Raw genomic sequence first — 70,190 nt, 5'->3', positions numbered from 1 at the left:
TCTGGTTTATGGATTCCGAGAACAGAGGCAGCTTCATGTTTGGCTGAGTATGCTTGATGTGAAAATGTTTACATTCGTATGTCAATTAGTACTATATATTGTTTTGAATTGAATTGATACAGTTTTATTAGCTAATACAAAGAAGGGTTCATTTCTCTAGAACAAAAATGTCGTGTTCTTCGTATAATAATATCGTTTTCAATCTACAATTTTTTTTAAAAAAAAATGCTTCATAAAATTAATGTAAATTCATATAAAATAGTTTTTTTTTAACTTTCCGTATATTCATATAAAACAGTTGAACTATTTCTAACTTCCCGCCCGTAGGGCGGGCCGACCCTAGTTATAAATATAACAGAGAAACATCAATCTATGAAGCAAATCAAGAAGTAAATGTCAGTAAACAATGGAAAAATAATTAAATCTGAATATATATCACATAAATGATAAGCTATACACAAGACTTGACTAAACCATGCAAACTCTAGCAAATAATTTAAATCTAAATGGTATGTCGATGTGAAAGCATAGTTGAGAAATTATATGTATAGAGAACAGTCAAAATACCTTTGAGATTAAGAAAATTTATGAATTTGATTGCCTGAACGCCAATTTCTGGGATTTAAGAGGATGCACTAAATCTGAAGAATAATTTGAGACATCAAACACCTGAAACAAACAAAAAAATAGTTGAAAGCATCGAGATGGACAAATTTACCAAGAAACTGAAACAATTAACACATACATGTAGACTGTAGCTAACATATACAGATCTCACAGTTAATTTTGTTATAGAATTTAATCATTGTTCCTATATATATTAGCACCATTGTCATCTTCAACACTTCACATTTCTCTTGTTCCTGCAACCGTACATAAACCATTTTTTTCTCAGAAATCTGAAACATTGAAATTATAGGAGAAAATGTTATTCCAACAATGTTTTCAACATATATCCGCTATATGTAGTAGAACCCTTTAACAATGGTGAATTAATAGAAGCGCTTACCTTTTTCTTTAAAAAATCTTCATGTGATTTTACCATGCACGTCGGTGTCTGCTTTTTATCTTCTTCCTCCTCTTTTCTGGCGGGTCTTACCATGAATCTCTGGCAATTCATATAATCCAGATCCACGCTTTCTCGAACCTTCTTGGTCCTAAACCGGTTCAGATGAAGCAATATGGTTCTCCGCCATAAGCTAGAGAAACTGTACAAAGTAAGATAGCGTCACTGCTATATATGAGTTGCTGAGATCCGTTTACTCAGAACTTGAACTCTGCTCTAGTTCAAAACATTCATTATGGCTCCAATTTTGAATTAGGGTTTTGAAATAGAAAAAGAATCATATCTCTGCTATGACTGATTTGGAGCTTTTCTTCTGTTTACGTATTTAATCAGGAAGATATATGAGTAATGAAAATTGAAAAGAATAAGATCATGGATCATGTGTTGTTTTAACTTTTAAAGAAAGGTTGATACGCTTAATTTTTTTTCTTAAGCGTTCCTTTTTTCTTAAGCATTTTCTAGTTTGATATATACTCTATTAAATTAGAGTCCTATTTTTATCTATTTATAAAAGGTTGTTACTTAAGTTTAAATTGGTCCTACTAGACTTACGTATATCATAAATGTTATTCATGATATAATCTTCAGCTAATGTATTTTCTATCCAAAATATATAAAATTTCTTAGTGTAACAAAAACCTAATTTCGTAGACCAGAAATCATGCACGAGTGCTTCAAGAGGTTGATGCGGGAGGGAAGCAATAGAGGACAACTGTCAACATAGTGATCGATGAAACCTTGCCATCAGATTTCCAAAACTCAATCCTCAGAAACACCATCGTCTCTCCTCATAGGAAGGGGTAAAACCTAAGGCTCGAGTTATATTCTTCACCTTTTCCTCCTTTCTAAGATCGGTATTAAAAACATTTAGGGTTTTACGATGTATCCTCTCTTCCATTTAGGGCTTTGATAGATCAGAATAACATGGAAGTCAACATTCACCAAAATGCAGTACTGTTGATCGTTCAAGTCTCGACCTTTTTGAATTTTATGGAAGAAATTAAAGAGTGACATTTTTATGCTTTATTGTTTCTTAGAAACAAATATATGATTTTGATTGATGAATCTTTTTCAGGAGTGGCTGTGCTATCTATATCAAAGGTTTTGCAGTCACTAAATATAAATGGTAAAATTTTGACGTATATATAGTTCTATATGGGAGCATTGCAAAAAGTGTAGCTTATATGAATAATCGATGATGATTGACATTGTTTATACAGGTCTGTTGTAAAGGAATCAGAGGAGTGGCCATCTCAATACTCAAAGTTATTTGTTGAGGTTTGAGAAATTTCAAAGTCTTTGTTTTTAATTGATTACTGACATGAAGATGTGTTCACTACTTGCTTATGTCTCATGATGTATAATAAATTTGGATTTTCAGCTTGATGATGAATGAAAGCTTTCATTTACTTACAAGATGAGATTTGCGAAAGTTAATTTGGCTTTTTTAAAATGTATAAATGCACTGTCTATTATCTTGCGTTTCCTTAATCCTTACTAACTTAGTGGTGATTGTTTTGAATTGATGTTTGCTATTGCGGCCGGTCTCTGCGCGTCCTATATATATTATTATATTTAACCGAAGTAGTGTTTACTATATTTTGCTTTTCCTCTCTCGAGACTGCCATCAGGCAGAAAATCTCCAGTGATGTTGCTTTCAACAGAAGCATGCATTGATGAGATATGTGTAGAGATGGATAGGATTGGGAGACCTGTTGTTGAAGATTCAGGGGTAAGATCTTAAACCATCATGTGATCACTACTTAGAGTTGCATGAATGGATAATAACCATTTTTCAAAAACAAACATTTAGGCCCAGTTTTACACAATTTTGGAACTTGGACGAGCATTTGATCGTGTGTTTTGAGCATTTGGATGGTTGAATGGATGGTAAGTGATTTGGTTATTCTACTTCTTAGTCGTATAGTTCATGTATTATTTTTTTGTATTATTTTATTACAAAGATCAACAATGATGTCTATGAATACAAAACAATGATTTTTCAAGAGTTATATGCTATCTTAAAAATAATTGTATCCTTGCTGGTTTAATTTCTGCTCAGTTTCCAGACTAAGGATATGCAGTTTTAGTATAGTGTCTACAATGATGACCTTTCCATAGATGTTTGCCATTATTTCAGATGGTTATAAGCCATATCTTTTTGCTCATGAAAAAAGATACAAAAGGCTCATTGATGAATCAATTAGCTATATTAAAAGACCACCTGAAGCGACTATCCAACATTTTATTAGATTCCATTACTTATGAGGCTTTTTTGTCAAACACTAAGAACTAATTTTGAAAATATCTGTGACTTTTGTCTGAAGATGCGGAAGGAGAAGCTGGGAGTAATGTCGGATGAATATACACACATCTGATAGGACAAAGACGAACCTTGCCAAATGACTTGAGCTTTACAAAAAAAATAGAGACAACATCAATGATGTGGCTTTGAAGTAAGATGTGATCAAGGGTTTCCTAAAAAACTTTTTTTTTATATATTTAATTTATTTGCTTGTGTGTGCACTGATTTATGTAGGAAGTTTTAATCAATAATTCATTGTTGCACACACACAAACAGACGTTAGTAGATGAAGTTTTAGATAGTGGCAATGTTTTAAATTTTGGATTTTGCATAGTGATGTTCATATTGTAGTATTCATGAGGCATGTTAGCAGTTCAAAAATAAAAATTTGCAAGCAAATGAATTTCAGATCAAAGGCTTAACATCTTTTTTTAAAAATTGTAAAATTACAGATTAAAACACTAATGTAATCTAATTATTTAAATTACTTAACTAGAAATAAAAATCACGCTTAGCACAGGCTAGAATCTAGTCAATACTATTAAATTAGGACTATGTCCAGTTGATAAAAGGTTGTGTCCAACTATTATTTGCACAAAACATACCTTCTAAATATAACTGAAATTAAATTAAATTTCTGAATATATATACATGCCTAATAATCGGGTAACCGCCACATTAACCACCATGACCAGTTTGATTAAAAAATATATCAATGCAATTATTCATACAAACAACAATTAATATATCAAGTCAGTTACCAAAGAAATATTTATGCCCATATATTTTTTTTAATAGTAAGTGACTATAATCCAAATACCAAAAAAAACAAAAACATTAAAAAAATCAACTTTTTTTAATTAAATTTGTGCCAATATATATTGACATTCCAAACACATATTCCAAAATATATTGACATTCCAAACACATATCAATTGTAACTATAACTTTGTTATTTTTTTTCAAAATTAATCATTCTTTAAAAATAAAGTACAAAATTTATGTGTTAAATGACCATGACACAATTGTATAGTTATGTAACATCACAAATTCAATACAATTATCAAAACTTCTTACTAATAATTTTAAAAAATATTATACACAAACATATAAATTAAATTTCTTTAACATATAAGAAAAAAATTACAAAAATGTTACATATTTACATTAAAAAAAAATTACAAATCAACATTATACATGCGGGTCAAGATCTAGAACTGACAAATATGATTACAAAGAAACGGGCATACGGGAAATATGATTACAAAGAATTAAGCGTATGTTGTCAACTTTTAAATGACTATTATTTTATAAAATAGATTTTGATTAAGATTTATACACAGATATGATTACAAAGATAAACACAAATATAATTATAAAAAACACAAATATGAAAATTAAATTTCTAAATAAAAATTAAAACAAAAATATACCCCTCTTTGAAGAGTGGGTCAGACACTACAAGAAAACAGCGGCATACTGAGGTAAAAAAATCGTCGGTATGTCGTCGGAATAAGGCTATTCCGACGACATACCGACGAAAAAAGTCCTCAGAAATAACTCCTAGGAAATTCATTTTTCGTCGGAAATCCCTCGGAAATTACCGACGGAATTCCGAGGAACTGAATTTCCGAGGAAACTCCGAGGACCACTAGATCGTCGGAAAGTTCCTCGGTATATTCCGAGGAAATTTCCGATGGTCCAATCCTCGGAAGTTCCGACGAAACCTTCCTCGGAATCGGCATCGGGAATTTCCGAGGAACTTGGCCCTCGGAAATTTTCGAGGAACGTGACCCTCGGAAATTTCCGAGGAACGTGGCCCTCGGAAATTTCCGAGGAACGTAGCCCCTCGGAAAATTCCGAGGAACATTCCCTCGAAATTGTTTTTAAAATTCCGACGACTTATTCCGAGGAAAAGGTTGTCGGAAATTTCCTAGGGTGCTTTTCCTCGGAATTTCGAAAAAATTAATTTTTTTAAAAAAATTAATTTTTTAAAAAAATTAAAATTGTGAAATTTAAATTCGAAAATATAAAATTAAAATTAAAACTGAAAACATATTAGATAATTCAAAGTTCTACAAATAAAAATAAAACATTCCGAGTTTTTGGTAAAAAAAAAAAAAAACTACGGGTCTTGAATGTTCGGGAACACCTCGTTCGGGTACATCCTCTTCATCATCTCCATCATCTGCTCGTTCAGCCTCTTCTGTGTCTCATAGCCCGCCTGTTGAGCTGCCATCTGGGTCTCCAACGCAGATATCCGATCATTCTTGTCCTTCAGCTGAGCCGTAAGAACTTCTGGATCAACATATGGCGGTGGTGCAGAAGGAGCAGCCGACCGGGAGCGACGACCCAAACCGACCAAACGTCCCTTCTTCTTTGGAACCGACTGAAATATAAATAGCCAAATTTAAATAATATAAATTGATGATAAAATAAAAATCAAGAAATAAATAAATTGAACTTTAAAAAGAAGCTGAGACAAGTTGGTCGAAGCCGCCGAAGCGTCATCCTCGGTTTGAAGCTGAGACACTTCGTCTACCACCTGAGTTTGGACCAGGTCGACCACGTCCCTCACAAGACCGTCATCAATCTGGCCGGTCTTCTTGTTGGTATACGCCCTCTTCATTAGGGCGAGATCATCAACCGGCTCGCCATCATTTTCTTCCGCCTTGAAAAAAACATAAATTAAAGAAACATTAGAAATTAGAAGAAATGCACAATAAATTAAAATTCTGAAACTCAAATAATTGAAGAAAAAGCGGTTGAACTTACCATGCGATCTCCCAGAGTGGCAATAGATTGAGCACCCAAGTTATGCTTGTAGATGCCCTTCTCTTTACGGTCGCTCCTGCGGTTGGTGGAGTTGGTGGAAGAAGTTTCTTTCGTCTCTTCCTTATCCCAATGCGCACACAACTCCTTCCAGACCGTGTCGTTCATCGACTTTGGGACCTTTTAATAAAAAAAAAAGAAAATAATTTACTAAATTAAAAAATAGTTTAATAAATTAAAAAATTCTTTAATAAATTAAATCGAACCTTATTGATTTCCCACTTTTTCTTCTACTCGTGGATCTGCTTCCCTTAGTTGTCCATAATTTTATGGACGAAGTGGTGATAGATAAAGAGCGTCTCATCGGAATTCCAGTTGAACTCTTGCTGAAAAAAACACAATTAGTAGAAAATTTATATTAAAGATTAAAAATATAAGTAAAAAATTAGAATACTTACCGCAAACTGACGAAACCACAGATGCTGCTTGTCGGTAGGGAAGTGAGTGAAAGTCGGATGTCCCCTGTCGAGGGCCGAGTACATCATACGGTTGATCACAAAAATAGTTTAATAATTACAAAAAATAGTTTTAATAGTATTAAAAATGTTTAATAAATATAGAAATTTATATAATAAAAAAAAAATCCCAAACAATATTTTTAATCATAAAAAAAGTTTTATAGATATTAAAAATGTTTAATAAATATATAAAAATAGTTCTAATAAACAAAAAATAGTTTTAATAAATAAAAAATAGTTTAATAATTACAAAAAAATAGTTTTAATAATAATATATATATATATATATATATATATATTTTAAATCCCAAATAATATTTTTTAATCACAAAAAAAGTTTTATAGATATTAAAAATGTTTTGTAAAATCCAAAAAATCGAATTTATATACAAAAAACATTTTGTAAAATCCAATAAATCGAATTTATATACAAAAATCATTTTGTAAAATACAAAAATCGATTTTATATACAAAAATTGATTTTATAAATACAAAAAAATAAAAAAAATTATTAAAAAATTCTAAATCAATTCAACAAAACAAATTATTCAACCAAATCACAATTCTAAACCTATTATACAACCAAATCACAATCCTAACCAATCACCCTAACAAAAATCTATCAAAACTACACAAAAACCTAACAAATAGAACCTAAGAGAGTGGGATAGGGTCCTTACATGATTTGTGTAAGAGAAGGGGGATATCGCCGGAGATATCGTCGGATTTCAGTGGGATCGCCGGAGGAGTCGCGCAGAGGAAGAAGAGAGAAATGGGGAAGAAGAAGCGGCTCGTGGTTATAAAACCTACGGAATTCCGTCGGAATTCTAATTTCAATTTTCGCAAAATATTTGCCCGGTTAAATGAAAATATTCCGAGGAAATTCCGACGGATAGTAAAATATCCGTCGGAATTCCGTCGGAATATTCCGAGGAAATACCGAGGAGCTAGTGTTTGGGGTTTCAAAACATCAATTTTTTTTGCCGTATTTCATTTCTTATACAATTGTAATGCATACCATTGAGGATTCTTTGTATAGATGAGCATAAACCATGAAATAACAAATTTCAAAACGAATTTAAAGTATTCCCTTTACCGTTCATTAAAGTGTATAAGTGTTTCTCTTATGTTGTGGAGATTTCGTTCATACAATCGGAAAAGTGTTTATTATAGGGTAAGAAACAAATTTTTGACTTCATAATCAGTCTAAGACACTTAATAAGGGTTATATAAGTGTTATTCAAACCGCAAAACGTTGTTTTCGGTTTAAAACCCCTATTTCCTCGGAATTTCCTCGGAATATTCCGAGTGAATTCCGAGGAAACCCTTATCTTCCTCGGAATTCCGTCGGAATATTCCGAGGAAATACCGAGGAACTAGTGTTTGGGGTTTCAAAACATCAATTTTTTTTTGCCGTATTTCATTTCTTATATAATTGTAATGCATACCATTGAGGATTCTTTGTATAGATGAGCATAAACCATGAAATAACAAATTTCAAAACGAACTGAAAGTATTCCCTTTACCATTCATTAAAGTGTATAAGTGTTTCTCTTATTTTGTGGGGATTTCGTTCATACAATCGGAAAAGTGTTTATTATGAAACAAATTTTTGACTTCATAATCAGTCTAAGACACTTAATAAGGGTTATATAAGTGTTATTCAAACCGAAAAACGTTGTTTTCGGTTTAAAACCCCTATTCCCTCGGAATTTCCTCGGAATATTCCGAGGAAATTCTGAGGAAAAACAAATTCCTCGGTATTTCTTTAAAAAAAAAAAATCTATGGTAGTCTGTTTCCGAGTCGTCATCACCAGATGAATCTGAATCTTGATCTTGGTGAAACTCTCCAATCACTGGTTCATCCTCTACGTGAACGACCGCTTCCTCTCCGAAGTCGGTTAAATCGACTACAAGGCCAACTCCAGCTAAATCATCTGCTGCACTTAAGTTGCCGGATGTGCTTGGTTGTAGTGGGTCTTCCAGCTTAGAACTTCCCTGAACTCGGCCTCTCGGGTTGAGTCTTGTAATAGTAACCCATGGATCATCTCTGTTTCTTATCCGGGGGTACTTGATATAACAAACCTGTAACATTTAGAAAATTATTAGTAAAATTATAAATTAATACACATGATGATGAATCATTCTGAATAATTAACATTTAATTACCTGATCGGCCTGAGAAGCAAGAATGAAAGGATCATAATATTGCAGCTTTCGCCTCGAATTTACTGATGTAACACCAAATGCATCTGTACTCACACCTCGATCTGGAGTGTTGTCGTGCCAATCACAATAGAAAACAAGACAGCGCAATCCAACCATGCCCAAATACTTGATTTCCAAAATCTCATGTATGTGTCCGTAGTATACATCATCTCCTGATGCAGAACAAACGCCAGCATCATAAGTCGTACTCGAACGTCTCCTCTTCCGAGTTGTGAATGCATATCCTCGAGTACAAAATCTTGGATATGACTTCACAACAAAGTTTGGTCCAACGACCATCTCACGTATCCAATCGTCAAATGTTTCACCTCTGGCCAAACCAGCAGACACCTATTAATAGCACATATATATATATATATATATTATATCAATAAATGTGAATTAGTATAAATATGTGATAAAATATATTTTAATTTGTTTAAAGCACTCACATAAGTAAACATCCATCCAGTAAATTCTCTCTACTTCATTTCTTCTAGTTCGTCCTCTGTGGCGTATCTATACTCGAACCGCTTTTCTGCCATGAAAATCTTGTATATGATGACAATAATGTAATTAATTAAGATTTAAATTTCAACTTGTTAAAATAAAAATTTGTAAGCTAATTTATTTACCTCTCATATTAAAGAACATCTTCGCAGTTGGTGAGCAAATATGTTTGCAAATGACTGCGCTCCTGCTCAGTAAGTCGACGGTCCTTTGGTTTTTCGCTAAGTCGTCCAACGTCTGTGAAAATGTCTGGAACCGTAACATGATATGTTGCCCGTTCGCCTCTATCATCATGCCGAGCAGGTCTTATGCTTTTGGTCTGAACTTCTGTTGGAAAGTAGTATTCGGCAAAGTTTGAAGTTTCTTGATTGATCATCTGTGCGACTATAGAACCTTCCACCCTACTTAAATTTTTCACCATCTTAGCTGATGGACAACGCATGGAAGGCTATCATTTCCATATTGTCAAGATAACACTGATGCTTTCCAACTAAAACACGAAAGGAAGACGTGTTGGTTTGACTGTCACAGGAGATTCCTACCACCTGATCATCCATATCGTAGGAGTAGGAATTTGTTTACGAAGAACAAGAGGGTGTTTGACAGTCCACCTCCGGAAATTTGTGGGAAAGATTTGAAGATAAAACTAAGAGATTTTGGTGCAGAAAGGACGCCAGACGTCGGTGGACATGAGCGTTTTCCGGTAGATGCTGTTGGAGAACTACATAACTGGCACAAAAAAAAGTATTTTCTGGGATCTGCCATACTGGGAGGATCATCTGCTAAGACCAAAAACAGAAGACCAGTATGGCAGATCCCAGAAAATACTTTTTTGTGCCAGTTATGTAGTTCTCCAACAGCATCTACCGGAAAACGCTCATGTCCACCGACGTATGGCGTCCTTTCTGCACCAAAATCTCTTAGTTGTATCTTCAAATCTTTCCCACAAATTTCCGGAGGTGGACTGTCAAACACCCTCTTGTTCTTCGTAAACAAATTCCTACTCCTACGATATGGATGATCAGGTGGTAGGAATCTCCTGTGACAGTCAAACCAATACGTTTTCCTTCCGTGTTTTAGTTGGAAAGCATCAGTGTTATCTTGACAATATGGACATGATAGCCTTCCATGCGTTGTCCATCCAGACAACATACCATATGCTGGAAAATCACTTATTGTCCACATTAGTACTGCCCGCATTTGAAAGTTTTCTTTACACGAAATATCGTATGTTTCAGCACCTTGAGCCCATAGTTGTTGTAACTCATATATTAGTGGCTGAAGAAACACATCAAGTGATCTCTTAGGATGCTCTGGTCTGGGAACGAGAATCGAGAGAAACAAAAACTCTCGTCGCAAGCACAAGTTTGGGGGTAGGTTGTATGGTGTAAGAATGACGGGCCATAGATAATACTGTCTTCCACTCTTGCCAAACGGACTGAAACCATCAGTACATAATCCAAGGTAGACATTTCTTCTCTCATACGCAAAGTCGGGATACTTTGATTGGAAATGCTTCCACGCTTTTGCATCTGAAGGATGTCTGATCTCACCATCTGTTGAGTGCTCCGCATGCCATCTCATTGGTTGTGCTGTGCGTTCAGACAGATACAACCTCTGCAACCTTTCCGTCAAAGGCAAATACCACATCCTTTTATATGGCACTGGAACTCTTCCACTCGTATCTTTATAACGAGGCTTTCCACAAAATTTGCATGTAACCCGCTGTTCATCCGCCCTCCAATAAATCATGCAGTTGTCGCTGCATACATCTATTACCTGATACGATAAACCAAAACCAGCTACGAGTTTCTAAACCTCGTAGTATGAACCAGGAGCTACATTATCCTCGGGTAGAATACCTTTTACAAAATCAGCAATCGCATCCGCACAGTCTTCAGCCAAATTATAATTTGTTTTAATGCCCATCAATCTTGTAGCAGATGATAAAGCTGAATGACCATCTCTGCAACCTTCGTACAATGGTTGCTTTCCAGCATCCAACATATCATAAAATCTCCTAGCTTGTGCATTGGGTAAATCTTCCCCTCTAAAATGATCATTTACCATCTGCTCAGTACCTACACCATAATCTACATCCGTTCTAATTGGTTCTTCTAATCTAACCGCTGGCTGAGGTTCGCTAGTACTACCATGTTCATAATCAGTTTCCCCATGATGATACCAAATTTTGTAACTTCGTGTAAACCCACTCAAATATAGATGAGTCCAAACATCCCACTCTTTAATAACCTTTCTATTTTAACAATTAGAGCAAGGACATCTTAACATACCTGTTTTTGCTTCCGGTTGTCGGTGAACTAACCCCATGAATTCGGTTATACCTCGTTGGTATTCTTCCGTAAGCAATCTCGTGTCCGGATCCAAATGAGGTCGATCGATCCAAGAACGAAAATAATTTGAAGAAGACATGTTTTTTATGAATCAAATTCGTGTGTAAAGAGAGTAAGAGGGAGGATGAAGATATCGAGTGAATGAAGAGGAAGAGGAGTGCTTGTATTTATAGTTGAAATCCTGCCGACAGACCGAGGAAATTCCGACGGAATTCCGACGGAAACGGCTAGTTCGTCGGAATTTCCTCGGACTTTTTAAAATCCCCCAACGGCTCTCTAACGGCTATAATATATCCTCGGAATTCATCGGTTTTTTCCGAGGAATACATTTTTCCTCGGTATTCCATAAGAATATTCCGACGGATTTGTATTTCCTCGGGATATTCCGAGGATTTCATTTTCCGTCGGAATGTCCGTCAGAATACCACTGTTTTCTTATAGTGAGAATCTAGTATTCTATTAAAATAGGAACATGGCATAATGATAAATGTTTGGTCCAATTATTTACAACCCATTTTTTAATAATTAACTAACAGTATTTTACATATTAATATATATATATATAAACACGTTTAATACGATTGTAGCTGCCACTTTACTTGCAAACTATGTGGGACGCACTTCTCTTTATAAGTAAAAACTGTCATATTAACTTTAACGTGAGTGAGTATGATTTCATATAACAACTTGCATAGGTAATGGGTATGATGATATAAGCTTTGCCTAGGTTTAATCACAAAAAAAATACCCGCCCTTACGGTCAGAATCTAGTTATTTTTTTAAATTGTAAACATATCTTATGTGGCAGAATTTGATTGGCTAGATAACTTGTGATCTAGTATATAAAGGATACTCAGCTGTGTTCAAGAAGGATTCCAATTGATCATTTTAGCTAAAGTTGTTGTTTAGATGAAGAAACAATAAATCACGCTTTGTCCCTTTGTCCTCACGCTTTTTCATTTTGGCGTTGTTCTAATATTCCTATCTTGCATATGTTCTCGATGGACCTTGAAGGTAATTTGAAAGTGTTACTTAAGCTCATGAATGACTGTGAGGAGAATGATAGAAGTGGTACAATGCCTTTTAGATTGTTTGGTACGTTTGGAAGTCTTTGAATGAGTTCTTGTTTAATTGTAGGAACTTACAACCTATTTTGGACATAAACAGAGCAATTGAAGCTAGTGTAAAGTGGAACTTTAAAGTGGTGAGTCTGAAGTCTAGTGGACACATGAGGAACGTCAAACCTATGTGTTGGGAACCTCTTCCATCATGCTGGATCAAGTGTAATTTTGATTGCAATATTTCAAATACTACTGATTATGCAAGAGTTGGGTGGATAATGAGATGACGAGGGTTGTTTTTTGGAAGCAGGTGAGAATTTTGGGAGTAAGATCAAGTTTGGAGGGTGAGGCTTTGGCATTCTTTTGTGCTTTACATAATAGTTGGATACTAGGCCGGATGAATGTTTGGTTTGAGAGTGATAGTCTGGAGTTAACCAAGACAATTAATATAAAAAGCCAGAGTGTGGATCTTGAATGTGAGAGTCTTTTGGAAGATATTCGATATTGGATGAGTTTGTTACCGGAGTATGCTTTTCGCCATATCGAGAGGAAAAGAAATCAAGCAGCAGATATTATAGCAAAGAAGGTTGTGGTTAATCCAAATTCATTTGTGGTTTACAATATAGCACCTATTTGGCTAATTGAATATTTCAATTCGTCATATACGATTTAGTAAATGAAATTCAGTTGTTAAAAAAAAACAGAATGTGTTCTTTCTTTTTCTTCTTTTGTTTTGTATAACTTAGAATGCTAAAGTTTAAAGGGCCCGAGTTTCTAACTATTACATGTACTACAGATTTTCTTCTTTTCAATGTAAACAAAAGAAATAAAAATATTGAGTCTGGCGCAATTCAGTTCCATCTGGGACCCATAGGCCCATACATATCAAAGCGTAGAAAAACATACATAAATGGATTGATGTTAGGCGTTATAAGAAAAAATAAATGGATTGAGTTTACAAATAAATCTTAGAAAAAGGTACAAAGTAATTTTTTATTAAGTTGCAGTATACGACGTTTTGCAATTGCTTGGGACAGTGATATAACTGACAAACAACAAACAATTTTTAACCCAATACCCTAAATTTTTGATTACTCAAGGTTGAGTACATACACAACTCAATGACATTAGAACCACGACCAATATGACGTAGCGAAGGACTAAATAATCCTCTTCTCTTTGGTTATTTAGTCCTCAACTCAATGACATTGGTCATGGTGTAGGGAAGGGATGATGAACAACAAAATGGCAAAAAAACTAAACTCACATGTTTTAAAGACATACTTTTCTCCAATGGGATTGTGTATTTAATTAGGGCAAAAGATTTTTGTTGTCTGCCAATTACTTGAAATCATTGTACCTAAAGAACCTAGAATGGGTGGGGTCTATATCTAATCTATTAATTTAAGGTCATAATTTTATCTACCATAAAAAAATCTATGCTAGACCACTAACTAGAATTTTAACAAAATACTAGATTTTGATCCGTCTTTAAAAGATCGGATATATTTTTTATTTCATATATTTTTTAGAAATTTAGTTTTATATTTGTGTTTTTCTTTGTATAATATTTCTCTTAAATGGTTAATAAAAAGTTTTAATAATTGTATTAAAATAGTTGTACCTCACCTATATCAATAGGTCAGGTTGTTGTTTTAATAGATTGGATCCTAAATTTATTCATAGATTATATTTTTCTAACAGAAAACCATATAAATCTAAACAACAAGATTTTATGTGTTGAATGAAAAAAATTCCTGTAAAAACTAAATACGTATATTATACAATTATTTTTACCATATTTAATCTAAGCTACATTTTATAGTAAAAAAAACACAAAACTAAACTATAATACATTAAATAAAATATATCTTCAAAATATAATATTAGCTAATTTAATTTAGTCACATAAAATATTTCAAGAATAGAAACCTTTTAAATAAAATATATAAATTTTTAATAATTCATATAAAACTAATGTTTAAAAGTAAATTATTAATATGAAGTTACATTTTAAATAAATAAAATAAATGATGAATATATGGTCAGTACAATTTCATAAAAATAAATTTCAATATATATAAAATTTTCAAAAAAATATTTGTGTACATAAATAAAAAATATTTATATTTTAAATATTATATTTTTAAAACAAATATATATATGTACAGACGTTCATGTTCAATTTTAGTTTGGGGTTAAAGGTGAGAGAAAAGACTAAACATAGAAGTAGGGTTGTGGTTTTTTGGAGGTTGGTTAATGAGAAGACGTAATATATAGAGTTAGGTCTGGGCATTCGGGGTCCCATTCGAGTTTTGGTTTTATCCAATTGGATTTTAGTTTTTCGGGTTTATCAAAATCAGCTCCATTCGGATTATTTGAAAGTTCGTACGGGACCGGTTTGGGTTCTATCGGGTTCGGACCGTGGTTAGTAAATCTTCAAAGAACCGGCACAATCCAATATACTTTCGGATTCGTGTTCCAATCGGTTCTTTTTGTTTTAAGTACATGATTTGTACCTTTTTGTAACCAAAACATAAGTAAAATCGATTCAAAAATAAGAAAGTAACATCAACCGCGATCATTCAAAATCAAATGAAGGGAAAACATATTTATCGATAAAAAAAAACTAAATAAATGAAAACATAAAACGGAAACCAAGTTTTCATGAAATGAGAAACATTGTTTAATGAAAACAAAATCTAAATCTAAATATTTCAAGATTCAACAGCCACTTTCAACCATTAACCTTCATGTAATAGAACCACCAACATTCATGTAATATATGAATATTTTAGATGTTCAATATATCTTAATATATTTTGAATACATATTTGGAATTGAGATCATGTTTGGTACAAAATCTTTTTGGGGTTTAAATATTTCATGTTCTATCGGATATTCATTTAGATTCGGGTTCGATTCGGATAATCCCATAACCCAAAATACCATAAAATAAGACCCATTTGGTATTTATATCGGGTTCGGATCGGTTTGGATATATTTATATAGGATCGAATTCGGTTCGGGTTTTTGAGTTCGGTTTATTTGCCCAACCCTGTATAGAGTAAAGCAAACTAGGTCTTATACTTGTTGCCTAGCTCTCTCTCTATTTGCGGCGGCGACTGCTTTGGTTATGTAGTTTGGATTTATTTAAGAGCACTATGGATTGGGCTTTTGATAAAAAAAAAAGATTGGGCCTAATGAGAAATATTAACATTTTGTTCAAAAATAATATTAATCTTCATTTCGAGAATGAAATATCACTCCAAAACTATAAGCAACACAAACTAAAAATGAGTGACTTCTCTCTTGATGGAAAAAAAAAATGTTTCAAAATTCTCTCTCAAAAGATGATTTTCTTTCAGCCAATCAGAGGAGAGCAAACTTCCGGAAGGCATTATTCCTTGCCGGCAAAGAGATTTACTCGATTTTTTCCAAAATAGTTTTGGAAATCTCCAAAGATCTTATGGAAGTTTCGATATTTTCCTAAAATCTTCATCCAAATATGATGTTTATCTAGGGTTCTACTCTGAGCTGCCTCTATTTCTTTCACACCTCTGGATCTCATTGCGATTTTCTAAACATTGAAAAGAGATCTTTCTACTTCTAATGGACGATAACTTGGCTGGAGTGATGCAAGGGATGTCGTTAGAAGATGATGTACCAATCGTTTTACCGGAGGATGATGATTATAGTGCAATCGAGCGTACAGTCGAAGTCTCCTTGGCAGGCTGCTCAACCCACCATGCCAGAACATGGCCAGAATGCTCCGTACTATGCCGAAGATTTGGAGGGTATACGAACGGGTCCGTGGAATAGCTTTGACGAAAGAGAGTTTCCAGTCTATCTTCGAACTGGAATCGGATATACAAACTGTATTGAAACAAGGCTTTTGGACTTTCAATGATTGGGGAATGGCGATGGAGAGATGGGTGGAACATCCACCGAGTAACTTTCTACAAACTGCTGCGGTGTGGATCATAATCTCCAAATTCCGGTCAACTACCTCACCATTAAAACCATTGATGCGGTAGAAGGAGCCATAGGCTATGTGAAAGTGATTGAATGGAACCCGGAGAAATCCTTACTACAGGACTATGTGAGAGCCCAAGTTGTGATGGATCTTAGCCTTCCAGTTCGAGAGAAGAAGAGTGTAACATTACCAAAAGGAGGCGGTACTGCAGTGGTAGATGTAGATTACGAGAGAATCAGGAAGAAATGCTTCCACTGCTTCAAATTATCACATGAGAAACATGCTTGCCGACTCCTAAAAGGCAACCCTTCTGGAAGTGCTAAAGGAAAGGAGAAACATAATGCCGTTAATCTGCAAAGGCTGACACAACGTCAACACAACTCCACTCTGTCTCAGGACATAATGTCGTTGTTTGCTCCATCAATTCCCCCGGGTTTTGAACCGCCTGCAGGTCTGATAGCTCCAGAAGTGTTTGAACAGATGCAGTTATACATGAACTGTATTGATCCTGAAGAGAGGAGAATTAGAGAGTTCAGAATGAAGAAGGCGCTTGATGACTTATCACAAGACTCAATTGCTCAAAGAGCAGGCCTAAGAATAGAAGAAGCCCCAGTCTTATCTTGTCGTCTTAATAAAGATAAGGGGTTAGTTTTTGATTTCAACAGAGCTAATGTTAATGTTGCTCCTAAAACTGGCGAGTCCTCTAGTCACACAGAAGTACAAAGAAGTACCTTATCGATTGAGATGGAGCAGGGACAGAGGTCAGTGTCAGAGACAAGGTTCAACAGAGCTCATGCTTTGGGAATGATGAATGGTAGAAGCCGCAATGATCACTAAGCACACGGAATAGAACAAGATGAAGGTGACACATTTGGATTAACACCAGCTCCGGCTTTTGGAGGTTTTGAGATTGGCAGTGGCTTCTCAGCTCAGGCCGTGAAAAGTGGTGGGAATAGAGGCACGACGAGGAAAGCGTCCTCATGGACGCGTCGAGGAAAGCGTACTGCTCATGCTAGCTATAAGCCGATGCCGTAAAATGAAGCGGAGAGTTTACTGAAGAGGAAGGCAGATGAGGAAGTTGAAGTCTCGTCTAAAATGTCAAAGTCAACTATAGGTTTGATGGTTCACCAGAAACCATCCAATCCGCAATGACGACGCTCAATTGGAACTATCGGGGTTTGAGGAGCACATCCTGACAGTTCGACGTCTAGAGGAGATGTGCCGTGAGCATCTTCCAGACTTCTTGTTTCTCCTAGAGACTAAAAACTCTAGTGATCACATCGAAGGCTTTAAGAGATCGTTGGGTTACAACCACATTTTCTTGGTGAATCCAGTGGGTCTCAGTGGTGGGTTGGCATTATTTTGGAGGAATTCACATGAGGTAGAGATTTTGTCAGCAAGTGACAGAATAATTGATGTTAGAGTGAAGCAGAGAATCTAGTCTACTTCATCTCTTTTGTATATGGAGATCCTGTTCGACACAAGCGACACATTATATGGGATAACTTAAAGACTATAGGGTTGAACAGGAATGTAGGGTGGTGTCTGGTTGGAGATTTTAATGAAATGATGAACATCACATAGAAAAGTGGTGGGCCGGTTCGAGAAGAATCATCTTTCTACCCGTTCCGTTCTATGGCAAGAGACTGTAGGATTAAGGAAATTCCTAGCTCAAGAGACAAGCTATCATGGGCTGGGGTCAGAGAAGTAATGACCAATGGGGTGAAGGAGAACGTCTGGGTTCAGTGTAGACTCGACAGAGGCTTTGGTAACGCAGAATGGTTTCGCCTATTCCCTCGTTCACACACCTTGTATCTAGAACGACTTGGGTCTGATCACAGACCTATACTAACGAGTACTATTGGCACGGGCACGAAGCATATGGGTCGTTTTATGTACGACAAAAGATGGAGTAAAAGCCTGAAATGTTGGAGTTCATACGTAAAGGTTGGAACTCTTTTCGGAGTAATAACGGAGGATCAGTATCAGAACGTATTGACTCATGCAGAAAAGTCCTCTCCAAACGGAAGCGTAACGAAATCAGTAGCTCTAAGTAAATGATCACGAACTGTGAGCGGAGCTAGAGGAAGAAGAGATGAAGTTAGCTCCTTCTATGCAGAGGATTGTCTATCTTAAGTTGGAACTGGCTAAGCTGTTCCAAGAAGAGGAAGAGTACTGGAAGCTTAGAAGCAAGAACAAATGGCTGCAGTTGGGGGATAAAAACACTAAAGTCTTTCATGGATGGGCCAAGACTAGGAAGATGAAGAACAACATCCCGAGTCTCCTAGATTCTGATGGAGTTGAGCACACATCGGAAGAAGCTAAAGGAGATATAGCGATAAAATACTTCTCAGAGCTTTTCACTTCATCGCAGCCTATTGATGCTTCAGAGCTACTCTGAGGCTTTTCCCCAAGGGTAAAAGATCACATGAATGAGAGCCTGACCAAAACAGTTTCTGATGCAGAGATAAAGAGAGTAGTGAAAGCAATAAAGAGTGATATTTCACTTGGGGCAGATGGTATGACAAGACACTTCTTCCAGACATTTTTGGAGGTCACTGGACCTCAGATCATTGCAGAGGTAAAGAGATTTTTTGTGGAGGGAGCTATACCACAAGACTGGAACTACACTCAGATCTGCTTTCTACCAAAGAAACCGAACCCCTCTCTCATGACGGATTTACGGCCGATCAGTTTGTGTGCATTCTCGTATAAGATTGTATCAAATATCTTATGTGCACGCTTGAAAGGCATTCTTCCCTCACTGGTGTCACCAACTCAAGGAGCTTTTGTAGCAGGTCGTCTGATATCTGATAACTTGCTGATAGCTCATGAGATGGTACATGGTTTTAAAACCAATCCGAACTGCAAAGGAGACTACATTGCGATCAAAACGGACATGTCAAAGGCCTATGACCGAGTTGAATGGGATTTCTTGGAGGTCTTGTTTCAGAGAATGGGTTTTGATAGTAAGTGGATTCAGTGGATTATGATGTGCATCCGTTCAGTCACCTACATAGTTCTCCTTAATGGTCAGGCTTATGGGAGGATCACACCGGAACGAGGCATAAGACAAGGCGATCCGTTGCCTCTATTCTTATTCATACTATGCGGAGAAGCACTAGTACATGTGATGAATAGAGCGGAGCTGGAGGGGAACATTACTGGAATGAGACTAACGAAGAACTGCCCTTCTATACAACACTTACTATTTGCTGATGACAGTCTCTTTCTCTGTCAAGCGACACTAAAAGAGTGTACCAGCTTCTTGCACTGTCTGAAGTTGTATGGCAAAGCTTCAGGACAAGAGATCAACTTCCATAAATCGTCTATCGCGTTTGGTGCTGACATCGACCCGGTAATGGAACGCCTTATAGATGAGTTGTTGGAGATTGAGAATGAGGGTGGAGCTGGTACTTACTGGGACTCCCGGAATGTTTCAGCGGCTCGAAACAGAAGCTACTAGCCTCTATAGGTGAGAAGCTTGGTAAAAGACTTAATGGATGGTATGCCAAAACACATTCTCTTGGAGGAAAGGAGGTACTCCTAAAGTCAATTGTCATGGCTCTTCCTGTATACGCCATGTCTTGCTTCAGATTGACGAAACATCACTGCCAAAAAATCGTGAGTGCAATGTCGGATTTCTGGTGGAATGAATGCAGTGATAAGAAAAAGATCCACTGGGTGTCTTGGCCAAAGCTTTGTATGCCGAAGGAATTTGGTGGCTTAGGCTTCCGGGACATCGAAGATTTCAATCAAGCCTGGCTGGCTAAACAAATTTGGAAGCTCCTAAACGAACCTTCTAGCGCAAGTCTACAGAGGTAGATACTACGCTAACAAGGATTTCTTGGAGTGCGGTAAGGGCTATAGGCCCTCAAATGTCTGGAGAAGTATAATGTTTGGACGTGAGCTCCTTGTGAAGGGACTTATCAAGTCCATTGGTAACGGGAGAGCGACATAAATTTGGGGAGATAATTGGATTGTGGACGAGGTGCCTTGACGGCCTTTTAATCGTCAAATGCTCATTGATGTCCTCCTGAAGGTTTCATCGTTAGTTGACGACTCAGGAGCATGGAAAAATGAGAAACTCATAGAGTTTTTCCCTCCCAATGAGGTTCATCGAATGCAGAAAATGTTACCAGGAGAAGTTGACGATTGTTATGTGGGCTTATTCAAGACATGGGGCTTACACAGTCAAAACTGGTTATAAGATGATAGTTAGAGCAAAGGCATCGTCGATGGGGCCAGTGTCACAAGAGGATCAGGTGCGAAATGCTCTGAAGAAAAGAATATGGAAAATTCTTACATTACCCAATATTCGAATGTTTCTGTGGAGAGCAGTGTCTAGTGCGCTAGCGGTTGCGGAACGCCTTAAATCCGGAGGTCTCGGCGTGGAAATTACTTGTAAACTATGCCAAGGTGGAACAGAAACAATCAATCACGTCTTCTTTCAATGTCCAACAGCTACTCGTACATGGTCTGATGTAGGAATTGCTCTCCCTATTGCGTCCCTGCAATGCTCTCTTGAAGATAACTTGTCATTTGCCTTTGATATAATGGAGGATAAGAGCAGACCGCAGACCTTAGTACGCACTGTTCCGTGGGTACTGTGGTTAATATGGAAGAACATAAACTCTATTATGTATGCTGAGACACAGATTTATCAAGAGAAACTACTTCGAGACATGATTGAGGAAGTGGAACAATGGTTTATGCTGAACAATGCTGCACCACGAGATACGGTGGAGAGACCCTGCCTGCAAAACTGTGATAGATGGTTACCGCCGGAGGAGGGACTGATCAAATGCAATATTCACGCTAACTGGAGGAGTACAGCCTTACATAGTGGGATAGCTTGGATAGCAAGAGATCAGGCTGGGAACGTGTCTCACCATGCAAGGGATGCGATTACTCACGCACCCAACCGAATGGTAGCGGAGATACGATATGTGATTTGGTCTCTGACGAGTCTAAGTGATATAGGAGTCACAAAAGTGATCATTGCATCAGATTACAACGAGGTGGTGGAAGCTATCAAAGCACCCCTCCAATGGCCTCGATACAGAGATTTACTGCAATAAGTGATGAAGTTAAAAGAGAAGTTTGCAATGGTGGCTTTTGAAGGAGAGACAATTACAGCGAATGGGATTGCCCGTGATATAGCGAAAAGTGTGTTTAGAGATGGAAGATTTCAGTCCTGCTTAGCGTTGGGAGGCCCCTCCTGGCTTCATGACCGGCTAGCTCGAGAAAAGAATTGAAGCGACTCTTGACTCTTATGTAGAGTGTTGTCTGCTTTCATTTTGTATTTTACTACCGTGTGGTAGAAGGTAGTGCCTTGGTGTGTTGTAACTTTTCATGATTAATATCATTCTAGACGTTAAAAAAAACTGAAAATGAGTTTTCTTTCTATTATGCGGTAGGAGAAAATGATTTCAAATTCTGACATTCACGTAATATTTTAATTCACAATTACAGTCAACTATTATTGGCAAAAAAATATTATCTATTACTTAATTCCGAATTTTAATGTGCATATTTAAAATTCTTACGGTTTTAACTTGATTTTTTTCATATTAATAATTCTTCTATTATATTTTAGATTTTCAGAAGAGAAATTTCCTAGAATAGCATTTTTTAAGTTTTTGTCACAAAAATAGCTCTCAGTGAAGAAAATGACCAAAATAAGTTTTATTAAAGGGTAAAAATATATTTTTTCCTAGAGTTAACTAATCTAGAATTAGTGTTTAGAGTCAATGGGTGAGGTTTTGAGGATAGAATTTCAAATTTTAAAAAATAAAAAATTATTATGAAAATTTTCAAAATAAAAAAGCGCTATTTTGGTCTTTTTTTCTTTTCATGAGGGGTGACAAAAACTAAAAAAAAAACTATTTGAGAGAATTGTCATTTTCTTAATCATCAAACATTTTTATAAGGACAATTCTCTCAAACAAGATTTTTTTAAAGTTTTTTTCACAAAAATAGCATTCAAGAAATAAAATGATCAAAATAGCACATTTTTGTTTTGAAAATCTTAATTTTAATTTTAATTTTTTTAAATTTGAAACTATATCCCAAAACTCAACTCGTTAACTCTAAACCCTAAGTCTATATTAGTTAACCTTTGGGTATAAATGCATATTTACCTTTTAATAAAATTTATTTTGGTAATTTTCTTCCCTTGAAGTGTATTTTTGTGAAAATAAACTAAAAAAACTATGTTTGAGAATTTTTCTTTTTATAATGTTGCCAATAATCTATAAAATTACAATAATGTTGGATTAAATTTCTAATCTATACAATAATCTAGAATGTTAATTGACATTTAAAAAAAAACACAATGATTCACCAAAAAGCTAATATTGAAAAAAAAATTATTATCTTTTTTAAAAAATTGTTAAAATACATCTCCCTAAAACTGATCTCCTTCATCCTCGACATCATTTTCTGGTTACGCCTGAACAGTCTTCCACAATACGGTGTCGTCCTAATGCTTCTCCATCTCCATCTCCCTCTCCGATCTCAGACATCTCCTCCTTTCATCATCGCTTCAAAGGTAAACCATTTATTCCACCAATGCACTCTCGTTTACAGTTCTTGATGAAACAAACAAGAAACAGAACCAATCTCATCTAATCTCACGACCAATCCTGTTTCCATGTAGGGTTCTGATTAATCATTCCGACAAGAAAAAAAGCAAAAAAAAAGACAAAGATTGCATCTTTGTAATAAAAGAGATCCGAAAATGTTGAACAAGATCATGAAACTGGGCGGGAAGAAATTCAACAAATCAGATCAAGACAACACCTCCGGCGTCAACACCGTCGTCCGCAGCAGCCGCCCCACAACCGCTGCCGCGACTCCATCATCAACCGGCGAATCACAATCCGCGGCTCCGTCGCCTTCACAGACACCAAACCACCCAATGTTCACAGCACCACCTTCCCTCGAAGTGCTTCCACTGCTAAAAGACGTCTCTTCCTCGGATCGTCCTCTCCTCTTCATGAAGAAGGCTCACATGTGTTCTTGCCAATGCGACTTCTCAGACTCACTGATCATGCCGCGCGAGAAAGAGATCAAGAGGCAGACGCTTCTCGAGCTCGTCGACTTCCTCCACTCTTCGTCAGGCAAAGTGAACGAGACAATGCAGAGCGAGCTCATAAGAATGGTCTCAGCGAACATGTTCAGGTGTCTCCCGCCTGCGCATTACGAGAACACCGGAGCTCCTCCTGAAGGTAACGATCCCGAAGAGGAGGAGCCTTATCTTGAGCCATGGTGGCCTCATCTGCAGCTTGTTTACGAGCTTCTCTTGCGTTACGTTGTGTCTTCTGAGATAGAGCCCAAGACTGCTAAGAAGTTCATCAACCACACCTTTGTCTCGAGGCTGCTCGATCTGTTCGACTCCGAGGATCCTAGGGAGAGGGAGTACTTGAAAACTGTCCTTCACAGGATCTACGGGAAGTTCATATTCCACCGTCCGTTCATCAGGTGCTCCATTTACAACATCTTCTACAAGTACTTGTATGAGACTGAGAGGTGTGTTGGAATCGGAGAGTTGCTGGAGATTATCGGGAGTGTGATCAATGGGTTTACAGTACCGATGAGAGAGGAGCATGTACTGTATCTTGTGAAAGCCATTTTGCCGCTGCACAAGTCTAAAGGCATCTCCATTTTCCACCAGCAGTTGTCGTATTGCGTGGTGCAGTTTGTGGAGAAAGATTACAAGTTGGCTGATACTGTGATCCGTGGGCTGTTGAAGTACTGGCCGCTTACGAATTGTAATAAGGAGGTTCTGTTCTTGGGAGAGCTTGAAGAGGTTTTGGATGTTACAGAGCCTTCAGAGTTTCAGCATTGTGTTGTTCCTCTTTTTAGACAGATTGGGAAGTGTCTTAACAGCGCAAACTTCCAGGTTCGTTTCTCTCAAACCTTTTGTTGTATGTTTTGTCCTTTTGATAGTGATGTGTGTTGATTAAGAGAGGTGTAGGTTGCAGAGAGAGCTCTTTTCTTGTGGAACAATGAGCATATCGTAGGGCTGATAGCTGAGAACAAAGATGTGATCTTTCCGATAATCTTTGAGGCGTTGGAGAGGAACATGAAAGGGCATTGGAACCAAGCGGTGCATGGTTTGTCTGAGAATGTTAGGAGAATGTTTATGGAGATGGACACTGAGTTGTTTGAAGAGTGTGAGAAGCAACATGCGGAGAATGAAGCTAAGGCTTCTGAGTTGTTGGAACAAAGAGAGATGACATGGAAGAGACTTGAAGAGGCTGCTTCTTTAGCTGCAAACTGAAAGGACCATTTGATGATGAGTTTTAGCTACTCTTCTTCCTTGAGTTTTGTTTTAGAAACTCTCTAATAATTTGTTTGTTCTTTGATTCTTTTAGTTTTGTTATCTTGTAAATGGCGACCAGGAATATAATCCACATGTCGCTGATCAGATTATGTCATAGAAGATAAGTTTAGTGCTGTTTATTTTAGCTTCTGCAAAACTTGGTAGCAATTATGTTTATTTGACTACTCTTAGATCAATGTTTTAAAGGCATTGGACGATGAACCAATACTACATACCATAATGTGATAGTTCCGTCCTTTTAAAAAGAGTGAAAACCAACATATCCTAGAAGATTTGAGCCATGTTTCACAGCGTGACCATTTGTAACTGTACGCGGAGCCAAAAAAAAAAAAAAAAATCCGTCTGATCCGATATAGTAGTATCCCAACCCAATCTGATCCGACCCAAACCGAATAGGTATGTGAGCAAAATCTAAAGATTCAAATAAAAAAACTCAAATATATGAATTAATATGTATTTAAAATCTAAATCTATAATTTTTTTTTTACAACAAACATTTACAGACTCATATTGACTATGTAAACCAAATTGGTAACTCTGCATCCATGTGAACGATGAAAGACGGTTGTTTCCTAGCACTGCGTGCTAAGCTATCCGTCTGTAGGTTTTCCGTCCGGGGTACATGAACGATGTCTGAGTTGAGGAAACTTCTTTTTAAAAGCTTTATGTCTTCCAGGTAACTTCCAAATGCTGGTCATTTTTCTGGTTCCGAAACCATCTTCACCAATTGAGAATAATCTGTTGCAAACGTAACCTGAAACTGTCTTAAATTCTTCATACATTTCATTGTCCAAATTAATGCCACCTCCGAATGTAGAGGTGAAAGACATGCTCTTACATTTCTAGCCCCTAGTAAACCATCAAAACCCGGTAAAGTGCTATACCAGCCTTGCCCTGAAAATAAGTCTTTGTCTTTCCATGAACCATCTATGAAGCACCATCGTCCTGAAGTCGGTATTGTGGGTCTGTTCTGTGCCTGATGCTCCCTCGCTTAATCCTTTACTACCTGTGTCTCAGCCCAAAATGTTAATTCCAATTATGTTATTTTCAGTGTGTCTGTTGGATCAATATCCAGATTGCTAAACACTTTGTTATTCTGACATTTTCATATATACCATAATATCCATGCAAATCGGTGGTCATCCATCTTTGGATTGACTCTCCAAAATAGATAATCCATGTTGGCGAAAAATAAACTAATAGGAAAAATCTAAATCTATATTATTAAAGTAGAATCTCTACTAGGATTTTGTCCTTCGTTTTTCAAGTTATTTACATTTCTATGCTATTGTCATTTTTTATTATTTTAAATAAATTTCGGCCACAATAAATACAACCAATCAGATTTTTTTTTTATAATTAATCAAATATTTTAAATATACTTTAGGATCCACTATATATGGAAAATAACAATACTAACTATATTTTGAAACAAAATATCTAGAAAGTTACGATTAAATGTGATGCATGTGTTTTCCTAAAACTGAGTACCCTATTTTTATTGGTTTCACCAAACATTCTATTGACAAACCATAACACACAAAAAAAAATTACCCAATGGCTGTTAATATGTTGGTCGAGTACTCACGTCAGCTATTCCATAATCTCATTTGATACCAGCTTTTACATGATTAAGGGTTGAGTATTAGATTTAGGGACTTCTAAAAAATAAATTATGTAAAAGTTACTACATAATAAAATTTATATTATTAAACTATTAAAAACCAATTTCTATGAGTATAAGTATGCAACTTTTTATATTATGTATTTATGTCTAACACATATGAATGTACAAACAACACAATTGTAAATAAGATTAGATTATCTTATATAAAAAATATTTAATCTTATAATTAACAAATATTTATAAGAATTTTAAAATGAACAAATCTCGCGCTTTTAAAGTGTGGGTCAAAATCTAGTAAGTAACTTAAAACTCAATCATGACTACGCAACAACTTGAGTTTTTAATTATCGAATGTTGTTTAGTGTTAAGAAAGAGTTTAGTTGCATAACATTTATTTTATATGATTTAATTAATAATTTTACTATTTTTGTGTAATTTAACTTGATAATAATTTGGTTCATACTATAATCAGTTAATTTTTTTTTTTATAATTAGTCTAAAGCATTTATCATCAGATAATATATATTTTAACATCTTCATAAGTATTTATGTTATTATATTCATTTTCAATATATCTTCAGATAATAATACATGTATAAGATATTATTTAATTTAATTTTTAGTTATTTCAACTTTTTCATTATGATTTTTTAATAAAACCTCAGTAGTATATGTATTAAATATTATTTATATATATTTTGATTTTTTTTATTTATTTTGATGTCAATTTATTGTATTTTATTTATATACAGTATTTAATTTAGTATGAAAGTTAATTTAAAAAAATTTATTTATGAAAATATAAATAAATTATTGTGTTGTTTGAAAATATAGATAGTAGTATACTATTGTTTCCATAATTATTTTATAATCGAGTGTGTATTTAATTTAAAATCCTACAAAAGATAGTTGTGTGTCCAAGAGAATGTTTTCTATTTTAATAAAAGAGATTTCATATTTATTTTGATATAATATCTAAAAATATTAGAATTTGAAGTATTATTAATTGAATCTGAAATGAATTTGAAACTTTGAATCCAAAATAGATCTCATACAGAATTACAAAAATTATCCGACCCAAACATATATAAACTCCGAATGGGACATATGAGGTTTAACTCGAGAACCCTATCCAAACCCAAACGCCTGGGTCTAACATTCAGCAAAGCAATACACACTTTATTTCCGCACAACACTTTTTAAACCCAAACGCCTGGGTCTAACATTCAGCAAAGCAATACACACTTTATTTCCGCACAACACTTTTTAAGGTCAGTGTGGTGAAAGGAGAAAAGGTATTGGACACTATAAGATAGTGGTGTAAGAGAAAGATGAAAAGGTTAGTTAACAACTTGATGAAACGCTGCATTTGATTTGATGAGACTGAGTTTTCTTTAAAATTGCCTTCGCATTCCCATTTTGGTTTTGTAATCTTGTGAACCCAAACGAATAAAATAAAATAAAATAAAATAATAATGAGCCACCCATGTTACACCAAAAGAACCAATCAATTGGACGGTCCGAATCCTATTAAGTTATCCTTGTGGTCTACCACAATAATAGAGTTGATGTCGACAAAACACAAATCATTAACAAAGGCAACAACAATAACGTTAAACGTGGTCGAGGCGGTGCATTGTTTCCGAATATCATCCCGAAGAAATTGTTGTCACCATTGCTGCTGCTTCCTCTTGACGTACCACCTATAGCGCCCGTCCCTCCATCGCCGCCGCCTCCATAACCAGAATAAGAATCGCCGCTCTGACCTTGATCATCCCTGCTCACCCCAAAAATCATTAGAAGATGTTTTGCCTAAAATCGACCATGTTATGATAAAAAAAGTCAAATGATGCATTAATGCGATTTAAAAGGTATAATGGATCCATTAAAAGTGGAATCATCTTTTTCTTTTTAAGGGTCCCATCTCTCTTAACTACATTTCCATGATAATTACATCATAACACCCAAAATTTTCTTGACTTTTTGCGTATTATAAAAGGACTATTAAAATGTAGATGCATCATCAATCATACATATCTTAATAAAAATTTTAAAATACGACAGACATTTTCCTAAATTGACAAAAAACTTAGAAAGAGTATAGTCTAAAAATAATTCAGACACTAGTCAAGTTGGTCGGTTCTCCAGGCAAGACGATCATGTGCATCGTCTACTTAAGTTCTGGAATACTTTCAAATATCTAACGTCTGAAATGATATTCACTTTAATTTTCCAAAACTATTGAGTTGGTTAAATTCTTTATAATTAAATCCAAATGATTTTTTATCTTTATAAATAATCAAGATGATTTTTTATTTCTTGATTGACTCGATATAATTTTAATAAACTGACTTTAGAGCATCTATATATTATTAAAAGAGAAGCACCCATTTGAAAATGTTCTTACTTCATTAATTAAACTCCTTTTTTTTGCTTGTCTTTTTCAGTTGCGTTTACGAAATATCCTAAAACGAATAAAACTGTCTAATTTATTACTTATCTTTTCAGTTACATTAATGAAATATGCTTAAATGAATTTAAACTTCCTATTTTATTGTTTGTCTTTTTCAGTTACCTTAATGAAATATCATTAAATAAATTTGGACATAATGTCATTTAATCAACCAAAAAAACTCATAAGTTATCCTTACGTGCATAATTTTAATAAGGAAGATTTTTAAAAACGTGCATCATTAAAATGTTACCTAAAACATGCAGCACTAATATATAACATGCATCAATAAAACTAGAATTTGACTCACACAATTGTATGGATATTATTTTTAGTTGATTAAATTTACAAATAATTATTTATTCAAAAAATATTTAAGAATGGCTATGTTTTTAAAAATTACATGGTATTATTTTCTCATAACTCATTTGTTATTTGATAAATTGTTAGAAAGAAAATTTTTAGCATAATATAACTCAGTTGTCATTTGCTAAATTTATGGTTTTTTTTATATTTTTTATTATTTAATTATAATATTTTCATTTTATATTTGAAAGATAAATGAATTTTCTTTCAAACAATATTTTTGTAAATGTATTTTTTTAAAAATAATCAGTTAAAATTGTTATTATCATTGAATATAATTATTTTTGACAAAATTTGAGTTTTCGTTTACATCAAAACTTATCTTATTTTAGGATAATTTTAATTTAAAATGAAATTTTCATATTTTTCAAAAAAATTCTAAAAATATTTTTTAAATATTTTGTTATAATTGTTAAAGAAATATTGAGTTGCATTTCAAATAAAAAGGTAAAGATATTAAAAATATTCTAATTAAAATATGTAATATTTAATATAGTTTTAAAGAAATTGTCAAATAAAAAAATTACACATAAAATAATCATGATTTTTGTTAACTGGACGGATCATTATTTATATGATATCGCACACGAAAGAAAAAATTCTGTTTTTAAAATTATCTAATTAACTCTATACTCATTTTTTTATATTTTTTATATGATATCACACATTCGTAAAAAAATAGATAGTTTAAGATGCAAAAAAAAATATTTACGTGATGAATATACTATGAACGAATATTACAAATACATCATTTAATAAAATAAATAATTAAAAACTAAAATTCATATCAAGGTCTAGTGATTATTTATAACATACATACTAGACTCTAAAAGAAAGAACTAAACTAAACCCACAACAACAACAACAAAAGAATAAAAAAATACAGGTTCTTTAGTTCCTTAACTAGATGATGTTAGCAAATCATGCCCTAATCACGCGGTTTCACAGCTAATCTAATTATAGTAACATTAAACATGGACATGAATGATCATGCACTTAACAATGTTTGTTATTTTTTAGTACTCCCTTCGGAAACGAAAGTAAAATTTTATAGTGTTTATAATTTTCTTTTTTTTACTTTATTATATATTTTCCAATAATTTTCCATAATGAAATTTAATCAATTCAAATATTTTCAATTAATGTTTTCAAAAGTATAAAAAAATACTATAGAAAATCTATATTAGTGGAAAAGGTCAAAAATCTAGAAAACCTTATTCTAAGGAAAAGAGAGTATCTTTTAGAGACCAAGCAAAAACAAAATCATAAAAGTGAAAAAGTACCTGGGACCGCCGAAAACGCCAGCGTTTTGAGTGAGCTGGTCTACGAGAGCCGCAGCTTTAGGCTCAACACTCGAAGCTTTAGAGTACAGTGTGCTCACTCCTTCACCAGACGCCACAAAGAAAGCTCCGTTCTCCATCAAATCTCCTTCTGTTCTCCAGTTCCAATTCGCCCATTCACCATCGTCTGTCGAATCCACTCGCTTCGTCACCTGCTTCAACCAAAAAAGACCCTCACAAATCACAATCAGCTATCTGTGGTCCACGCGCCACCGTGGAGCGTGGTATTAAAAAGAGTAATGAAGAAGAAGAAGAAAAGTGTGTGGACAGAGAGAAGCAGCCCACATGGCTGTCATACACTAATATTATACACATACCATCACTGTCTCACTGCTCCTACTCTCCTAGACCCAATGCTTATAAAAATAAGATTCTTTTCATTCTTTTACTGGCACAATGCTGTTTCATTACATAAAATTTAAAATATTGAAAGTATAAGATATTTTCATATACTTTTCTCACCTAGTAGAAAGATTAACAACTGTCCATGTGAAAGATGAACTGGATTCAAAGGACCATCTTTACTAGCCAAAATGGACCAATGAGAACTCCTCATTACTCAATTGCAAAAAGAAAAGTTAACTGGTAACAAGATCCTCCTAAAATCTCTCCATAAAACTAACTAAAACCCTAAAATGTTCAGAAACAATTAATCAAAAGCTACTCAAAACAATAAAAAAAGGAAAGATCTTTTTGTTTGGTAAAATAAAAGGAAAGATCTTTCTTTATGGTAATACAAAAACTTGTAATCAAAATCAAAGTCTATAGTAAAATTAAAATAGCCTAAAATCTCAAGCAAAGCTACTCAAAATAACCAAAAAGGGAAAGATCTTTGGATATGAGCAATCCAAAACTTGAAATCAAAATCAAAGTCTAGTAAAATAGCCTACAATCTCTATAACTAAAACCCTTAAAATTTCTGAAACAATTAAAGCAAAAGCTACTCAAAATGACCAAAAAAGGAAAGATCTTTTAGATATGGGCATCTTTAAAAACTTGTAAAAAATCAAAACCAAGGTTTACCTCTTTGGCGCTAGGATCAGAAGGAGCAGAGTAACGATTCCCTTGACTGTTAATAGTGGGATTACCACTACCACCAATAGCATACATCTTCCACGAAGTAAAATCATTATTCACGACATGAATATACCCTCTCCGACACCTCGGCATCCTCTGAACAAGCCCTTGTCCGAAATGATTAAACGCAATCGTCACCTGCATCCCCGTATCCAGCACGTACTTATCATCATGACCCAACAGCATCACCTCATCGTGATGAGTGAAGTAGTTGTTCGATATCGTTATCGCCGTCGAGCCCAACACCACATCGATAAGCCCATCGGTACAATGACTCAAGGAGCAATGGTCGACCCAGATCTTCTGAGATCCGAAGATAGAGATCCCGTCGCCGTCAGATCTACCTCTCCTCCCGACTTTCGTGGGCGAAGCGGCGACGACGGCTCCTCCGGAAGGTTTACAGTCGTAGATGTGGATGTTGTGGATGATGACGTGTTGCACGTACTGGATGGTTAAGCAGCCGTTGCCGGTGATGTGGACGGCGGCTCCACGGCCGTCGATGGTCTTGTAGCTGTTGATGATGAGTTCTTGCTTTAAGCGGATGAACATGCTGGAGGAGAAGACTATCCAGAGGGGCTCTTCTTGGATGACGGCGTAGCGGAGTGTGCCCGGAGTTGGGTTCGCCGGGTTGTTGTCGGAAGAGTCTGTGACGACGTAGATCCGACCGTTTTTGCCGCCGAGGGTGCCGGAGCCGAAGCCGATCGAGCAGTCGGCGAGTCTTTGACGGTTGGAGGACCAGTCGGAGGAGTCGCAGCGCCAGCAGTCGTCGATTGGGTTTCCGGTACCGCATGTGGAGGAGGAGGTGAGTTGTCTCCGTGAGAGGGATGCATTGATTGTTCTGTGGGAAATGGAGGATGAAGAAGAGAGTTTTGTTTATTTTCGAGGAAATGTGGAGATTAGAGAGAGAGAGAGAAAGGATTTTTTCTTTTACCTTGTGACGTGGAGAGCGACGGAGTCAGGAGAAGGGTGTTGGTGAGGGAGAGTGAGAGTGAGATTTAGAGGTTTTGTAGCTTCGAGAAGTGTGAAGAAGAAGAGGCAGAGGAGGAGAATGGAAATGGACAAGTGAGGAGGAGGCATCGTTAATGGCGGGTTGTGAGGTTGCAGAGTAGTAGCTGCAGTGTGTTGAAAAGTGTCAAAAGAAGAATGTTGGTTGAGGAATGTGAGGAAGGAGAAGCAGAGAAGGATTTGGAATCCACATGAGAGAGAGAGAGAGAGCTCTGAGGAAGAAAGTGAAGAAGAAGATGTTCTCTCTCCTCTCTTTTTTTCTCTTGCTTCTGCTCTCTGCTGGAGACAGTGGATAATGGGTCTTCGCTTGAGCTTTTATTCTGTTTCGAGTTTTGAGCTTTCACTTTGTAACTAAGCCTGTACTCATATTGGGCCTATGGGCGTTAGTGGTTTATTATATAAATACCCTTCGCATTATGTAATTTAGATCAGTGTTCGGGGTGTTAAAAAAAGAAAAGAGAAAAGATCAGTGCCCGGTTTGGTTCGGTTCAGCAAACTCACACCAATCGGTTCAACAAACATCAACTAAATAATTTTTTTTTGTCAACATTTTCATTTATAAGCCCAATGGGAAATGAATTACAAGCAGGCCAAACCTAAGATACATTTTTATTAGCCCAGAACGAAAACCAAAACAATAAGATAAGGCTTGTTGCATATAGCGTCACCGGAACTCTGCAGGACCCAACGTCGGACTCCATTCCCGTTTCGTTTGAACTGCTTATATGCTCTTTCTTCTTGTCGCCATCAATTCTTCCCGAGATCTTCATCTCTTGCTAGATATCGGTTCCAAGAGAAGCTTCATAGAAGAATGAGTACAGAGCCTTGTCGGAATGTTTGCCAATGGAAGCTCTGTCTCATCTGGATATGTGTCGCAATCCTCCTATCTTATACACACCTCAAACCTTGATCTTCAAAGAGACTCCACTTGATATTAGCGAAGATTGATTCCTCTACGGCATCAAGGACCAAGCTTTTCTAACACAGAGATATTAACCATTTAGAATCGATCGGAATAGAAAGGAAAACAAAGAAAGTAGAGCTCTGGTTCAAACACCGATCAAAGATCGAGATTTTATTGTTTCAAACCAAATCTGAAACAAAGATCTTAAAGAACAAAGCTGGTTTGGTTTGAAATATCACAACAAAATTCGTCAAAACGAAAGTGAAATTCGCCTGGCGAAAAAGGGATTCAATCGAATCTCTTTTTCGAAATTTTTACAACAAAAGAAATTTTTTTCAATAAGGATCTCATCTTCTCCATGAACGATAGAGGTGCGAGAACGGAGAAGAGGAGAGAGAATCCTTTTTCAGTTTTATTCCTTTGTTAGTACCATCAACTAAATAAACTTAATGAAAAACTCGACTATAGTCCTTAGCTACAGTCTACAACCGAATATTATCCAAATGATTTTTGCATTTCACAGAATTAGCCTAATAAATCGAGATAAAATATATTGGTTTAAATTACACATAATAAAATATGAAAAATTTTCTAGGGTAACTTTTTTTAGTTTATTTTCACAAAAAAAGCTTTCAAAAAAAAAAGACCAAAAAAAAGTTTTATTTAAAGATAAAAATACATTTTTATTTTAGAGTTAACTAATATAAATTTATTGTTTATAGTTAGAGGTTGAGGGTGAAGTTTCGAGGATAGTGTTACGGATTTCAAAAAAATAAAAAGTGTCTATAGTCATTTTCCTTTTTGATAACTCGAGTTCCGAACATAATCTGAAAAAAGGTTCCAAACAGAATCAAAATATAATTCGGTTCAATTAGATATCATTTCTATAAGATTGAAAAATATAATATAAACCGGAAAAAACCGAAGCTTTTCTTGGTGCTCTCTTGGTGAGTTGTGTCCTCTGTCACGGAGTGCGGTTAGACTTTTGAGCCATCACTTACCCAAGCCCGTACTTATTTTACACCTACAGGCTTAGTTATGTTTGGAAACAAGTTTTATCATATCCCCCTCTCGCGTTACGTATGCGTGGCTAATAAATCTTTACTCTCTTCAATTTCCACAATTCCAAATCCGGAAAAATGGCTCTCCGATCTGTCAAAACGCCGCCGTTTGTAACTCCAACCGCCGTCGTGTCCTCCTCAATTATCAACAAACCACAGTCTTTCAGATTCGTCTCCAAACCGTCGGCATCACTCGCCGTCCACAACCTCCACCAACCGATCTCCATCATCCGTTCGAATCTCATACCCAAACTCAAGCCAGCTTCTTCCGCCGCGAAATTCCGGTGCTCGGCGTCGGCGCTCACGCCGCAGCTTAGAGATACGCTGGAGAAGCTGGTGAATTCGGAGAAAGTTGTGTTATTCATGAAAGGAACGAGAGATTTCCCGATGTGCGGATTCTCGAACACGGTGGTGCAGATCCTGAAGAATCTGAACGTCCCTTTCGAAGACGTGAACATTCTTGAGAACGAGATGCTGAGGCAAGGGCTGAAAGAGTACTCCAATTGGCCGACGTTTCCTCAGCTCTACATCGGCGGCGAGTTCTTCGGTGGTTGTGACATCACTCTCGAGGCGTTTCAGAGTGGTGAGTTGCAGGAAGTTGTTGAAAGAGCTATTTGTTCTTGAAGCTGAACGATACTTTGTATTGGTTTGGTTATTGATGCTTTGATTTGGGTTTTGTAATGATGTTATTGATGGTTATCTCTTATGTCCTGAACCAGAGGCTTCTTGATGTCTCATTGTTTATGTCTGTCTAGTAACTTCATAGACACTGTATGATGGAACCACTATGTGCATTAAACTCTTTAGTCGTTACATTACAAAAGTCTTCTTGATGTCTAAGAGTTCATGGTTGGTGGTAACGTAAGAGACATATTGTATGATGGAAGTCTTGAGTGAGTCTCCTTGTTGATTTGATCCTTTTTATGTGTTCTTTTATTTTCTTTCATTCTTATGGTCTGCATTTTTGTGTTGTTGTGATGTTACAAAAGATTCAATCTGTGAAGATTCCAGTAACTTCCTGAGTAGTATTATATTATACCTTTTTTATCTTACTAGAGGAGAGTCATGGGTTGTGTGTGCTCATTCTTGAAGATGGGTGTGAAATGAGAAACCAAGTTTAAGAGAGGTAGTTCCAAGGATTCTTACCAAATTCACTAGTATCTCAATTTCCTGAAAGGTTGGTTGCTTGCTGGTATGTGCTTTGAAACAAATGATCAGGCTAGCTCTTCACAATCACTCTACTTTAGTGCATGGCATAGAGAAACGATGGTCAGGTCATATGCACAACCACTCTACTTTAGTGATGGTCATGTGCACAATGATCCTTAGGTAACAATGATCAATCTAATCTCATTCAAAATCCCTCAATCTAATCTCATTCAAAATCCCTCAATCTAATCTCATTCAAAATCCCTCAATCTAATCTCATTCAAAATCCCTCCTTGATGTTGCTTGCGTTGACCTTTTCAAAAGTCTACACTTTCCGGTATGTTAACTCCAATTTTTTTAAAAAAATCTGTGTGGTTAGAAAAGATATTCTAAACCAGTTGGTGAATGCTGGGTAGTAAGGGAAGACCATGATTTTTCTTGGCGCTCTAATTTTTTTCAACCTTTGCAATGGATAAATGGCAAAAAGGTAATCACGTGGATTCGGTCTGTGTCTGAACCACACAGAGCAGATAGAGATATCTACGAGAGACAGAACATGAGATAGAGAATCCACGTGGCCCAATGAAAAAGCCACGCGGGCTCTCTCTACCCAATCACAATCTGAGTTTAGATTCGCTTCTTACAGAACCTTACTTATACGATCACTCTTCCACGCTGACAACATCCAAAACACCTCTCGTTCACATCTTTCTTCTTTGTGGTAAACAGAAAGGGAGTTAGAGAGAGAGAGACAACAATGGCGTCGAACTCGCTCATGAGCTGCGGCATCGCCGCCGTCTACCCTTCTCTTCTTTCTTCTTCAAAGTCTAAATTCGTCTCCGCCGGAGTTCCACTCCCCAACGCCGGGAACGTTGGCCGTATCAGAATGGCTGCTCACTGGATGCCCGGCGAGCCAAGACCAGCTTACCTCGACGGTTCTGCTCCTGGGTACGCAAATCACATCTCTCAACTCTGTTAGATGTGTGTCAAAAGAAAATGAAATCATTTTTGATGATTATATATTGGCTTTGATTGCATCATTAGAAGGCTGTTTAAAGCTTCAGTCTTTAAGTTACCGTAGCTTCACGTTCGGAAATTAGTCTCCTTTACTCTGTTTCCTGCGCACTACGAAACCCTTTATATGTGTCTCTAGAGAGAGAAATGATTGAAACCCTTTAGATCTCTCAACTCAGTGAGATGATCATATTTGGGTTTTGACTGAAACATTCGTACTACGAAACCTTTTAGATGTGTGTCTAGAGAGAGAAATGATTGAAACCCTTTTTGATGACATAAGGCTCTGACTTTAAGATTGGTGGCAGTTTTGATAAGTTTCACTTTTTGAGCTAACGGGTTACAAATATGTGCAGGGACTTTGGGTTTGACCCACTTGGACTTGGAGAGGTTCCAGAGAACCTTGAGAGGTACAAAGAATCAGAGCTCATCCACTGTAGATGGGCTATGCTGGCTGTTGTGAGTCTCAACATTTACTCAATATCCAACCTTTTAGTCTTTTTTCTTGAAAGTTTTGATCTAATGGAAAATGGTTTTATGATTGTAGCCAGGGATTTTGGTACCAGAGGCTTTGGGATATGGAAACTGGGTTAAGGCACAAGAATGGGCAGCAGTACCTGGAGGACAAGCCACTTACTTGGGGAACCCAGTCCCTTGGGGTACTTTGCCCACAATCTTGGCTATAGAGTTCTTAGCTATTGCATTTGTTGAGCACCAGAGGAGTATGGAGAAGGACCCTGAGAAAAAGAAGTACCCGGGAGGTGCATTTGACCCTCTCGGATACTCCAAAGACCCAAAGAAGTTCGAGGAGTTGAAAGTTAAAGAGATCAAGAACGGTAAACAAACACGCACACACATCTTGCCTTTCTTGATCATTTTTAGTAAAATGTATAATCTAATGTTATGTGTTGTTTTTGTTGGGTGTGTCAGGGCGGCTTGCACTGTTGGCGTTTGTAGGCTTCTGTGTGCAACAATCGGCCTACCCAGGCACTGGACCATTGGAGAACTTGGCTACTCACTTGGCCGATCCATGGCACAAAAACATTGGCGATATTGTTATCCCTTTCAACTGATGACTTGTAAAAAAAGATAGTAATATATCCTATGAGCTTTGTGTGTATCAAAACTCTTTGTTATGAAAGACACATTGTGAAACCTGTGTTTTGTTGAATTCTATGTGATTAAAACCTTTTGAATCAGTTTAGGAACTCAAATGTGGTTGTGGTATTAACTAGTAATATCAGATTCCTGATGCTTCTTTTGAAACGAAGTTTGCATCATTAAGATCCTTGGAACGGACTGAAAGGAAGCATTGAGGTCGGTTATCTACATCATATAAAAGTCGTCAGACTTTGAGATACAGTAGTCAATCACATATTATCAACTCCATGCTAGAAGAAAATTGTAGTTGTTGTTAGTCTATGAGTTTTCTTTATACCTGACATGATGAATACACTATTTCTGTTTTACCAATTTAGATCTAGAAGAACCACACAAGAGCTATATTTTACCTAATCTATATTTTAGTTTAAGTTTTTAATATTTTGATGTTGACTGCTTGTAAAACAAGGTACTCTATGGTCTTTGCTTTGTTATATACCAACCAAAACAATACGATCTAGTTTCATAGAACAAAGAAATAGAAAGTTAAAAACAAGGAAATGAAAATTGAATTATATGTTTAAATAACAGAAAAAAAAAATTATATTACAACATGTGACAAAATTTCATTCTCTTCCTATACAGTTGATCTTTCCTAATCACATACACGTAGGATTGTGAAAGAAAGTTCTGCCACATTATTTGTTTTATCGTATACCCGTGGGGCTTGCTTCAATTTTCTCTCATTGACCCAACCCAACATAGATCTACTAGATTATAGTTACTCATTTAACCGACAAAGTAAACAATTAAATTAATTTATTTTCTATTTTGGTTATTATTTTTATTTAGTTTAATGATATAATGGAATAAAACATGAGTTTACTGTATTTGTATTTATAGAATAATTTGTTTATTTTTTGTTTATCATTCTATTTTTAACTTAAAAAAATTATTGAAGCATAATTCAATTCTATTATAAAGTTATTCTATTTTAAAGTAAAAAATAGAGGAAATCATTATAAATAGTGCTAAGAAGACAAAAATTCACCCCAATTCTTCAAACAACTCTAGAAAAAGGGTGTGTTCACAGCTATTTCCTTCCCAACGTAAAGCTTTTCCTAAAGACATTATAGTTGCAGGCAATCATATAAAGAACAAGAAACACCAAAGCTAAAAATAGCCAACCGAAATAACCAAATCTTTTAGCTAAAAGACCGATCCTTTCTCGACCAGGGGTCTACATACACTCGTTTCTTTATCTCTATGTTGTTGCCTCTCTTCAGGAGCTTCCATGGAACCTTGTGACGTCTTCGATACTAGAGATTTTGATCTATTTGAAATCCTTGGTTACAGATCTCACGTATATATCTGTCTGCTTCAAGAAGTGTTCTTGGTGATAAAGACATAACTTTTGCACCTTGATCCGAAGAGAAGAAGCAAAACACATGTCTTTATTTTTATTTTTTTTTAAGAAGTTAAGATTTGTAATAAGGTTTGAGAGAAAAAATGGGTTAGTTGAGATTTGTAATGAGGTTTAAGAAAAAAATGGTAACCCAATAATCCGTTTTTGGCTCAGATCTCAACGCCGATCGTGTACTCAATTCTTGGCTCAGATATAGACGGAAAAAGGAAAATAGAGTGAACATTAAAGAAAGTCAGATTGAGTTACAGAGAGAAGATAGTGACAATGATTTCTGAAAATTTACTATTTAAAAAAGAAGATGACCGAATCAGATTGGTCTTAGAGCATCTTAGAACAAACACTCTATAACTTCAAATATGAAATTTTTTGCTTTCAAAAATGAAACTTGAAGTTTTGAAAAATGAAACTCTATATTTGAAACTTCACTACTCAAAAAGTTTCATATTTTTATTTGCATTTTTTTTTTGAGAAAATTGGAAAAAAAAAATACTTTGAACTTGGGTTTATCACACTAAAATTTGTAGAAGATTTTTTTGGAAAATAGAATTTTTGTTCCTCTAAATACCAAACTACCCTTAATTTACCAATTAAGTAGAATTAAAATATATATTAAAATTTTCGTAATAATTTTTAAATGAGTAAATATTAAAAGTTTAAATAAAAATAACAAAACTTTTAAAAAAATAACAAAAGGGAAACTTTTACCCCGATATCCTAATTTCGTTTTCTCCTCCTCTTCTCCGCCGTAGAAAAAAACCCCTTCCATGGCGATTTAGGGTTCAACGGAGAGAATCCTTACTCTTCGTCGGAGTTTCATCTACCGGTAGTTTCGAATCTTGCTTTTGTCATCTTCCTCTTCGATTTCACTGACGATACAACGAAATCCAAGTGTTCTTCCTCTTCGTCGGACGGGTCAAATCGAATTACGACGTGTTCTTCCATTTTCGTCTCAGTTCTTCACACAAGGTATTCAATTAGTTCTATTGATTCTCATCTAAGACGAAATCGAGTTGTTCTTCCCTTTTACATAGATTTTTTAAAATCGATTTGTCATATTTCTTAAGGTAAATTCGATTTACGGGTTGATTAAACATCTTATACATCACGATTAACTGTTTGCATGTTAATATTTTAGATTTGTAGTTGTAAAATATCGATTTAGGTTTTTGGAAAAGGGGAAAGTTTGGTTCTTGAAATCTTATACTAGTTGATGTCCGATTGTGTATGTTTTCAAGTAGAGTAGATATTGTCCGATTGTAATATAGGCCATGGGTCGATTGATTGTTGCTAATTGAATCAATTGAACAAATGGTTGTTCTTTCTAAAATTAGAACTAGGTAGGATAAGGAGAATGTAAATGTAAAAAGCATTTGTCTTGCTCTCCTTATTTGTGTTATGATATCGATACTTTAACCTGTTGAACTAACAAGTTTTTTCTGCGCTTTTAGATATGTCTCTAGAGTTACCAAAGAGGATTTTTAAGGAGGGCGAGGAGCCCCAAGTGACTCAGATCAATAACAACTGCAGGATTGAATATATTATGTGAAAGTTCACTGAGTGGATGCCAAAGGAGTTGGCAGTTGTGAAGAAAGATCCGGTTTTCTCTCAGATCTTTAAGCTCCATAAGAATGGTCTTGGGTTCTCCGCGAGAGTGGTACACAGCTTCTTGTGTAGGGAGCTGGTGACTTACAAATTGCACGAGCTTTGGTTCGTCTTTGCGCGGAGACCACTCCGATTTTCATTACAAGAATTCCACGCAGTAACTGGGTTTGAGTGCAATACTCATATCTCTCTTAAGGAGTTCGAAGAGTGGAAATATGACGGTGGTTTCTGGAGCAATGTGTTGAGGAGAAAAGATGGAACAGTTACACTCTTCAACTTGTGGAATAAGGACAAGGAAGCTGTTAAGAAGTGGAAGAATGCAGATCGCATACGACTGATCTATCTGGCCATCATTCTTTGTGTGGTTTTAGCGAGAGATGAGAAGGCTAATATCCCCCTCAAATACATCAAGGTGGTCATGGATCTTGAGAAGGTTCAAAAGTATCCTTGGGGAGTTTCTGCTTATGACCTTCTCTACAACTCAATAACCAAAACTCGTGACAACCTGAAGGATAAAACTACTAGTTATGTGTTGGATGGATTCTCGTACGCCTTCCAGATTTGGGCAATGGAAGCTGTACCAAAGATTGGGAAGCTTTGTGGAAAAAAACTTGACAAAGGTTTCACGAACAGTCCTAGATGCATAAACTGGATGGGAGCTGGAAAGGTGTCATATGAGGAGATCATTCGGTTGGAGCAAATACTGACACCTGAGGTAATCTCTTATCTTTATGTAAGTTGAGTCCATCCGGTTTCTATGAGTTTTATAGGATCTAACTCTCTGTACCTTTCTTGTGTAGGATGACATCTATGCATATATCGACTGGAGAGGAAATTATGATGTAGTCCAATCTGATGCTTTTCGCAGAGATGATGATGTGGAGGATGATAGAGTCAAGAACCTGATGGAGTTGATAAGAACAGGACATGATTTTAGTGACCATATTTGGGAAATCGAAGAAGCTCCAGAGGTTTGTTCAGATCTTCATGACGAAGCACCTGTGAATGATGAATCGGCTGTGAATGATGAAGCGGCTGAGAGTGGTGAAGACTACCATACTCCAAAAGGATCAAAGAACCTAGGCGCTACATCAAGAAGGGGTAAGAAGAGGCTTCCTGATCGTGGTATGAAAAAAAGGAACCATAAGGTTCTCTGTACTGGACCTAAGCAAGCGCCTTTTAATGAAGACATGAAGGCTTTTGTGGCACAGTTGTTTGAGCAGAGTTTCTCTGGAATGGAACAGCAGCTACAAAAACAGATGGCTGAGACATTTGAGCAAATGAGGACAGAGCTTAAAGATTCACGGAAGGAAGCAAGCGTTGACGTTGAGCTTGGAGAGCCTTCAGCGAAGAAGCCTTCACCGAAGAAGCCGTCACCGAAGAAGCCTTCAACGAGCCAGCCACCATTGAGGAGGTCCACACGTGGGGTAATGAAACACTAGTCTTCACCACTCTCTTAAATGTTGCTTGTCTGTTTGTCTTAATGTCATCTATGATATCGGCCTGAATTTTGTGGTGTTTTATAAGGTCTCTGTTTGTAAGTGTGCTTGGTGTGTTAGACTCCCTGGTTTGTAAGTGTGCTTGGTGTGTTAACTCCTTGGTTTGTAAGTGTGTACTTTGAAATTTATGTAAAATGTTGGTGTGTAAAATATTAGATTTTTATAAAATGTTCATGCAATGACCTTGTTTGTGCTTAATATTATGTTGTTAATTGATTTGATGTGAATTTTAGCCAAGCAGATGTTGATGTTGATGTTGATGTTGTTAATATTATGTTGTTAACAGGAAGCATCACATATATTTTTAATTCTGTTGTTTTATTTTCATTATTTCAAATCTACATACATTATATTTTAAATTATTTTTTTTTGTAGAGAAATACAAATAAATATTTTTGTAGAGAAATACAAATAAAACTTTAGTGGATCAAATATAATATTTCTATGTGTTCCTATATATCTCAACTTTTTATGAAAAATGCTTCCAAATATGTATATACTCTTTTTAAAAGATCACAATAGTTGTTTTGATGCTTCCAATTTCTTTGTTTGGACGCAGCAATTTCTAATTTTAGATGCGTGTGTTATCCAGTTCCATAAAATATGAGTGAAACAATTTTAATCGAATAAAATCTGTTTCATTAAAAAACATTGAAATTTAGGAGAAAAGAGATAATTTATAGATGCAAACAAAAATTGATCCGTGTATAGCACAGGGTAATATACTAGTACTTCCCAATTGATCCACTGCCGTCACATTGGGAAAAATGGAATAAAGGAAAAGGACTTCAGCTTACTGATTCACCATTGCGCACAGATGGTTCTCCGCAGTCGTCACTGTATTATTGCTCCGAAGAATCATGGCTAGGATTCACGGAATGGGTTAAGAAACCAACACCTTTACCACTTGGTCCGTCAATCTTAAATTTGTCTATAGCTACAAGGATAGTAAGTCTTGGAAAATGGCTTGGCAACGAGGTGATGTTTTCTTTTACTAAATTGTTGAATTTATCTTTGTTACACATCTGTGTTGCTACATTAGTTTATTTTCATTGTGCATATTCAGGAAATGGATGCAGTTATGTTTATATGGCGAGTCAACACAACTTTCAAGCGTTGGGCTCCAAGCCGTGTTGCTTTCATGAATGCTATGTTCTGCCTCCAAATCCACGCTGCATACAACAAGTTCCTTCCTAACAAAAAAGCCTATGAATTGCCTGATTTTCTTCTTGGCTATGGCAGAGGAGAGATTCCATCTCATGGGCGGACTGATCAAGTTTGGGGTGTCGATGTTGATCGTCTCTACTTTCCTTTGTTTGTAAATGGTAATCAACACTCCTCTAGACGTCTTAGTTTTCAGCTGGCTTTCTTTTACAAATTTAGTATTGTCCAACGCAGGTTATCACTGGGTTGCTGTCTGCGTCAACATTATTGAAAAAAAGGTGGAAGTCTTTGACTGCGGTGAGGGAAAGAATAGACAGTACGTCGAGAAGTTTGCTGCTATGATTCCTAGGATAGTGAAGGCCGTTGCACCACCTGAAAGACAGAAGCAGCTACTCCTCGCATCATATTCTATCGTGGATGTATCTATGAAGACGAGATTGAACAAGTCTTGTTGTGACTGTGGTGCATACGCACTCAAGCACTTGGAATGCAATCTGCTTGGTATCGACCTCAGTTTATTGGATGATGTGAGGCTGCAAACGATCCCATTTACGCTGAGGCAATGACACGATATGTGCCTTCACCGTGGGAGAGAGAAGAGGTCTTTGACCTCGAAGATTGATTATGTGTCTTATCATAAAACCTGAGGACCAAAAACACATTCAGAATACATCCATAATTCAAAAACAAACCCTAAACCCTAAATAAACCCTATACCCTAACTAAACCCTAAACCATAAACCCATAACCTCAAATATACCCTAAACCCTTAACTCAAACAAAAGTCAAAACCATAAACCCAAACACACATTACATCTATTTATTCACTTGTAATGTAAATCTTATACTAATTATCAATTGATCAATTGTCATGCCACTTTCTTTGCTCCATGTTTTGAAACTAATTTAGAGGATTTGAAGACAAAGTACATACGCTTGATAGTAGGTTGTAGACGTAGTTTTGTGATTTTTTTTCTGATCTGCCTTTGGTAGAATACACGTTATAGAAGTATGAAACGACGTCGTTTAGCTAATTTTTTTGACCTACTCCCTTTTCTTCCTCATTATTCCTCGACAGAGAGAATAGCAGCGGCGAAAATTTGGAGATCGACCCAATCATGTCTTCGGCCAATTCTTCATCCACTCCAACAGATCGAGTCGCCAAACAACGCGGAATTCCCACGAGATGCAATTGCGGTGAGGCAGTGTCCCTTTTCACTTCAAACACAGTTAAAAATCCAGGAAGATTATTTCATCGTTGTCCGATGGGATCTGAGAAGGTTAGTCTTATGATCATGAAACTTTGTCTTTGTTTCAATCTAACCGTTTATTCGATGTTAATGATGAAGGACAAAACCCACTTGTTCAAGTGGACTGATAAGTCGGTTGTTGAGGAGATTGAAAACTTCCAGGACCTGTTTGACGTGCTGCTTGTTGACAATATCGCGTTTCAGAAATCAGTGAGAGATAGTGAGGCCATGATGAAAGGCCATGAGAGTAGAATTGAAGAGATGGAAGATGCAATTGCACATTGTGAAGAGAAGATCACAGAATGCATTAGGGAATTAAGGATCATAAAAGCTTTGTTTGTGTGTTGTTTGGCGATGGTCTTCATGTACCTTGCATATGCATGATGTTCATGTGCTGCCTCAAATTGTTGTTTTTCTTTTCAAACAGACTATGTTTCTTGTTATTTCTTGGTGATTATCATCTATTAGAACCAATAATTTTGCAAATACCAAATTGTCACAAACATAGATCGATTAGTCTCAAGAGTTTAGCAAATACCAAATGGTCAAATACCAAATGGTCAAAAGTTTAGCAAATGCCAAATGATCAATAAGAAACAAAACAGAGACAGCAGAACAAACTAGATGGGTAAATAACATGTTCCTCTCTTGTGTCCTTCGGTACCACAATGACTGCACTTGTGCTTTTTATTCTTTCTTGATCCTTGAGAAGATTTTATCTTGTCTTCTACTGATTCATACCTTCTCTTTATTGGCCGACCAGCACTCTTTCTTGTCTCTGGTGGTAAAACCTTAGCAAGTTTAACCTCAGCAGAGACATTCCATTCACACTCTGGAACTGCTATTGGATTAATGGATTCCGCATAGGCGGTTCTCCACGCTGCAGTGGTGTATAAGCCGTCAGTAAATCTGTGCACTTCTATGCCTGTACCAACATAAACGTGATTGATTGGAGTCGATATGCTGAAATTAACAAAAATAAATATGTCCCAAGTTCATGTGTTTATACTTCCATACCTCGTGAATAAATGGCTGGAATGACGTGTCGGCAAGGAATTTTTCCTATATTGTACTTCCCACATGTGCATGTTCTTCTTTCCAAATCAACATGACAATCATATATGTCTCCTTTCACAAGCGATTTGAAGTCGTCAACCTTGTAGACTTGAAACCCTTTTGCCTTCACTATTCTCCTATCAATCTTTTTCTCCACCTTAGTGGTTAAAGAATCAAGATGCTTAGAGCTTACCAAGCGACGCTCATAGAACCATCGAGTCAACAGTTCTCTTATACTATCTAGCAAAGGAATAACCGGATATTCTCTAGGTATTCTCAGAACTGAATTTATCGACTTTGCAGGGTTTGTGGTCCTAATGTCATACCTTTCACCAGGGAAGAGAGAACGACCCATTTGCGCACATCAGCGTCCCACAGATATCTTCCAAGCCCATGACTCATTTCAAAAATTTCAGTGATACGTTCCTGAAATTCAATGTACCTATATGCCCGTGAAGCTTTTTCCACCAAGGCAGTCAACCCTTTTGTCTTGAAAAATGCAACCACATTGGTCAACAAGTGATGAATGGAAATTCCATGTGCTGATTGAGGGTAGACAGTCCCAATCGCTTTAGAAATAGATGCATTTCTATCTGAGACAAAAGCTAGGTCTTGACAATCAGCAATAACCACTTTCAACTGTCTGAAGAACCACCCCCATGAATCGTCATTCTCCGAATCAACAACCCCAAATGCAATCAGATACAAATTAGAGTTACCATCTACAGCAGTAGCAACAAGTAAAACTCCTTTGTATTTATTTTTCAGAAAAGTTCCACCAACAACAATCACCCTTCGCATTGCATTGTAGAATCCTCTAACTGATTGCCCAAATGAGATAAATAGATAGATGAATCTTCCCTTCTCATTAGTTTCAAAGTGAGTATGCGTACCAGGATTAGCTTCTTTAATCATATGCAAATATGCTGGTATTTTAGCATAATTGCGATCCGGTATACCTCTAGCAGCTGCAATAGCAAACTCACGAGCTTCCCAAGCGTGCCAGTAAGTAATCTCACAACTATGCTCCAATCTCATAAATTGAATGATTTCATTTGCTTTTGGGCCATCGTTTGCATCACCAAATCGATGTTGTATCAGAGTCCCAATTGTTCTTGCCGATGTTGTTTTCCCGAATTTCCTTTTCTTTGAAGGAGCACATGAATGTCTTCCCTCGCACTGGTTGATCATGAAATATGTAGACCCATCTATACCTTCTGCATGCACAGTCCAGTTGCACGATGCATCCTTACATCGAATATACCACCATTTTCTCGTGGATTTAAAAACAGTGTAATCGAAATTATTCTTCATTGCCAAAATTTCCGTTGTGGCCTTCAGAACCTCTTTACTTCTGAAAATTTGATCCTTCTTCACGAAATCTCCTCTCCAGGCTCGACCATCCTTTTCACTGTCTCCATTGTTTTCAATCCTTAACCAAGCATCACCGGAACCATCCGCAGCGACATCATCTTTCCTTGTATCACAAGACTCCTTTGACGGCTTCACAAAATCTGCTCGAGTTATCTCAGGAACTTCTTCATCCTCAACATTACTTGAATCACACGGCTCCTTATTCAAATCAATATTGACTCGTTCTTTTTGATTTACACCCAAACCATAGAACGTGACACACAAGATAGTAGATGAATCTTTCTTTGCATACGCCACAAAATTAGATGTTTGCCGATCATTGGTGATAATAATTGGAGGATTCCCTCTTTGATTCACCATCGAATAACTGAACTCGGTATTAAGAACAATATGGTCCACCCCATAATTCTCACACACGATCCTCTTGAGCTTCTCCAATGGAGTAGTAGTTTCTAATGTTACCATTCGACCACGCCTTGATGTGTCTACCACGAAACTCCACTCTTCACTGCAACTAGACATCCGTTCACCAGATTTAACATAGATTAGAACCATGTTGTGTTGATAGAGAGAAGAGATGACTTTCTGGATGAACAAGAGAGAAACACAAAGAAGAAAAAAAGATCGTGGGAGGAGGAGGAGGAGAAGAACTTGGAGAAAATATTCTCAAATATATTTTGAGGGATTTAAGGTAGATTTAGTTTAGATTTAGGAAACTTCTTTAACCGAATATGGAAGTTTCCATATTTTCACGATTTGCCTAGAATATGTATACTACCTAAGCAGAACACCATATAGTTGGTGAGAGATGTATTGTTCCTGTAGGCGTCATATAAGGTAAAAGGCAGAACAAGTTATGTAACGTAATATAACCGACATATATCATCGAGTTGTGGCTATATATCGTTATCAAGCTATAGGTATACCGAAGACATCTTTCTTGATTATAACGTAACCAAATCTATCTTTGCTAGAATATACAAGAAATGGTAGTTTACGGTATATACCCTTGATATATCTATGTTTAAAACTTAGAATCAGACATATAAACTAGATAGATTACTAGAATGAGTATTCTAACTGTAGCTAGAAGATAAAATAAAATATGATTCCAATTTTTTTTAAAAAAAGTTTAAACATATATATTGTCATACTTATGTTTCCAACACTTTTCATATTTTTTTACATTTATAAAATTCAATTTACTATTTTTCCCATTAGAGAAGGGTAAAACATGTCCAGAATTGCCAAAACTATGAGAAGTCTTATTATGACAAACAAAAGTTCAAAGTGTCCTATTTTTCCAATTCTCCCTTTTTTTTTTGGTCTAAATGTAAAATTTTACACCAAACTTTTCTTTTTGACAGAAGTTACAAGAGAGACTAGTAGCAGATTAATTGAAAACAACAACTAAACACAGTAGAAGGGGAAGGAGTAAGCAACTAAATGACCCGTAAGACCATAAAAAATTTACCCTAGCTAACTGGATAGAGAAGAGGCCAGAGCCGGACCATGAGACCAGCATTGCCAAATGGAGTATCTTTGATATACCATGAGACCACGCTCAGTAATTTTGGCTTCCCCGAAAATGCTGCTCCAATTGATTGATACCGTCTACACACGCAGCTTTGCAAAACCTCAAGCCCGCTGTGAACCGTACCAACAACCACCACCGGTGATATGAGTACATAATCCACAGAAACTACAGGCCCCATCAAGCACCCGAAAGCCATGACGCGCCTTCTGGATAGTAATCACACGATCACATAGTCACATTTATCTGATCGACTTCAGAAGTAATGCGATCCAAGCAGAAAGCGGGTTGTAAGCACCACCAAACCCTCGACCTAAAGCCTCTAAACCTGCATAGAGAGGAAATGCCGCACCACTACACAAGAACAAACGAACCTCTGCAGAGCTGGGATGTGAGCATAACCAAGCGTGCCACTATAGCGACCAATGACAGTAACCGAGGATCGCCACACACTTGAAGTTCTCGAGAACCAAAGAGAAACACTCTAGATTGTTCGAGTCCATCTCCGGTGCCAAACAGAGACAAACAATCCATGACACACAAGGCAAGCTCCATTAAGAAAGCCGAAGCCTTCACTCGGAGACACAGACAAGAGCTGTGCAAAGGAGTTTCGAAATGAGGAAGCACCGTGAGCAGTCATCCAGGAGCCATAGATGACACCTTTCACAACTACTCACCGAACTTACACGATCCATACCTGAGCCAAGTACCATCAACCGCCTGCATACATGACTGGAGACTCGCCACCGTGGTAGCAGAACACACCGGCGCACACCAGACCCCGACGAAGAAGAAACCGACTCGCGACGACACCGCTAGGAACCGAGAGATCACACAACGGAGTCACCTGATCTCCAATCAACGCCGGAAAGGATCTTCCGAGCAATCGACAGGAGCCACAAGCGAAAACAACCCCACCCGGGTAGCGAGAACTAGAGAGACCCTCTTGTTAAAAAAAGATCTACTCCTGAACCCAAAAACTGACCATCACCTCGCACCACCGGAAAACCGTCTCACCACGAAGCCAGAAGAACCAGTCGCCACCAGAACCATCACACCTCTCGAGCGGAGAACTTTCCTGGTCTAAACCCGAAACCAAGATCCGTTAGTATATCGACGGAGACACGGATAGGAGGAAGCAACAGCGAAGGGGAAACAAAACAAGTGCAAAAGGTAAGCCTTCGGCGCCGGTACGGGCGTGGCCTCCGCCGCCGGTACGGGCGCGGACGCGCCGCCGGACACCGGAGCGGACGTGAGTGTTTTAATTAACCGAGGAGAGAGGAGAGATAGTTACGGACGTGAGTTACTGGAGCACCCCTAACGATTCCGGATAATTTTTAAATTTGCATTTTGGTCCCTACAACTACACATAACATTTATGATTCATATAAATTTCTTGTATATTGTTTCAATCCTTATAAAAATTATATCTCATAAATATTTTAAGTTGAGATATAATTTTAAGTTTTGTTTACAAAATCTAAGTTTTACACATAAAATTAAATAAAACTTTAAAATAATATTTAAAATATTTAAAACTAGATTTAGACAACAAAAATATACAAAAGAAACTTAACAAAAAAGCTTTTAAAAAATTACATGAAGACATAACTATTACACAAATTTAAATATTACAACACCACTAATAGTCAAGTAAGTTTGATCCGGAACCTTCAAAATTTCTAAATATTGACCAATTTTTGTTTGTGTAACTGGAGATGGTTGTTGTTGTTGATGATATCTTTTCGTACAATTCTTTCTTGTTCATATTGAATATATTCACAAGTATAAATATCATCGATAAAAGTTAGTCTTTAAGCAATATTTTATGTTTCTTGTTTTATTTTTTTGTTCTGATCTAATGTATTTATAAGTATTAATATTGTCTGATTTCAACAATTTTTTATCTCTAATCTAGAAATTAAAAATGAGGAGAGCTTTTTTTACTTCAAAATGCACTAGTAGATCTTATATGCATTACTAAAATCACTTTATGGAATAATATGTTATTTTGCTTAAAGTTTAATATTAATTAAGTTATTTTGCCTAAAATTTTATATTTTAATATAATATTTTATTAATTATTATTTTTGTAATATGTTTATATATGTGCTAGTTATTTACAAAAGTTTTATGAATTTAAATTAGTTATGAGAAATATAAGGACCATATTATAAAATAAAAATAATTTTAAAATTGAGTTTGAAGTTTTGCTTTTAGAGCATCTCCAAAAGAAATTCTATAACTCCAAATATAGAGTTTTTTGCTCTCCAAGAAAAAAATTCAAAACTTCAAATTTGAAGTTTTATCTTTTTATTTGCATTTTGGTCCTTACAATTATATATCATATTTATAATTCTTAAATATTTTTTTGTTTATTGTTTTAATCCTTAAAACTCTTATATCTCATTAATATTTCAAATTTGTTTTATAAATTTAAGTTTTACGCATGAAATTAAATAAAAATTTTAAAACAAGATTTATAATCTTTTAAAACTAGAATTAAACAACAAGAATATTACAAAAAACCATAATAAAAATTTATTTAAAAGATACATGAAGACATAATTATTACTCAAATTTAAATATTACAACAACACTAATAGTCTGGTAAATTTGCTCAAGAACCTCCAAAATCTCCAAAATATTGTCCAAACAAATTTTGTGTAACCGAAGATGATTGTTGTTGTTGCTCTTAACGCCTTTTTCGTACGATTATTTCTTGTAAAGATTGAATGTATTCACGAATATTAACATCATCGATTGAAGCTAAGTATTTTAGCAATATTTTATTTTCCTCTTTTACTTCTTTAAAAGCTAACTTTTTTGCTTCATTTTGCAGTCGTAATTCAATCATCTCATGATTTTTTTCCATGCTTGTTGTACTTTCGTTTAAAAGATCAAGGATTTTTTTCGTTTGATGATGTCAAACTATCAGCGGCCATATTATAAGGATATCCGATTTCAACAATTTTTGGCTCGTAGTCTACAAATAAAAAATCAAGAGAATCATTTTTTACTTCAAAATGCACTACTTGATCATATATGAGAGCATTATGGAAATAATTTTATGGAATAATGTTGTATTTGCTTGCAGTTTAATATTTAATTATGTACTTTTATATATATTTTATATTTTAGCGTAAGATTTTTTTAATTAATATTTATGTAATATTTATATATATGTACTAGTTATTCATAGAAGTTTTATGAATTTACATCAACTAAGATAAATATAAGGACCATAGTGTAAAATATAAATAATTTTGAAATTAGGTTTGAAGTTTTACTTTTGGAGAAGAACACATTGAAACTTTAAATATAGAGTTTTGGAAACTTCAAAATATAGTTTCTTTTTGGAGATGCTCTTAGAGAATAACATATTTAAACTTCAAATATAAAATTTTGGAAACTTCAAAATAAAGTTTTTTTTGGAGATGCTCTCGCTAATTATTACAACTCATAGGATCCAGGTCTATAGTATAGCAGTATGTCAAGCTACGCACAAAGTAATAGTAGGGGCAATACTAGGTTTTAAGAGTTTTAAACTGTGGATTAAAAGTGGTTGTCCATTTAGTTAATCTATATATATAAAGTAGATTTTTCTCTCTTCTTATGACATGTGGAAGGGGGGTTTGTTGACATGTGTCCACTTTTTTGTTTTATTATATTTTAGATCATTATTCTTTTAGATTATTGCAATTTGGTTCACTATTTTCTAATTACACACTATCTAATCCTTCTCACACTAACCATCATCATTTGAAGTTTGATAATCTATTTTAATCTATTTTATTGTTCAAAAAATTGCAAAACGAATAAAAAAATAAGTAAAAAAATATAAATGTATTTTAAATATTTAATTTATTCACAGCTAAAAATAACATAAACTTTCGTGATTTTATTATTTTTTATTATTTCATTTGCAACTATATATTTATCTTAATATTAACCAAACTAAAGCATAACACATAATCTAAACATAAAACCTCTATAATCACAGAGAAAAAAATGTCAAAGTAATACTAACTCAATAAAGGTCCAGAACTCAAAGGCGATCAAGAACGAAAACTAACTTATCCCACTTTATCATAGAGTGTCTTGGCCAGAACAATCAAAAGTCAGTAAAATGTAGAAAGATAATCTTGAGATAAAACAATCTCTCAAACAAAAATGAGCGTGATCAAGGACCAATGCAAAGAATAAAGAAAGCAGGTTAGAGGAAGAATAATCAACAGAAGGCCAAAATCACCACGAAGCAGGAAGAGACATACATAACGAACGATAAGCACAACCACCAGCTAAGAGGTAAGAAACACCTCACAAACTAAACAAGCACAAACAAGAAGCCTATGCCGGTGAAGAACCACAAAGCTCGGGATAGAAGGGACCAAAGCTCCAAGAGACTAATACCGCACACTTATACTATGGGGAGCAAAGGAAGAAGAGAACAACATAAGTGAGGGAGGACGAAAGTCAACCCCGGGAAACATGAGCCCAGACTTGAGACCAGAAACAATCTTCCAAATCTACAGAGCATACTCGGAGGAGAACATTATCCAAACCTGGATTGGCAAACATGGCGAAAGATAGAGTCACAAAGACGCAAGCAACGATGAAAGCTGCAACGAGATGAGGGAACATAAATGGAAGGGTAGACAAAACGAAATCATCGTGGAGCCGTCCTCGAGCTATAGAAGTCAAATCACCAAAAACCATATCTTGAAAACCAAGACGAGAAGGGAGTATCAATGGTAAGCTAACGACGAGGAAAACAACTTTAAAGACGACTAAACTCTGGCCCAACCCAAAGAGATGCAGTTCATAACATCAGCTAAAATCTAAAGAAGAAGAGGAGAATCCTATATTGAATGGAGCAGCCTAAAACAACGTTAGAAACAACTGCACAACTGGGAACTCATAAACCCGATTTACAACAAATACCAGAAATCTCAAGGTGAAGAAGGCGATAAAGAACAAGAGCATGAGGTGAGCCTTTTTCGGTGATGATGAGAAACACCGCATACCAGAAAGGTAAACAAAATACATAGATGTTGAAGGCTCAATTTCAAAATATGGGAAAAAGACAAAAACATCTTGAAAGTTATAATGTTCAAAAATATGAAAAAAATAAAAAATAATTTTGATGCTGAAACCGTTAATCTTAGAATCAACAAATGCATAAATGCAAATTTAAGTTATTGAAATTCAATATATTTTTACATTATATGCTCGCTTCACTACTATACTGAAAAACAAATTATTGAAAAAACAAAGACAAAATATATTAACATATCACTATTACTACTAAATAACACAATAAAAACACAAAATAACGTTCTTAACAATTAAAAGTGATCATCTAATTACATTATCCAAAAAATCATACTTTTAACAACAATAAAACAAAATTCCGCGCGAATACCCCTCTAGTTATATTATAAATCGTAGCTATATGATGCAAGTTTCCTTTTTATTTTACTAAATAAATTTTGTAGATCAAGAAAACTGTTTTAAGTATATTTATAATATGGTATATTATTTTATTTATGAAATTACTATTATTTTATTTATGAAATTACTACAAACATGTATTTATTTTATAATAATATCATAGTTATTGTTTTATGGATTTCAACGTTGTTTCAATCCAGATATCTCTAAAAATGATTTGACTGAAAATTATGATGATGATCGAATAATTTCTAAAACGTTTAATTGACCAGTAATACTAGTTTTATCATAATTTACAAACTAATGTGGGTGATTGGTTGGACTTGGATTGTAGCTATAAAAGTTTAGCTTTAGGGCAACATTATCGCAACGTCCCAGCCGATCCTTAAGGGCAGGGGACCCACAAAAACACTAGGACCAAAGGGGAAAGTCGTTATATAAGCAACGTCCCAGCTCGTCCTTCGTCCCAGCTTGTCCTTCGTCCTTCGTCCTTTGCTTTTTTTATTTTAAGGACTTAAAATTGTCCTAGCAATAATGATGGCCTTAGAATTTGGGTTTGGCTGTATGTCTATGTTCACAAACTACTTTATTTCTGTTTTGAAAACTATGAGCCAAATATTATGTATCTTAATTTGTCTCAAAAATTAAAATAAAAATATATAAAATATTTTATTTTCTCTGCAGGGTTCAAGTCCTAATAGCTAAAGCAACGAAGAGCTTGTTGCTCTATTCACTGGACATCTTCTCTCCAGCCAAGTCTTCAACTGTAAGGCTAAGAGAATCCATGGATCCTTTCTTGAACTCTTCCCCTTGAGCAGCAAGAAACTCCTCCACGCTCCCCGGCTCTCCAAACCAACCACGACGGTCTGCAATCAAATGTAGATTATCACATCCTTCGCATCGTACCACCACAACTCCCTTCTCGTAAGACTCTCTGCTCGCCATCTTCATCGACCTCGTCTCACAGACCTTGCAAGTAAAGACCATCATGAAGTCATGCCTCGGGTTTATTTTCAACTGGGACTTGTACTTCACAATCAGCTCCTCATAGGCTGTTGCAGGGGAGGTGGAGGGAGCTTTGGTAAGTTCCGCAGCAGAGTTTGAAGAGTTGCAGCAGCCATTGGTTGCTGCAGTTTCACTAAAGTGCCTCTGTAGTAATCCCCCATAAGCATAATCTCTGCTCAAGAGTGACTTTGATTGCGCAAGCTTACCTGCTAAGACCATTTTTAAAAAGATGGCCATTGTTACTAGCAGCTAAAACAGTCAGTACACAACAACAGGCAAGCAGAGGAAACTCCAAGGTAAGAGATCTCATATCTCATACCCATTGTGAAAACATCACCAATAGATGAACAAGCTTTCGAACAATGTTAAGATCACAGATAAAAGACTTAGAATACTAACTTAATCCATGCCTAATACATCTCTAACTCAACAAAGGAAAGAAAATACTCCTGAAAACAACCCAACACCAAAACCTCCCTTATTTATGCAAAACTGTTACTAGTGTAAACCAAAACATCAAGCCCCCGAGACCCTATCTTCTCTTCTACACTCATCATTAGACAGACCACAATTTTTAAATGATTCTCATCTCAATTCACCAACTGTGTTTCGCCAAAAACATTAAGGCAAGTACATATTACAACTACTGCAATCCTACGCAGCAAGTTTTGATTGAGCTTGGAGAACTCTAAAGCTCGAAACTTTATGTCAGCTGTCACAAAAAAAAAAAGATTCCACCTTTGCACATCAGAACAACTATTACTCCTTATGAAACAGAGTAAATACGATGATAGCCGCTGATCGGGTGTGTGACAGTTACGCAGCTTGGAGATAAAGAAAAAGATGATACCTTGAAACAGAGGAACACGAGGTTGTTGGTTAGTGAGGTAGACAGACAAAGCTCGTCTCAAACTAAGAAACCTAGCGGCCATTTATGAGAGACCCTGTTTGTAATCTTCGGCGACAAGTTGAGAACAGAGAGGAACTTAAAGCTTCTAATTTCATGAAATTTAGGAAATGGGTTTAAGGAAAAACATAAACTTTATTGTGAAATTTATTACCAATGAGACACGGGCCCATAAGTAGTCCCGTCATTTTTCTCTGTGGTCTCTTTATGAACCAACCCCTTAAGCAGCATTAAAGCGTCAGATGCCTAGATCCTCTGAAGTCTGAACCATAACAATTACCTCTTTTTTTTTTTTTTTTTTTTTTTTTTTCTTTTTTTTTAACTAAAAATGTTAATATCATAAATAAAAATGAAAGGTTACAGAGTTGTATCCTATACAAATGATTTCTTGGCAAAAAAGAAATAAAAACCAAGAAAATCATTATACCTAAATAGTTAACGGTTACTTAAGCTAGATCAGCCAAGCAACCATAAGATTTTGGAACCATCTCCTACTCCTCCGGGCATGGATTGTGTTGATGATGGTTCGGTTGATTTCCTTGAAGATAATAAGCGCTGGAATCGAGATTTGGTTATGAAGGACATTATTTCTCTGTTTCCAGACACTATAGATGACCGCTTGAGAGCATAGTAAACGAAGTAGTTTTATCGGGCCAGAGACTTGATCTCTCAACCAACTCAGCAAGTGTTGCCAGGTAATGAACTGACTCCTCGGTCTCCCAAGCCTAATGAATACTTGCTCCCAGATTTTAGACGCGAATTGGCACTCTATAAGAAGGTGGTCTCTGGTTTCAGAAGCTGATGAACATATACAACAAAGATCTGCATTCCCTAAGCTGAGAGACGCTGTCTTGTTGGGAGCCTGTCTAAGTTAGCTACCCACATATTAAAAGCATGTTTCGGAGTGGCTCCTTTGAACCAGATGAGCTTGAACCAATGCTTCTCATCATCTCTGGGACGAAGAGCCTCCCATGTTTTTGTTGAGGAGAAGTTTCCGCTTGAGCCATCAGTTGACCAAGTGTAAGTATCATAGCTTGGACAGGCGGCTGGCAAGGGGATCGTCGATAAATAAGTGTGTAGTACTAACTCCATATCAGAACGAGGGGATGGCAAGATCCAACCTATTGCATTGCAAGCAGTAGACACTGTGGCGTGGGATGGGATACAAAGCCGTCTAGGTCCATCGTTTCCAATAGCTTCTATTAGCGGTCCAAGGGGAGTCCATCTATCATACCAGAAACTTGCATTCTGTCCATTTCCCAAGTTACAAGATAAGAACCTTAAAGCCAAGTTCCGCAAGCGCAAAATGCATTTCCAGCTCCAAGAGTGGTCTTGTGATTCATTTTGGCTCCAAAACAAGTAATTTGTGGGACAATGATGATACCTATGCCAACCAACCCATAGAGAACCACTTGTTGAAAAGAGGAGCCAGATCAACCGCAAGAGCAATGTTCTGTTCCAGACTGCAAAGTTCCTTAACCCTAGCCCTCCTTCATGTCTTGGCAAGCAGGCTGAGCGCCAAGCAACTTTAGCATACCCCTATGTTCAATGCTTCCAGACCACAAGAATCCAGAGCACATTGATTCTATGCGCCTAATGCATCCCTTTGGAAGCATAAAGGTTGAATTCCAAAAATTGACAGTCCCATTTATCACCGTCAAAATGAGAAGCGTATGCCCAGCAAAAGAGAGAGACTTTGTGGCACAGGTATTGAAGCGTGACACTAGCTTGTCTAGTAAAGGTGCATCCTCTCCAACTTTAAGCTTCCGGCTCATTAACGGCAAACCCAAGTAACATATTGGTAACAAACCTGACTTGAAACCATAATTCTGTAAGGCCCTAGATTCTTCTTGGCTCATCCCCGCATGGAAAAGTTGTGTTTTGTCTGTGTTCATACTAAGGCCTGACCATCCTGCAAAATCCTCAAGTGTTTCAGTGATACCGTGCAGTGAAGAACTTCCACCATAAAAAAAAATCATCACATCATCTGCAAACATAAGATGAGAAATTTGCAGTTCTTGGGTATTGAGATGGTAGCAGATATAACCAGAGTCAAAACGTGAAGCTAGCAGTCCAGAGAACACATCCATCACCAAAACAAACAAGTACGGTGATATAGTGGATCACCCTAACGCAGTCCCTGGGTGCTTTTGAAGTAGCCTCAGCTCTCACCATTCACTAGAATAGAAAAAGATGGAGTGGTGATACATTTATTAATCCAGCTTATGAACTGCGGTGGGATGTTTAAGGCTGAAAGCACAGCAAGTATGAAGTCCCATCTGACCGAATCAAAGGTTTTCCTCAAGTCCACCTTGAGCATGGCACTTTTTTCCACGTTACGCTTATTATACCCATGAACTATCTCTGTTGCAAGCCAGGCAGAAAATAACCGGCCAGGCAGAAAAGCAGACTGCGAGTGTGAGATCACCAACTGAAGAATCTGTTTCAATCTGTCCGCTAGAAGCTTGGAGATTACTTTATATATTGAATTTAGACAGGATATAGGTCGAAAATTCGTCATTCTTGCAGCATTCAGAATCTTTGGAATGAGAACAAGGTTTGTAGCATTGAGCTGAGGAAGAAGGAGTCCATAAGCAAAAAAAATCGGTGACAGCTGCATAACTTCTCCTCCTACTATACTCCAAGTAGAGGTAAGAATTCTGGAGAGAAACCATCCGGTCCACTGGCTTTGTTCCGAGGGAGATTGAAAAAAGCAGATCTAATTTCATCACTGGAGAATGGTGCCACAAGCGAAGCTCGCTGAGAGTCGGAGCAAGTAAAGTTGAGAAGCGAAGTGATGTCCTCCAGGGCAAACATGGGCTGAGAGACAGTAGGAGCCAGCAGATTGGTAAAGTATTCAACGCAATGCTCTTGGATAAGCTGCTGAGAATGGATGGGGGTTCCATTAGAGTCTTCAAGAAAGTGAATATGATTTATTGCTCGTCTTGAACTCGCCATTCTATGGAAATAAGGCGTGTTGTGATCACCCACTTCTAGCCATGTAACCCTGGATCTCTGATAAAAGAAAGCTTCTTCTGCTTCAGCTAGTAAACTCCATTTTTGTTGACAGACAATCTCAGCCTCAGCATTAAGAGTAGAAGGGTCAAGAAGGATCCTTTCCTGCGCTAGTAGCATAGCCTCATGAGCTTCTGAGACGCGCTTCTCTATTCCTGAATAATTTTACTTGCTAAACTCCCTTATGCTCGGTTTAAGAAGCTTGATCTTTCTAACAACACGATACATGGCAGAACCATCCGCTGTCAAGGAGAACCAGCGATCTGCCACTAGGGGAAGGAAGCTGGCATTCTTCAATAAATAATTGAAAAATCAGAATGGCTTTTTCTGCCTAGATTGCCCAGACGAGAGAGATATCTTCATTGATGCATGATCTGAGAAGTCTGGCGAACCGAAGAAACCTAGAGCGAGAGGAAACAAGACAATCTATTCTTCATTTACTAATATGCGGTCTAGTTTCTTCGCTATAGGATTCAGCACTTGCTTGTTCCACCAGGCAAAAGAAGAACCTCCGTAATTCAAGTCCACTATGGAAGACTCGATCAGGACTTGTCTGAACAGTCTGGTGTGAAGATCGATGTTCTGACTCGTAGAGACCGAGTTCTCAGAAGGGCTGTGAACCTGATTAAAATCACCGATAATGGACCAAGCCTTTCACATAATTTGTGGGCTGGTCGATAGAAGAGAAATTTCATTCCATAATGATCTCCTTGCATCCGCATCATTTGAAGCATAGACAAAAGATATTACCACTGATTCAGAGATATCAACAAACTGAACCTCGCAAGATATCATCTGTAGCGACTTTCAGATTACCACGACCTAGACCGAGAGATGCCACAGAATCCAGATTTTGCCAAGCTCAGAGAAGCCATAATTTGAATCAAAAGACCAACTTGGCAGCAAATTATTTATGAACTTCTGCTGCTTAGGTTGTTTGACATGAGTCTCGAGGAGACCCCCAAAAGTAAAGTTATTATTCCTAAACCACTTCTTAAAACCGCGCCTGTGAGAAGTTTTATTAAAACCGCGGACATTCCAACAAAAAAATTATGTACACATGGATAAGATTTAGTGTTTTGTGGGGTTTTTCACCCTGCTCTTTCGAGCTTTTTTCTTGTTTTGAACCCGAATGAACTCTCATTCTTCTCTCTCAGAGGCTGAAGAATCACTATCAGAAGGAACATCTGAGGAATCTGATTCCACATCTGACACCAGACCTGAGTCTCCTATTCCTTCTGCAGTAGCAATATCTTTTCCTTTCCAATCTTTTGCTTTCCCTCGGGGATCCTTTTCGGTTCCAGATTTCTGAGAAGTGAGCACTCGTCCAGTAACACCTTCTGGAGGAGTAGCATGTTTTTCAACCTGCTTTTCAACATGCTTATCACCAACCAGATGATGCACCGCAGGCTTATCAGCGGACTTTTCAGCAAACTTTACGGTTGCTGCTTTCTTTCCGTTCGTTGTCTTAGCTGTATTTTGCTTAGCCCGAGGGCACTTCTCTGCACGGTGACCTGTAGACTTACAAGCAAGACAAGTGATTGGAGCAAGCTTACACCGTTTGATTTTGTGCCCCACCCCCTTATAGAAGCTGCAGATGGGAGGCATCCACGGACTCGAAACTGCAATACGCCGAATGTCTCCTAAATCAAACTGAACATTGACGGCTTCAGGTAGAGGAACTCTAGGATCAATGATGGTGAAAACTTTGTCCACCTCGAGATTTTTCTTGTTTGCAGTAGCCGGATGTAGGAGCTTAGGGTGACCAACCAAACTAGCAATACGTTCTAGCCCTTCTTCATTGAAGAACTGGAAAAGGACACCTCTGAGCTCGAGCCAGATAGGCGCAAAGGATAGTTCCGGCTTCACAGGGATCTCCCCTGGCTCCCAATCAGCCAAGAACATAGTTTGTCCTTCGATTTGCCATGGGCGCTGGTAGAGAACATGAGCACGAGTACTAGCATTTGGAATGCGAAACAAGAACGCATTACCCTCCAGCTTCGAGACCGTTATATCCCTAAACTGCTTGCTCCAAATTCCATTTACAATATTATGAATGAGACTTTGAGCAGGCGGGTCATTGTAGAATTGACCGATGATGAATGATTCCCAGCCTTTGTTATTATTCTCAATCACAGAGTTAGGAATGTTGATGCATGCTTCTACTGAAGGTAGAGTAAAGGCTGTACCTTTTTCTCTAGCTTCTTGTATCTTCCTTTCACTTTGTCAACCCAAGAGTAACCATTTGGTTTGGCAACAGTTGTCGGAGTTGTGTTTGTGTTTGCAATCTCTGGGTTCGCCGCGATAGCAGCTTGCGCAGACGTTGAGGATGATGCTCGCACATGAACTTCTCCAAAGGTGGACTCAGGAAGAGTCGGCGGTATAGTAGATGGAGCTACTATAGCGTCAATATGATTTGGTACTGTTGACCTAGTCTCCAGATTCAAATCAACAATGGATTCAATGGCCAAGCTTTTTTCAAAGTTAGCTTGGGCATTCTTAATCAGGGTATAGTCAGCAGTGATCGGAATCAACTGCTTGTTTACGCCGGAGCTTTGGGGGGATGACGAACTTGAGCGACTGCTGGGGCTAGATCTAGGAGACCCAGAGCCAGTAGTCTTGGAGGGTTTTGGTTTCTTTCTCTTCCCCATGAGGAGGGGAGGGCCTGAGGACGATGAAGGTTGCGGGTTCCGACGTCGCGCAAGGCGTCGGATATGTGGAAAGGAAGTCACTTTGTCGCTCGGGAAATGGCACTTTTTCTATCTCGGGAAATCGCACTGATCTGTTCTATAACAATTACCTTACCTTTTAAACTGTCTAAATAATTGCACTAGTTTAATAATAAACTAGATTTTATGCACGGATTATTTATTATATTTATATTTCAAAAAATTATAATTAAGTAGTAAATATTTTGGTGTTACTCACTAATTCTATAATCAATGTTACTCCATGTTATTTGACAAAAAAATCTAAAATTTTAAATATTAGAATAAACGTGTTGAGTGGTATGAATGTGAAAATATGGTATTTTGCAGCTTTAATTGAAGGTATAATATATAGCTTCATTTTAATTTTATGAATATATGGTGCTATCTAGATTAATTTAATTTATTAGATTTTCTTTTATAATTTCACTCAATAGTATATATATTATTGTGGTCTATGCTTAAGAGTATCTAGATAGCACAGAATTTTTTTAAGATATTTCATAATTTTAGGCGTTCTAAATATATTATGTGTCATAATTATTATTTAGTTCATTTTTATAGTTTATAAGCAATATAATAGTTATAGATGATTTGATGATTATTTTCATCTCAAATATAGAAAGTAATTGATTTTACGATTATTTTTAATGTGGATTCATAAAAAAAATTGATTTTAAATTTTAATTTTCCTACATATTATTTTAAATATTAAATAAACTGTTTTTTAATATAAGATTATATAGACCAAATGAAGGATTGGTTCTAAAAAGGAAATTGAGAAGTCGTACCAATTTTGTCATTAACATCCATGAGATACGAATGACTGATATGGAACGTATCAATTTTATCATTTTGTAAATGTTATCTCATATTGAATTGCTAATTTTATATCATAGGTTATGTATGGTTGATGAACGTTTGAAAAGATATAACAACAGATTTACAATTTGGTTTAACAGGTTAAATTTAGCAGTCGGTCTACATATCATATATGGAATGTATGTTAATGGTTAAAGATTTTAAAGCACATAAAGTCATATTTAATTTTTGATGTGCGATACCCGTAATCGATAATATTAACTAAATCTTTAAATTATTGTTGTAATATTTCAAGTTTAAGTTTTGTATTCTTTTTTTTTGTAATATATTCATTTATATTTAAATTTACTTAAATAATAATTTATTGTAAGGATATTATTAGTTAAATAAAAATATACATTTAATAAAAAAATTTAAAAGATGCTCTAAATAAAAAGTCACCTATGAAATAAATCATTAATCCCCTATATATTATTTGTGAAACATTGCAACTTCTTTTTGTAGCCACGTGTCATCACTAGGATGATTCTTAGAATTATTATAGAAATATGTTGGTCCATCTAATTATATTATAAGCTTTTTATTAAACTAACCATAAATTCATTATTAATGTCATTTATTATTTCCTTAAATAAAAATTATGGAATTGCCTAATGTGGTTAAAGTATATATGACAATTAATGATTTTGAATAATAAAGATCTGATAAAAAAATAATGTATCTTCTATCAAATTTGTTTAATTTTAAACTATTAAAATAATTTAAAAAAATCACAATAACCATATTATAAAAATTTAGATTTTTATGTATATGTTATATTTTGAATTTTAAAAAATGACTATAAATTACTAAAACTGTTAAAAGTCTCACATTCAAATTTTGCGATCCATGGTTTAAATTTTTTGTTATGACAAAATACAAATGATTACAAAATCATATAAATAAAAATATAATTTAATTAATCATTAAGATTTAAAATATATATGTATATATATCATTCTAAATTAAACTATAAACCATATTGAATAAATAAATATTTTAATTTCAAAATTTACTTTGAATAATTTTTTTTGATAAAAGTTTTGAACTAACATTGATAAATTTTTTAAAATTTTAAATTACTAAAATTATTAATCCCACAATGAAAATTTTGTTATGAGTAATTTAAAGTTTTTGCTATTAAAGATACACATGATAAAAAAAACATATGAGTAGAAAACATCATTTAATAGACATTAATATTAAAAATATACTATGTATGTTAATATCATTTAAATTTAATTACATATCCTACCAAAATTTTTTAAAAAATTGTTTGGATTAATAAAATTGATTTATACGTTCGCACCAATTTAATTATATATGTAATAGTTACTGACTTTTAATTATTCAATATATATTTATTATTTCATAATATGTAAGAACATATAATACATAAAATAATTTTTATATATAATGTTTATCCTGCGCAAGGCGCGGATATTAATCTAGTTATATTTTATATGGAGTGACTAGCTTTGTCGATGGAGTTGTGCCAAAACGTATTTTCATCATGTGTTTCAGTAATGCGCATTGAAGACAAAATTGTTACTCCTCTATGATGTGCTATTCAGTTTGACTTTCAATGCGTCTTTTCCATCACTTATAATTTTCAACAAAAACAAGGAGGATACTTTCCAAACTACAAGGCAACAGACCAATATTTGACAGAAAGGATAGAAAAAATTACGTAAATTGTGGAGAGTTAACAGGTCCCATGTTTTTTTGGTCTAGCAAGTTACATGTTCCTTAAAATACTTTTAGAATCCAGTTACTTTGAATACAAATATTTATATTCGCATGCATGGATACTAATTATTTTCTTTTCCATCTCTTAAAAAAATAATAATAACTAAACATCATTAGAAAATCATACACATAACACACATATCAAACGTAATTTAAAATTTTGATAGAAGGACTACTTCATAAATATGGCATTTTCTTAAAAGTAAACTTAATCTTCCACTTGTATAGGTTTAGGCCTTTAGGGGGACCTTTATACTCTCACGTGGAAAGTTGATCATACGAAATTCAGCAAACTAGTAAAATAGAGCAATATAAAGTTAAGAAGTAGACATAGATATAAGAGAAGTAGCATTTCAAAGTTGACCCGCGTGTCACATTCAAACCCTCACTTCACCGAGCAAGAAATTTGATACTACATGTCACTAGGTTCCAACACAGTACATAAAAGCCGCTATTTATTTTCTTCTCTTTGCTAATTGAGGAAATCCAAATTTAAACGTGAGACTGGCTCCTGAAGGACCCGAGAGCCTTCACCGCACCAGCCCTCAACACAAACTGATGGTAGAAAGCCGCAAGGGCTGCACCCGCAAACGGACCAACCCAAAATATCCACTGTAAAAAAAAAAAAAGAGAAAACGTTAATACAACCATGTCAAAGAAAGTAAGATCGAAGAGGAAGAAGTAAAATATTATAGATTGTAACACGAACATGATGGTCCCAAGCTTGGTCCTTGTTGTAGATGATTGCAGCTCCAAGACTTCTTGCAGGGTTAATGCCAATGCCCGTGATTGGGATTGTAGCTAAGTGAACAATGAATACCGCAAATCCAATTGGTAATGGAGCCAATACCTTCAGTTACCACATCATCAACAATAACAAAAGATACATGTTACTAAATCACGAGACAGATAGTGTAGACTTCAAATATTATTAATATAGTTATGTTTGTGTTTCAAAGTTTTAGAGAAGGATACGTGGTTGCAAACGAACCTTGGGACCATTTTCAAATAAAAGGACATTCATGTATGATGTAGAAAGGCGTGAAAGACAAAAAAGTGTTGATGACAATGTTCACTTTTGTCGTTTGTTATAATGAAGAATCTGAAACTAGGTTGACACAAAATATATACCTTTCAAAATGTTACATATTTTAGATTTTTCACACATTTTAATAAAATATACTAAATGTGCATAATTTTTTTGTGATTATTTTTTTTCTATAATTTTAAGCCAATAAAAATCTAATAAATGCAATTAAATTTTTTGAAATTTAAAATTAGTTAATAAAACATACATTGAAAATGCAAAAAATAGATCTTTTTAAAACAAAATTTTATATAGAATATGTAACTTTATGAAACGGATGGAGTACGTAATATCTAATTCTTTTCATAATATCTTGTTCGGTTATCGGCAGTGATCCAATATCAAAATATACATAAGTTTGCAGCGAAAATCATTTACTAAACAAAACGTTATATTTAGACCATAACTGGTTCTAAGCATAGCGAGATAGAATATCGTTAGTAGGGGTGGACGTTTGGGTACCCATTCGGGTTCGGTTCGGGTCTATTCGGGTTTCAAATTTTCGGGGTCAAAGATTTTAGCCTCATTCGGGTATTTCTAAATTTCGGTTCGGGTCCGGTATGGATATTTGCGGGTTCGGTTCGGGTTCGGATAACTCCTTTAAATAATTTTTAAAATTTTAAAATTCATTATATACTTAAAATTTTTCAAAATGTATTCATAAAATAAAATATCACATATAAATTTGAATAACATATGTTAAAATACCTAAACTTAACATATAAATTGGTTTGGTTTCAATATTTTGGTGTTTTGAGTATATTTTAGATATTTTAGAAATTTACTTTTGACTATTTGTATATATTTTCAAATATTTTAGACAGCTGAAAAGTATCTTATATATTTTGGATGTTTTTAGCATACATTACATCTAAAAATAATTAATGTATTTATGTATATAAATCTATTTCGAATACATTCGGGTGCCCGGAATATTTCGGTTCGAGTCGGGTTCGGATTCGGTTCTTTAGATACCAAAATTTTGAACCCGTTCGGATATTTAATCAATTTCGGTTCGGGTTCAATACTACTTTTTTGGATCGGATTCGGTTCGGTTTTCGGATTCGTTTTTTTGCCCACCTCTAATAGCTAGGACTCCAAAAAAAAAATTAATGGTTAAAAAGTATATATTATTTACTCCCAAGTTAATTAAGATAAATATATGTATCGATCAATAAATGTTTCAACTCCAGAAATTTCATGGTCGGCCATGTTTTTAGACGTATATGATCTTAGTGCGTCCACCCCAATAAATGCATATTATTCATATCTATGCTGTTTAATACTCTGGTACGTCATCGTTTTGATGGTATCATAGTGGGCCGTATAGCCGTATAGGACACGGAAATTCTACGTATTCCATTAATGCGGTGTATTTCGAAATGACCTAACCACGAGACTCTCATTATCACGTCATCGTAACTAACTAAACAAAACGGGAATAGTGAGCTTACAGGGACGTGAGAGTCACGAGCACTCCTCTTGGGGTCAGTGGCGGAGAAGACGGTGTAGACTAAGACGAATGTACCGATGATCTCGGCGGCAACACCGGTGCCTATGCTATAACCATGTGTGAGACCGTTTGCGCCACCACCGTAGCGGGTGTAGTAAGAAGACTGGAAGGACTTAACCAAAGCCACACCGCAAATTGCACCGAGGCACTGAGCCACCATGTACATTACTGCCCTCACCAACGTCACTTTCCGAGCCAAAAACAGGCCAAACGTTACGGCCGGATTTATATGTCCACCTGGACCATTAAAATAAATTGAACAAAAACATTGACGCGAGCTTAAAAACAAAACAATACCGAATTTTATTACAATTGAATATTATATTGTTTACTAATATACAATATATTTCAAAAGATTTTTGGTGCTTTACAATATTACATTTTATAATATTTCTATATCATTTTTTAATTTCACTGAAAACTGTTTTATTAATTATATTTTATAAAAAATTAATTGAAAAATTGTAATGCCTGTTTTAATAATTATAAAACAGAGGAAAAAATGTAACACATACTAAATTAATTAGAGAAACAGGAACCAACCAGAGATTCCGGCAGTGCAGTAGACAAGGATGAAGATCATGCCACCAAAGGCCCAAGCGATGCCGAGTACACCAACACCTGCACACTGGTCAGGGTAAAGGGTTGGATCGGTCTGGCTCTTGTAACCAATGACAGTCATAACGGTGACATAGAGGAAGAGGAGAGTGGCTATGAACTCAGCGATGAGAGCTCTGTAAAAAGACCACCTCCCAAGCTCAGTAGCGTCGAAGAGAGGCTCAGGTGGTGGATCTTGATAGTCTTTTCCGGAGAACGATCCCTTCTCTCCAGCCACATCTTTCGTCATTGTTCTTTTTCTTCACCGAAACTAAGAGTATGTCTCGGTAATCTTTAAGAGAGAGAGAGAGAGAGAGAGAGAGATTGAAAGAGAGAACTGATGTGGTGTAGGACTTTGCGAGTCGGTGAAGGGTATTTATGGGCAGATGTGACGAGGCTTTGGGCTCTGTTTTCTTTGTTTTTATTTTACTTTTTGGTTGTTGTTATTAAGATACATTTTTAAGGTTTTGGAATGATGGCAGCGAACGGAGCTGATTCATTTGATGTAGATTAGACTGTTTTTTTATCAATTATTTATCAGTTTTGGTATTTGCTGGAATGGACAAACAATGAACAGTCTAATGCAACAAAAAAAATGATAAAGAAATAAACACTAATCCGTGTCCGGTTCAAAAACAATGCACTAATCTGCAAAACATTAGTCGGTTTGGCTTGTTATCACTTAATATCACCATTCAATTTAGGATTCTGGTAAAAGAGGTATATTTTTCTTGTGACTATAAAAGAGAAACTAAAAAATTGACCCACAATTCCATTATATAAAAAAAACTGCGTAATTTGTAAGGAGGGGTTATTGGTTGAAGAATTTTAGAGGAATTGCTAAATTTTGAGAATCCATTGTTATTGGTTTATGAATTTTTAAAATCTGAATATAATCCATTGTTATTGGGGAGAGAGTTTTTAAATTCCACTTAAAATCCTTTGTTATTGGAAAAGTTTAGTTTTCATTGATTTTAAGACTCTATTAAAATCTATTGTTATTGAGATGTAAATTTTATTTGTTTTTATTCATAAGACTCAACTTTAAGAATATCATCTATATCCATAAGATTTTTGAAATCTATGAAATAAAATACATTCACATACAAAAACAGACAAAGTTGAAGAATGAAATAATACAAAGCACAACTTTAACATAATCGATAAACACGATTTAAAAAAATAGAAAATAAATTTAAAAATTTAAAAATAAAAATTTTAAAAATATTTCCAAAAGTATTCTCGAATATTAAAATGAAAACTAAAAAAAGTTCAAATTTGAAAACATATAATTTGAAATTATAAAAAAAAATATTTTTTATTTTTTATATATCTATAAAGTAAGAGGTATGTATAATGAACCTTTTATCTCTTTAATGAAACTTTTTTGATTATTTATATATCTATAAAGTAAGAGGTATAATGGTCTTTTATTCTCTTTTCCTTTCTTCTACCGCATTAATTTCTTACTTTCAAAGTTAATAACAATCAATAGAATTTTATATAAAAATATTTGATAAAATTTGTTAAATCTATTTAACTTGTAAAATGTTCTCAACTGTTAGAATCATTAGATTCCACAAATTTGTTTAATCTAGTTAACTTATACTTTTTGTAATTACACATTTTTGTGTGTAACACAACTTATATCATTCATAATTTAGCCAGTTACAAAGATAAAGGCAACATCAAAGACTTGATGCGCGATCCTAATGAAAACGTTCAATACAAGGCAATAAAGAGATAGAAACACACGATTAGATAAACTTGATAACAAGTTGAAAGAGTGATCAAAGGTGCCACGTACGATGAAACCTCTAGAGAGAGTACACCATCCTTCAAGTTTTTCAACGGGAATAGTCACTGTATATCGTGGCGTTGGACGCTCCACAACCTCGATTATCACCGGGGTGAGTATCGTTGTACCTTCCGGTCCCAAACGAACCCTCACACAAGGTATCAAGCGGCAAGGAAATCGAAAATGATCATTGGCCATGCAGCCAAGACAGGGGTCCTTCTCATGAAGAAAGACTTTGATGGAAGTTGTCACTCCTACAAAGCGGAGGAAGGTGGAAAAGGATCTCTCATGGCCCTGGCATAAGGAAGTTTGGCTAGCCTTTCTTGGAGTGGAAAAAGCTAAAGGACTACAATCTATAGTGTGTATATATGTGTG

The 70,190-nt window shown here is 35.8% G+C and overlaps 9 protein-coding genes across 12 annotated transcripts; 5 read left to right on the top strand and 4 right to left on the bottom strand.

Moving 5' to 3' along the window:
• Positions 1-16,552: 16,552 nt before the first annotated feature.
• LOC106408715 lies at positions 16,553-18,211 on the top strand. The gene is made up of 4 exons (XM_048759765.1): positions 16,553-16,745; positions 16,832-17,584; positions 17,657-17,801; positions 17,902-18,211. The coding sequence occupies exons 1-4, from the start codon at positions 16,553-16,555 to the stop codon at positions 18,209-18,211; spliced, it is 1,401 nt and encodes a 466-aa protein (XP_048615722.1).
• A 4,849-nt stretch (positions 18,212-23,060) lies between these two features.
• LOC106409466 (serine/threonine protein phosphatase 2A 57 kDa regulatory subunit B' epsilon isoform-like) lies at positions 23,061-25,256 on the top strand. Of its 2 annotated transcripts, none has more exons than XM_013850098.3 (3): positions 23,061-23,323; positions 23,432-24,676; positions 24,759-25,048. In XM_013850098.3, the coding sequence occupies exons 2-3, from the start codon at positions 23,513-23,515 to the stop codon at positions 24,795-24,797; spliced, it is 1,203 nt and encodes a 400-aa protein (XP_013705552.2). In that variant the 5' UTR covers positions 23,061-23,323; positions 23,432-23,512; the 3' UTR covers positions 24,798-25,048. The 2 variants fall into 2 exon arrangements, with proteins under 2 accessions (XP_013705552.2, XP_013705551.2); XM_013850097.3 differs by having other exon boundaries at positions 23,097-23,323; positions 24,752-25,256.
• A 2,939-nt stretch (positions 25,257-28,195) lies between these two features.
• Positions 28,196-33,325, bottom strand: LOC106409464 (probable pectate lyase 13). Its single transcript, XM_048760646.1, has 4 exons — positions 32,914-33,325; positions 31,929-32,820; positions 30,849-31,057; positions 28,196-28,524 (listed from the first exon to the last, which is right to left on the bottom strand). The coding sequence occupies exons 1-4, from the start codon at positions 33,057-33,059 to the stop codon at positions 28,296-28,298; spliced, it is 1,476 nt and encodes a 491-aa protein (XP_048616603.1). The 5' UTR covers positions 33,060-33,325; the 3' UTR covers positions 28,196-28,295.
• A 1,539-nt stretch (positions 33,326-34,864) lies between these two features.
• On the top strand, positions 34,865-35,785 carry LOC106352879 (monothiol glutaredoxin-S14, chloroplastic-like). Its single transcript, XM_013792523.3, has one exon. The coding sequence runs from the start codon at positions 35,031-35,033 to the stop codon at positions 35,574-35,576; it is 546 nt and encodes a 181-aa protein (XP_013647977.2). The 5' UTR covers positions 34,865-35,030; the 3' UTR covers positions 35,577-35,785.
• Positions 35,786-36,609: 824 nt separating this feature from the next.
• On the top strand, positions 36,610-38,314 carry LOC106410281 (chlorophyll a-b binding protein 6, chloroplastic). Of its 2 annotated transcripts, none has more exons than XM_013850776.3 (4): positions 36,610-37,049; positions 37,472-37,574; positions 37,663-37,951; positions 38,046-38,314. In XM_013850776.3, exons 1-4 carry the CDS (start codon positions 36,859-36,861, stop codon positions 38,186-38,188), a joined length of 726 nt encoding a protein of 241 aa, XP_013706230.2. In that variant the 5' UTR covers positions 36,610-36,858; the 3' UTR covers positions 38,189-38,314. The 2 variants fall into 2 exon arrangements, with proteins under 2 accessions (XP_013706230.2, XP_013706231.2); XM_013850777.3 differs by lacking the exon at positions 38,046-38,314 and having other exon boundaries at positions 36,771-37,049; positions 37,663-37,809; positions 37,877-37,930.
• Positions 38,315-38,581: 267 nt separating this feature from the next.
• LOC125588810 lies at positions 38,582-43,681 on the top strand. Its single transcript, XM_048760647.1, has 2 exons — positions 38,582-41,959; positions 42,045-43,681. Exons 1-2 carry the CDS (start codon positions 41,204-41,206, stop codon positions 42,684-42,686), a joined length of 1,398 nt encoding a protein of 465 aa, XP_048616604.1. The 5' UTR covers positions 38,582-41,203; the 3' UTR covers positions 42,687-43,681.
• A 2,096-nt stretch (positions 43,682-45,777) lies between these two features.
• Positions 45,778-48,142, bottom strand: LOC106413532. The gene is made up of 3 exons (XM_048759764.1): positions 46,540-48,142; positions 46,175-46,453; positions 45,778-46,082 (listed from the first exon to the last, which is right to left on the bottom strand). The coding sequence occupies exons 1-3, from the start codon at positions 48,140-48,142 to the stop codon at positions 45,778-45,780; spliced, it is 2,187 nt and encodes a 728-aa protein (XP_048615721.1).
• Positions 48,143-55,146: 7,004 nt separating this feature from the next.
• Positions 55,147-56,669, bottom strand: LOC125575272. 2 transcript variants are annotated; one of them, XM_013850778.3, is made up of 2 exons: positions 56,431-56,669; positions 55,147-55,789 (listed from the first exon to the last, which is right to left on the bottom strand). In XM_013850778.3, the coding sequence occupies exons 1-2, from the start codon at positions 56,510-56,512 to the stop codon at positions 55,302-55,304; spliced, it is 570 nt and encodes a 189-aa protein (XP_013706232.2). In that variant the 5' UTR covers positions 56,513-56,669; the 3' UTR covers positions 55,147-55,301. The 2 variants fall into 2 exon arrangements, with proteins under 2 accessions (XP_013706232.2, XP_013706235.2); XM_013850781.3 differs by having other exon boundaries at positions 55,147-55,786; positions 56,431-56,668.
• Positions 56,670-64,996: 8,327 nt separating this feature from the next.
• On the bottom strand, positions 64,997-68,394 carry LOC106407422 (probable aquaporin PIP2-5). Its single transcript, XM_048760645.1, has 4 exons — positions 67,964-68,394; positions 67,362-67,657; positions 65,530-65,670; positions 64,997-65,432 (listed from the first exon to the last, which is right to left on the bottom strand). The coding sequence occupies exons 1-4, from the start codon at positions 68,265-68,267 to the stop codon at positions 65,313-65,315; spliced, it is 861 nt and encodes a 286-aa protein (XP_048616602.1). The 5' UTR covers positions 68,268-68,394; the 3' UTR covers positions 64,997-65,312.
• Positions 68,395-70,190: the final 1,796 nt, after the last annotated feature.

Source organism: Brassica napus, chromosome C6 (genome assembly GCF_020379485.1).
Source record: "Brassica napus cultivar Da-Ae chromosome C6, Da-Ae, whole genome shotgun sequence".
NCBI lineage: Eukaryota > Viridiplantae > Streptophyta > Magnoliopsida > Brassicales > Brassicaceae > Brassica > Brassica napus.
Note: the sequence above shows the minus strand (reverse complement) of the source record. Positions and strands in the feature narration are given on the sequence as shown.

Bases quoted from the DNA above. Each gene is read 5' to 3' on its own strand.
- LOC106413532 (XM_048759764.1), bottom strand. From the start codon at position 48,142: ATGGTTCTAATCTATGTTAAATCTGGTGAACGGATGTCTAGTTGCAGT. The intron at 46,454-46,539 runs GTATGACATTAG...TTCCTTTGCTAG, and splicing joins TCTCTCTTCCCTGGTGAAAG to ATAGTATAAGAGAACTGTTG. The intron at 46,083-46,174 runs GTATGGAAGTAT...ATGTTGGTACAG, and splicing joins TCCAGCCATTTATTCACGAG to GCATAGAAGTGCACAGATTT.
- LOC106410281 (XM_013850776.3), top strand. From the start codon at position 36,859: ATGGCGTCGAACTCGCTCATGAGCTGCGGCATCGCCGCCGTCTACCCT. The intron at 37,050-37,471 runs GTACGCAAATCA...AAATATGTGCAG, and splicing joins CTCGACGGTTCTGCTCCTGG to GGACTTTGGGTTTGACCCAC. The intron at 37,575-37,662 runs GTGAGTCTCAAC...TTATGATTGTAG, and splicing joins GATGGGCTATGCTGGCTGTT to CCAGGGATTTTGGTACCAGA.
- LOC106408715 (XM_048759765.1), top strand. From the start codon at position 16,553: ATGGCCAGAATGCTCCGTACTATGCCGAAGATTTGGAGGGTATACGAA. The intron at 16,746-16,831 runs GTAACTTTCTAC...TTGATGCGGTAG, and splicing joins ATGGGTGGAACATCCACCGA to AAGGAGCCATAGGCTATGTG. The intron at 17,802-17,901 runs GTAAAATGAAGC...ATGGTTCACCAG, and splicing joins GCTAGCTATAAGCCGATGCC to AAACCATCCAATCCGCAATG.
- LOC106409466 (XM_013850097.3), top strand. From the start codon at position 23,513: ATGTTGAACAAGATCATGAAACTGGGCGGGAAGAAATTCAACAAATCA. The intron at 24,677-24,751 runs GTTCGTTTCTCT...AGAGAGGTGTAG, and splicing joins TTAACAGCGCAAACTTCCAG to GTTGCAGAGAGAGCTCTTTT.
- LOC125588810 (XM_048760647.1), top strand. From the start codon at position 41,204: ATGCCAAAGGAGTTGGCAGTTGTGAAGAAAGATCCGGTTTTCTCTCAG. The intron at 41,960-42,044 runs GTAATCTCTTAT...TTTCTTGTGTAG, and splicing joins AGCAAATACTGACACCTGAG to GATGACATCTATGCATATAT.
- LOC106352879 (XM_013792523.3), top strand. From the start codon at position 35,031: ATGGCTCTCCGATCTGTCAAAACGCCGCCGTTTGTAACTCCAACCGCC.
- LOC106407422 (XM_048760645.1), bottom strand. From the start codon at position 68,267: ATGACGAAAGATGTGGCTGGAGAGAAGGGATCGTTCTCCGGAAAAGAC. The intron at 65,671-67,361 runs GTAAGCTCACTA...TGGTAACTGAAG, and splicing joins CTCGTGACTCTCACGTCCCT to GTATTGGCTCCATTACCAAT. The intron at 65,433-65,529 runs GTTCGTGTTACA...TTTTTTTTACAG, and splicing joins ACCAAGCTTGGGACCATCAT to TGGATATTTTGGGTTGGTCC.
- LOC125575272 (XM_013850778.3), bottom strand. From the start codon at position 56,512: ATGGCCGCTAGGTTTCTTAGTTTGAGACGAGCTTTGTCTGTCTACCTC. The intron at 55,790-56,430 runs GTATCATCTTTT...AAATGGTCTTAG, and splicing joins TCGTGTTCCTCTGTTTCAAG to CAGGTAAGCTTGCGCAATCA.
- LOC106409464 (XM_048760646.1), bottom strand. From the start codon at position 33,059: ATGCCTCCTCCTCACTTGTCCATTTCCATTCTCCTCCTCTGCCTCTTC. The intron at 31,058-31,928 runs GTAAACCTTGGT...TGGTTGAAGCAG, and splicing joins CTGATCCTAGCGCCAAAGAG to GTGACGAAGCGAGTGGATTC. The intron at 28,525-30,848 runs GTACTTTTTCAC...TGGGGTGAGCAG, and splicing joins GGCGTTTTCGGCGGTCCCAG to GGATGATCAAGGTCAGAGCG.